Source organism: Pseudophryne corroboree, unplaced genomic scaffold, assembly GCF_028390025.1.
Source record: "Pseudophryne corroboree isolate aPseCor3 unplaced genomic scaffold, aPseCor3.hap2 scaffold_360, whole genome shotgun sequence".
NCBI classification, from domain to species: domain Eukaryota; kingdom Metazoa; phylum Chordata; class Amphibia; order Anura; family Myobatrachidae; genus Pseudophryne; species Pseudophryne corroboree.
Genome location: NW_026970015.1, coordinates 196,426 through 265,770, shown reverse-complemented (window position 1 = coordinate 265,770; position 69,345 = coordinate 196,426). Strand labels below are relative to the sequence as shown.

Genomic DNA, 69,345 nt, shown 5'->3' with positions numbered 1-69,345 from the left:
CCCGGGTGCCTGACTTAAACAAACCACCTCACCATCAGAATCCTCCTGGTCAATTTCCTCCCCAGCGCCAGCAACACCCATATCCTCCTCATCCTGGTGTACTTCAACACTGACATCTTCAATCTGACTATCAGGAACTGGACTGCGGGTGCTCCTTCCAGCACTTGCAGGGGGCGTGCAAATGGTGGAAGGCGCATGCTCTTCACGTCCAGTGTTGGGAAGGTCAGGCATCGCAACCGACACAATTGGACTCTCCTTGTGGATTTGGGATTTCGAAGAATGCACAGTTCTTTGCTGTGCTGCTTTTGCCAGCTTGAGTCTTTTCATTTTTCTAGCGAGAGGCTGAGTGCTTCCATCCTCATGTGAAGCTGAACCACTAGCCATGAACATAGGCCAGGGCCTCAGCCGTTCCTTGCCACTCTGTGTCGTAAATGGCATATTGGCAAGTTTACGCTTCTCCTCCGACAATTTTATTTTAGGTTTTGGAGTCCTTTTTTTTCTGATATTTGGTGTTTTGGATTTGACATGCTCTGTACTATGACATTGGGCATCGGCCTTGGCAGACGACGTTGCTGGCATTTCATCGTCTCGGCCATGACTAGTGGCAGCAGCTTCAGCACGAGGTGGAAGTGGATCTTGATCTTTCCCTAATTTTGGAACCTCAACATTTTTGTTCTCCATATTTTAATAGGCACAACTAAAAGGCACCTCAGGTAAACAATGGAGATGGATACTAGTATACAATTATGGACTGCCTGCCGAGTGCAGACACAGAGGTAGCCACAGCCGTGAACTACCGTACTGTACTGTGTCTGCTGCTAATATAGACTGGTTGATAAAGAGATAGTATACTCGTAACTAGTATGTATGTATAAAGAAAGAAAAAAAAACCACGGTTAGGTGGTATATACAATTATGGACGGGCTGCCGAGTGCCGACACAGAGGTAGCCACAGCCGTGAACTACCGCACTGTACTGTGTCTGCTGCTAATATATAGACTGGTTGATAAAGAGATAGTATACTCGTAACTAGTATGTATGTATAAAGAAAGAAAAAAAACCCACGGTTAGGTGGTATATACAATTATGGACGGGCTGCCGAGTGCCGACACAGAGGTAGCCACAGCCGTGAACTACCGCACTGTACTGTGTCTGCTGCTAATATAGACTGGTTGATAAAGAGATAGTATACTCGTAACTAGTATGACTATAAAGAAAGAAAAAAAAACCACGGTTAGGTGGTATATACAATTATGGACGGGCTGCCGAGTGCCGACACAGAGGTAGCCACAGCCGTGAACTACCGCACTGTACTGTGTCTGCTGCTAATATATAGACTGGTTGATAAAGAGATAGTATACTCGTAACTAGTATGTATGTATAAAGAAAGAAAAAAAAACCACGGTTAGGTGGTATATACAATTATGGACGGGCTGCCGAGTGCCGACACAGAGGTAGCCACAGCCGTGAACTACCGCACTGTACTGTGTCTGCTGCTAATATATAGACTGGTTGATAAAGAGATAGTATACTCGTAACTAGTATGTATGTATAAAGAAAGAAAAAAAAACCACGGTTAGGTGGTATATACAATTATGGACGGGCTGCCGAGTGCCGACACAGAGGTAGCCACAGCCGTGAACTACCGCACTGTACTGTGTCTGCTGCTAATATAGACTGGTTGATAAAGAGATAGTATACTCGTAACTAGTATGTATGTATAAAGAAAGAAAAAAAAACCACGGTTAGGTGGTATATACAATTATGGACGGGCTGCCGAGTGCCGACACAGAGGTAGCCACAGCCGTGAACTACCGCACTGTACTGTGTCTGCTGCTAATATATAGACTGGTTGATAAAGAGATAGTATACTCGTAACTAGTATGTATGTATAAAGAAAGAAAAAAAAACCACGGTTAGGTGGTATATACAATTATGGACGGGCTGCCGAGTGCCGACACAGAGGTAGCCACAGCCGTGAACTACCGCACTGTACTGTGTCTGCTGCTAATATAGACTGGTTGATAAAGAGATAGTATACTCGTAACTAGTATGTATGTATAAAGAAAGAAAAAAAAACCACGGTTAGGTGGTATATACAATTATGGACGGGCTGCCGAGTGCCGACACAGTGGTAGCCACAGCCGTGAACTACCGCACTGTACTGTGTCTGCTGCTAATATAGACTGGTTGATAAAGAGATAGTATACTCGTAACTAGTATGACTATAAAGAAAGAAAAAAAAACCACGGTTAGGTGGTATATACAATTATGGACGGGCTGCCGAGTGCCGACACAGAGGTAGCCACAGCCGTGAACTACCGCACTGTACTGTGTCTGCTGCTAATATAGACTGGTTGATAAAGAGATAGTATACTACTAATATTATATATACTGGTGGTCAGGTCACTGGTCACTAGTCACACTGGCAGTGGCACTCCTGCAGCAAAAGTGTGCACTGTTTAATTTTAATATAATATTATGTACTCCTGGCTCCTGCTATAACCTATAACTGGCACTGCAGTGCTCCCCAGTCTCCCCCACAATTATAAGCTGTGTGAGCTGAGCACAGTCAGATATATATATACATTGATGCAGCACACTGGGCTGAGCAGTGCACACAGATATGGTATGTGACTGAGTCACTGTGTGTATCGTTTTTTTCAGGCAGAGAACGGATATATTAAATAAAACAAACAACTGCACTGTCTGGTGGTCACTGTGGTCGTCAGTCACTAAACTCTGCACTCTCTTCTACAGTATCACAGCCTCAGGTCAATCTCTCTCTCTCTCTCTCAACCCTAATCTAAATGGAGAGGACGCCAGCCACGTCCTCTCCCTATCAATCTCAATGCACGTGTGAAAATGGCGGCGACGCGCGGCTCCTTATATAGAATCCGAGTCTCGCGATAGAATCCGAGCCTCGCGAGAATCCGACAGCGTCATGATGACGTTCGGGCGCGCTCGGGTTAACCGAGCAAGGCGGGAAGATCCGAGTCGCTCGGATCCGTGTAAAAAAAGCTGAAGTTCGGGCGGGTTCGGATTCCGAGGAACCGAACCCGCTCATCTCTAATTCAAGGTATGTGCAAAACATTGGACGTGCTGGAATTTGCCCATATTTAATGCACACACAATATTGCTGGCGTTGTCCGATGCCACAAATCCACAGGAGAGTCCAATTGGGGTAAGCCATTCCGCGATGATCTTCCTCAGTTGCCGTAAGAGGTTTTCAGCTGTGTGCGTATTCTGGAAACCGGTGATACAAAGCGTAGCCTGCCTAGGAAAGAGTTGGCGTTTGCGAGATGCTGCTACTGGTGCCGCCGCTGCTGTTCTTGCGGCGGGAGTCCATACATCTACCCAGTGGGCTGTCACAGTCATATAGTCCTGACCCTGCCCTGCTCCACTTGTCCACATGTCCGTGGTTAAATGGACATTGGGTACAACTGCATTTTTTAGGACACTGGTGAGTCTTTTTCTGACGTCCGTGTACATTCTCGGTATCGCCTGCCTAGAGAAGTGGAACCTAGATGGTATTTGGTAACGGGGGCACACTACCTCAAGAAATTGTCTAGTTCCCTGTGAACTAACGGCGGATACCGGACGCACGTCTAACACCAACATAGTTGTCAAGGCCTCAGTTATCCGCTTTGCAACAGGATGACTGCTGTGATATTTCATCTTCCCCTCAAAGGACTGTTGGACAGTCAATTGCTTGGTGGAAGTAGTAAAAGTGGGCTTACGACTTCCCCTCTGGGATGACCATCGACTCCCAGCAGCAACAACAGCAGCGCCAGCAGCAGTAGGCGTTACACGCAAGGATGCATCGGAGGAATCCCAGGCAGGAGAGGACTCGTCAGAATTGCCAGTGACATGGCCTGCAGGACTATTGGCATTCCTGGGGAAGGAGGAAATTGACACTGAGGGAGTTGGTGGGGTGGTTTGCGTGAGCTTGGTTACAAGAGGAAGGGATTTACTGGTCAGTGGACTGCTTCCGCTGTCGCCCAAAGTTTTTGAACTTGTCACTGACTTATTATGAATGCGCTGCAGGTGACGTATAAGGGAGGATGTTCCGAGGTGGTTAACGTCCTTACCCCTACTTATTACAGCTTGACAAAGGCAACACACGGCTTGACACCTGTTGTCCGCATTTCTGTTGAAATACTTCCACACCGAAGAGCTGATTTTTTGGGTATTTTCACCAGGCATGTCAATGGCCATATTCCTCCCACGGACAACAGGTGTCTCCCCGGGTGCCTGACTTAAACAAACCACCTCACCATCAGAATCCTCCTGGTCAATTTCCTCCCCAGCGCCAGCAACACCCATATCCTCCTCATCCTGGTGTACTTCAACACTGACATCTTCAATCTGACTATCAGGAACTGGACTGCGGGTGCTCCTTCCAGCACTTGCAGGGGGCGTGCAAATGGTGGAAGGCGCATGCTCTTCACGTCCAGTGTTGGGAAGGTCAGGCATCGCAACCGACACAATTGGACTCTCCTTGTGGATTTGGGATTTCAAAGAACGCACAGTTCTTTGCTGTGCTTTTGCCAGCTTGAGTCTTTTCATTTTTCTAGCGAGAGGCTGAGTGCTTCCATCCTCATGTGAAGCTGAACCACTAGCCATGAACATAGGCCAGGGCCTCAGCCGTTCCTTGCCACTCCGTGTGGTAAATGGCATATTGGCAAGTTTACGCTTCTCCTCCGACAATTTTATTTTAGATTTTTGAGTCCTTTTTTTACTGATATTTGGTGTTTTGGATTTTACATGCTCTGTACTATGACATTGGGCATCGGCCTTGGCAGACAACGTTGCTGGCATTTCATCGTCTCGGCCATGACTAGTGGCAGCAGCTTCAGCACGAGGTGGAAGTCGATCTTGATCTTTCCCTATTTTTGGAACCTCAACATTTTTGTTCTCCATATTTTAATAGGCACAACTAAAAGGCACCTCAGGTAAACAATGGAGATGGATGGATACTAGTATACTTATGGATGACGAGCGACTGCCGACACAGAGGTAGCTACAGCCGTGGACTACCGTACTGTGTCTGCTGCTAATATAGACTGGATGATAATGAGATAAAATTAAAATATATATATATATATCACACTAGTACTGCAGCCGGACAGGTATATATTATGTAATGACGGACCTTCTGGACACTGTCTGTCAGCACTGCAGACTCCTAAAGTAAGCTACTAGTATCAAGAAGATAGAAAAAAAAAAAACACGGGTAGGTGGTATACAATTATGGATGGACGAGCGACTGCCGACACAGAGGTAACTACAGCCGTGGACTACCGTACTGTGTCTGCTGCTAATATAGACTGGATGATAATGAGATAAAATTAAAATATATATATATATATATCACACTAGTACTGCAGCCGGACAGGTATATATTATGTAATGACGGACCTGCTGGACACTGTCTGTCAGCACTGCAGACTCCTAAAGTAAGCTACTAGTATCAAGAAGATAGAAAAAAAAAAAACACGGGTAGGTGGTATACAATTATGGATGGACGAGCGACTGCCGACACAGAGGTAGCTACAGCCGTGGACTACCGTACTGTGTCTGCTGCTAATATAGACTGGATGATAATGAGATAAAATTAAAATATATATATATATCACACTAGTACTGCAGCCGGACAGGTATATATTATGTAATGACGGACCTGCTGGACACTGTCTGTCAGCACTGCAGACTCCTAAAGTAAGCTACTAGTATCAAGAAGATAGAAAAAAAAAAAAACACGGGTAGGTGGTATACAATTATGGATGGACGAGCGACTGCCGACACAGAGGTAGCTACTACAGCCGTGGACTACCGTACTGTGTCTGCTGCTAATATAGACTGGATGATAATGAGATAAAATTAAAATATATATATATATATATATATATCACACTAGTACTGGCGCCGGACAGGTATATATTATGTAATGACGGACCTGCTGGACACTGTCTGTCAGCACTGCAGACTCCTAAAGTAAGCTACTAGTATCAAGAAGATAGAAGAAAAGAAAAAACACGGGTAGGTGGTATACAATTATGGATGGACGAGCGACTGCCGACACAGAGGTAGCTACAGCCGTGGACTACCGTACTGTGTCTGCTGCTAATATAGACTGGATGATAATGAGATAAAATTAAAATATATATATATTATATATCACACTAGTACTGCAGCCGGACAGGTATATATTATGTAATGACGGACCTGCTGGACACTGTCTGTCAGCACTGCAGACTCCTAAAGTAAGCTACTAGTATCAAGAAGATAGAAGAAAAGAAAAAACACGGGTAGGTGGTATACAATTATGGATGGACGAGCGACTGCCGACACAGAGGTAGCTACAGCCGTGGACTACCGTACTGTGTCTGCTGCTAATATAGACTGGATGATAATGAGATAAAATTAAAATATATATATATTATATATCACACTAGTACTGCAGCCGGACAGGTATATATTATGTAATGACGGACCTGCTGGACACTGTCTGTCAGACTCAGCACTGCAGACTCCTAAAGTAAGCTACTAGTATCAAGAAGATAGAAAAAAAAAACCACGGGTAGGTGGTATACAATTATGGATGGACGAGCGACTGCCGACACAGAGGTAGCTACAGCCGTGGACTACCGTACTGTGTCTGCTGCTAATATAGACTGGATGATAGTGAGATAAAATTAAAATATATATATATATCACACTAGTACTGCAGCCGGACAGGTATATATTATGTAATGACGGACCTGCTGGACACTGTCTGCAGAATGCGTTTATAAAAACACCACACGACGAGTGTTTAACTTTTTCAGGCAGACAATCACAATATACTGGTGGTCAGCAGACAATCACAATACTGGTGGTCAGTGGTCACTGGTCAGTCACACTGGCAGTGGCACTCTGGCAGCAAAAGTGTGCACTGTACTTAAAATATGTACTCCTGCTATAACTGCTCCCCAGTCTCCCCCACAATTAAGCTGTGTGAGCAGTGAGCACTCAGCACAGTCAGATAATGATATACAGTATTACATATAATGCAGCACACTGGGCTGAGCACAGATATGGTATGTGACTGTGTCACACTGTGTATCGTTTTTTTTCAGGCAGAGAACGGATTAATTAAACTGGTGGTCACTGGTCACACTATCAGCAGCAAGTAGTACTCCTCCTAATAATATGCTCCCCAAAATTTGTGTCTCTCTCTAGTACTCTAGTCTAAACGGAGAGGACGCCAGCCACGTCCTCTCCCTATCAATCTCAATGCACGTGTGAAAATGGCGGCGACGCGCGGCTCCTTATATAGAATCCGAGTCTCGCGATAGAATACGAGCCTCGCGAGAATCCGACAGCGGGATGATGACGTTCGGGCGCGCTCGGGTTAACCGAGCAAGGCGGGAAGATCCGAGTCGCTCGGCCCCGTGTAAAAAAACCTGAAGTTCGGGCGGGTTCGGATTCCGAGGAACCGAACCCGCTCATCTCTACCCTCTATACAGTACACTGACCTCTATATACCTGCTAGTACATCCCTGATGCCTATATTCCCTAAGCTAAATCCCTGACGCCTCTATTCCCTACGCTACATCCCTGACGCCTCTATTCCCTATGCTACATCCCTGACGCCTCTATACCCTACGCTACATCCCTGATGCCTCTATTCCCTACGCTACATTCCTGATGCCTCTATAACCTACGCTACATCCCTGACGCCTCTATACCCTACGCTACATCCCTGACGCCTCTATACAGTACAATGCATTACTGATCCCTCTAGACCATACATCCTCATTACATCAGAGAGATAGTGAAACACTGGAAAAAATAAGGATAAAGTGGACTACAGAAACTGATGCTCTAAACAAAGGAGAGAGAGAGAGAGAGAAAAGCACAAGGGAAAGTGGGCAATCGGAACACCATAGAGAGAGGAGAGATAGAAATGCCTGAAAAAGTAAAGGGGGTTGGGTATGGCATCCGGCGCTCGGGATTCCAGCAGTCATATGATACCTAATCCTAACCCTCTGGGGGGGTGGCGGATAGGGCTAACCCTCAGGGGGTGGCAGCTAGGACTAACCCCCCCCCCCCTAGTGCCTTCCCTAACACCCCCTCCCCCGGTCCTAACCCTCCCTCCAATACTCGCCTTCGGGATGTTGGCTGTCAGCAAGATGCATCCTCATTTCAATGTCTACTGAAATAATTCAGGTTGACACCAGGAAACATTAACGCCACTGCATCCTTGCTGCTTTCTCATGTGGAAGTCTGTTTAATGTGAAAACAAGGTGATATCTAATTATCTAATTAGCACACAGGTAAGGAATTAAGAAAATCTTTATTTAAGGGTGAAGATGTTTCTCACAAAATCGTTGCCCCAATGCATCATTGAAATTCAAGCTGGAAAGATGATTTTAATATATCACTTGTACATTTTGTATTGCTCTTCTGGTGACAATGTAGTTTGTTTTTGTCAATTACCATTTTAATAATAGGGTAAAGAAAATTAAGTGGATTTTTGAAAGAAAACAATACTGTCAATATACTATTAAAACAAATTAAAATGGTAAAAGTTATTGTACTTTAAGTAAAAATAAAAGAGCCAAAATATCAATCCCAGTTTTGGATTACTTTAATTAACAAAAAAAAAAGCATACAGCAGAGGATAGTTTCAATCTGCCTACCTCTGGGTTATGGGTCCAGCATGCTTCCATTGCAGTACTCTGCTGCACATGTAAGTGCAAGAGATCCTGAAGCACTCACTCATCATGGGAAAGTACCAATGTGTTTCTTCGTTGGTTGATGGAAGAAACATCTTACAAAAACTCTCCAGATTATTGACTTTTTAAAGTTTTGCTAGGAAACGTTTTAGATGAATGCTTATTAGCCTTTGTCAGTATGGACTTTCGCAAAGTGTCTCTGTGGCGCAATCAGTTAGTATGTACGGCTATTAACCAAAAGGTTGGTGGTTCAATCCCACCCAGGGACCTAATTGACCTTGTTATCAGATTTTGGTGATCTTTAAGTAGACTAGTCAAAATTTCAAACCCCCTGTTATGGTGTAGGGTACTTGGCCTTCTCTGATGTAATCAGAGTTAGATTTGATTCAGTGATTTTATAAAAACAGCTAGGAAGCACAATTTAGCAGTGGGTTGCAGAGAAAAAAAATATGCTGGCAGAAAAATCCAATTGAGTGATTAAACAGTTTTTTATTTTCTGGCTTTATTTTTATGCTAACAAATTTGTTCTCTGAAAAGTGTCCACAAAGCCAAGTCTCTGATTAACACCTTTGTAAGGATGGTTTTTCACCTATTACTAAATTAAACTTGCTTCATTGGAAAGGCAGCAAGATGCATCCTCATTTCAATGTCTACTGAAATAATACAGGTTGACACCAGGAAACATTAACGCCACTGCATCCTTGCTGCTTTCTCATGTGGAAGTCTGTTTAATGTGAAAACAAGGTGATATCTAATTAGCACACAGGTAAGGAATTAAGAAAATCTTTATTTAAGGGTGAAGATGTTTCTCACAAAATCGTTGCCCCAATGCATCATTGAAATTATAGCTGGAAAGATGATTTTAATATATCACTTGTACATTTTGTATTGCTCTTCTGGTGACAATGTAGTTTGTTTTTGTCAATTACCATTTTAATAATAGGGTAAAGAAAATGAAGTGGATTTTTGAAAGAAAACAATACTGTCAATATACTATTAAAACAAATTAAAATGGTAAAAGTTATTGTACTTTAAGTAAAAATAAAAGAGACAAAATATCAATCCCAGTTTTGGATTACTTTAATTAACAAACAAAAAAATGCATATAGCAGAGGATAGTTTCAATCTGCCTACCTCTGGGTTATGGGCCCAGCATGCTTCCATTGCAGTACTCTGCTGCACATGTAAGTGCAAGAGATCCTGAAGCACTCACTCATCATGGGAAAGTACCAATGTGTTTCTTCGTTGGTTGATGGAAGAAACATCTTACAAAAACTCTCCTGATTATTGACTTTTTAAAGTTTTTCTAGGAAACGTTTTAGATGAATGCTTATTAGCCTTTGTCAGTATGAACTTTTGCAAAGTGTCTCTGTGGCGCAATCAGTTAGTATGTACGGCTATTAACCAAAAGGTTGTTGGTTCAATCCCACCCAGGGACCTAATTGACCTTGTTATCAGATTTTGGTGATCTTTAAGTAGACAAGTCAAATTTCATACCCCCTGTTATGGTGTAGGGTACCTGGCCTTCTCTGATGTAATCAGAGTTAGATTTGATTCAGTGATTTTATAAAAACATCTAGGAAGCACAATTTAGCAGTGGGTTGCAGAGAAAAAGAAATATGCTGGCAAAAAAATCAAATTGCGTGAGTAAACAGCTCTTCATTTTCTGGCTTTATTTTTATGCTAACAAATTTGTTCTCTGAAAAGTGTCCACAAAGCCAAGTCTCTGATTAACACCTTTGTAGGGATGGTTTTTCACCTATTACTAAATTAAACTTGCTTCATTGGAAAGGCAGCAAGATGCATCCTCATTTCAATGTCTACTGAAATAATACAGGTTGACACCAGGAAACATTAACGCCACTGCATCCTTGCTGCTTTCTCATGTGGAAGTCTGTTTAATGTGAAAACAAGGTGATATCTAATTAGCACACAGGTAAGAAATTATGAAAATCTTTATTTAAGGGTGAAGATGTTTCTCACAAAATTGTTGCCCCAATGCATCATTGAAATTCAAGCTGGAAAGATGATTTTAATATATCACTTGTACATTTTGTATTGCTCTTCTGGTGACAATGTAGTTTTTTTTGTCAATTACCATTTTAATAATAGGGTAAAGAAAATTAAGTGGATTTTTGAAAGAAAACTATACTGTCAATATACTATTAAAACAAATTAAAATGGTAAAAGTTATTGTACTTTAAGTAAAAATAAAAGAGCAAAAATATCAATCCCAGTTTTGATTACTTAAATTAACCAAAAAAAATGCATATAGCAAAGGATAGTTTCAATCTGCCTACCTCTGGGTTATGGGTCCAGCATGCTTCCATTGCAGTACTCTGCTGCACATGTAAGTGCAAGAGATCCTGAAGCACTCCCTCATCATGGGAAAGTACCAATGTGTTTATTCATTGGTTGATGGAAGAAACATCTTACAAAAACTCTCCAGATTATTGATTTTTTAATATTTTTCTAGGAAACGTTCTAGATGTATGCTTATTAGCCTTTGTCAGTATGTACTGTTTGCAAAGTGTCTCGGTGGCGCAATCGGTTAGTGTGTTCGGCTATTAACCAAAAGGTTGGTGGTTCAATCCCACCCAGGGACGTAATTGACCTTGTGATCAGATTTTGGTGATATTTAAGTAGACAAGTCAAAATTTCAAACCCCCTCTTATTGTGTAGGGTACCTGGCCTTCTCTGATGTAATCAGAGTTAGATTTGATTCAGTGATTTTATAAAAAACAGCTAGGAAGCACAATTTAGCAGTGGGTTGCAGAGAAAAAAAATATGCTGGCAGAAAAATCCAATTGAGTGATTAAACAGCTCTTAATTTTCTGGAATTTATTTTTATGCTAACAAATTTGTTCTCTGAAAAGTGTCCACAAAGCCAAGTCTCTGATTAACACCTTTGTAAGGATGGTTTTTCACCTATTACTAAATTAAACTTGCTTCATTGGAAAGGCAGCAAGATGCATCCTCATTTCAATGTCTACTGAAATAATACAGGTTGACACCAGGAAACATTAACGCCACTGCATCTTTGCTGCTTTCTCACATGGAAGTCTGTTTAATGTGAAAACAAGGTGATATCTAATTAGCACACAGGTAAGGAATTACGAAAATCTTTATTTAAGGGTGAAGATGTTTCTCACAAAATTGTTGCCCCAATGCATCATTGAAATTCAAGCTGGAAAGATGATTTTAATATATCACTTGTACATTTTGTATTGCTCTTCTGGTGACAATGTAGTTTTTTTGTCAATTACCATTTTAGTAACAGGGTAAAGAAAATTAAGTGGATTTTTGAAAGAAAACTATACTGTCAATATACTATTAAAACAAATTAAAATGGTAAAAGTTATTGTACTTTAAGTAAAAATAAAAGAGCAAAAATATCAATCCCAGTTTTGATTACTTAAATTAACAAAAAAAATACATATAGCAAAGGATAGTTTCAATCTGCCTACTTCTGGGTTATGGGTCCAGCATGCTTCCATTGCAGTACTCTGCTGCCCATGTAAGTGCAAGAGATCCTGAAGCACTCACTCATCATGGGAAAGTACCAATGTGTTTATTCGTTGGTTGATGGAAGAAACATCTTACAAAAACTCTCCAGATTATTGATTTTTTAATGTTTTTCTAGGAAACGTTCTAGATGTATGCTTATTAGCCTTTGTCAGTATGTACTTTTTGCAAAGTGTCTCTGTGGCGCAATCGGTTAGTGTGTTTGGCTGTTAACCAAAAGGTTGGTGGTTCAATCCCACCCAGGGATGTAATTAACCTTGTGATCAGATTTTGGTGATATTTAAGTAGACAAGTCAAAATTTCAAACCTCCTCTTATGGTGTAGGGTACATGGCCTTCTCTGATGTAATCAGAGTTAGATTTGATTCAGTGATTTTATAAAAAACAGCTAGGAAGCACAATTTAGCAGTGGGTTGCAGAGAAAAAAAATTTGCTGGCAGAAAAATCCAATCGAGTGATTAAACAGCTCTTCATTTTCTGGCTTTATTTTTATGCTAACAAATTTGTTCTCTGAAAAGTGTCCACAAAGCCAAGTCTCTGATTAACACCTTTGTAAGGATGGTTTTTCACCTATTACTAAATTAAACTTGCTTCATTGGAAAGGCAGCAAGATGCATCCTCATTTCAATGTCTACTGAAATAATACAAGTTGACACCAGGAAACATTAACGCCACTGCATCCTTGCTGCTTTCTCATGTGGAAGTCTGTTTAATGTGAAAACAAGGTGATATCTAATTAGCACACAGGTAAGGAATTAAGAAAATCTTTATTTAAGGGTGAAGATGTTTCTCACAAAATTGTTGACCCAATGCATCATTGAAATTCAAGCTGGAAAGATGATTTTAATATATCACTTGTACATTTTGTATTGCTCTTCTGGTGACAATGTAGTTTGTTTTTGTCAATTACCATTTTAATAATAGGGTAAAGAAAATGAAGTGGATTTTTGAAAGAAAACAATACTGTCAATATACTATTAAAACAAATTAAAATGGTAAAAGTTATTGTACTTTAAGTAAAAATAAAAGAGACAAAATATCAATCCGAGTTTTGGATTACTTTAATTAACAAAAAAAAATGCATATAGCAGAGGATAGTTTCAATCTGCCTACCTCTGGGTTATGGGCCCAGCATGCTTCCATTGCAGTACTCTGCTGCACATGTAAGTGCAAGAGATCCTGAAGCACTCACTCATCATGGGAAAGTACCAATGTGTTTCTTCGTTGGTTGATGGAAGAAACATCTTACAAAAACTCTCCAGATAATTGACATTTTAAAGTTTTTCTAGGAAACGTTTTAGATGAATGCTTATTAGCCTTTGTCAGTATGAACTTTTGCAAAGTGTCTCTGTGGCGCAATCAGTTAGTATGTACGGCTATTAACCAAAAGGTTGGTGGTTCAATCCCACCAATTGACCTTGTTATCAGATTTTGGTGATATTTAAGTAGACAAGTCAAATTTCATACCCCCTGTTATGGTGTAGGGTACCTGGCCTTCTCTGATGTAATCAGAGTTAGATTTGATTCAGTGATTTTATAAAAACATCTAGGAAGCACAATTTAGCAGTGGGTTGCAGAGAAAAAGAAATATGCTGGCAAAAAAATCAAATTGCGTGATTAAACAGCTCTTCATTTTCTGGCTTTATTTTTATGCTAACAAATTTGTTCTCTGAAAAGTGTCCACAAAGCCAAGTCTCTGATTAACACCTTTGTAGGGATGGTTTTTCACCTATTACTAAATTAAACTTGCTTCATTGGAAAGGCAGCAAGATGCATCCTCATTTCAATGTCTACTGAAATAATACAAGTTGACACCAGGAAACATTAACGCCACTGCATCCTTGCTGCTTTCTCATGTGGAAGTCTGTTTAATGTGAAAACAAGGTGATATCTAATTAGCACACAGGTAAGAAATTCCGAAAATCTTTATTTAAGGGTGAAGATGTTTCTCACAAAATTGTTGCCCCAATGCATCTTTGAAATTCAAGCTGGAAAGATGATTTTAATATATCACTTGTACATTTTGTATTGCTCTTCTGGTGACAATGTAGTTTTTTTTGTCAATTACCATTTTAATAATAGGGTAAAGAAAATTAAGCGGATTTTTGAAAGAAAACTATACTGTCAATATACTATTAAAACAAATTAAAATGGTAAAAGTTATTGTACTTTAAGTAAAAATAAAAGAGCAAAAATATCAATCCCAGTTTTGATTACTTAAATTAACAAAAAAAAATGCATATAACAAAGGATAGTTTCAATCTGCCTACCTCTGGGTTATGGGTCCAGCATGCTTCCATTGCAGTACTCTGCTGCACATGTAAGTGCAAGAGATCCTGAAGCACTCACTCATCATGGGAAAGTACCAATGTGTTTATTCATTGGTTGATGGAAGAAACATCTTACAAAAACTCTCCAGATTATTGATTTTTTAATGTTTTTCTAGGAAACGTTCTAGATGTATGCTTATTAGCCTTTGTCAGTATGTACTGTTTGCAAAGTGTCTCTGTGGCGCAATCGGTTAGTGTGTTCGGCTATTAACCAAAAGGTTGGTGGTTCAATCCCACCCAGGGACGTAATTAACCTTGTGATCAGATTTTGGTGATATTTAAGTAGACAAGTCAAAATTTCAAACCTCCTCTTATGGTGTAGGGTACATGGCCTTCTCTGATGTAATCAGAGTTAGATTTGATTCAGTGATTTTATAAAAAACAGCTAGGAAGCACAATTTAGCAGTGGGTTGCAGAGAAAAAAAATATGCTGGCAGAAAAATCCAATCGAGTGATTAAACAGCTCTTCATTTTCTGGCTTTATTTTTATGCTAACAAATTTGTTCTCTGAAAAGTGTCCACAAAGCCAAGTCTCTGATTAACACCTTTGTAAGGATGGTTTTTCACCTATTACTAAATTAAACTTGCTTCATTGGAAAGGCAGCAAGATGCATCCTCATTTCAATGTCTACTGAAATAATACAAGTTGACACCAGGAAACATTAACGCCACTGCATCCTTGCTGCTTTCTCATGTGGAAGTCTGTTTAATGTGAAAACAAGGTGATATCTAATTAGCACACAGGTAAGGAATTAAGAAAATCTTTATTTAAGGGTGAAGATGTTTCTCACAAAATTGTTGACCCAATGCATCATTGAAATTCAAGCTGGAAAGATGATTTTAATATATCACTTGTACATTTTGTATTGCTCTTCTGGTGACAATGTAGTTTGTTTTTGTCAATTACCATTTTAATAATAGGGTAAAGAAAATTAAGTGGATTTTTGAAAGAAAACAATACTGTCAATATACTATTAAAACAAATTAAAATGGTAAAAGTTATTGTACTTTAAGTAAAAATAAAAGAGACAAAATATCAATCCCAGTTTTGGATTACTTTAATTAACAAAAAAAAAATGCATATAGCAGAGGATAGTTTCAATCTGCCTACCTCTGGGTTATGGGCCCAGCATGCTTCCATTGCAGTACTCTGCTGCACATGTAAGTTCAAGAGATCCTGAAGCACTCACTCATCATGGGAAAGTACCAATGTGTTTCTTCGTTGGTTGATGGAAGAAACATCTTACAAAAACTCTCCAGATTATTGACTTTTTAAAGTTTTGCTAGGAAACGTTTTAGATGAATGCTTATTAGCCTTTGTCAGTATGGAAATTTGCAAAGTGTCTCTGTGGCGCAATCAGTTAGTATGTACGGCTTTTAACCAAAAGGTTGGTGGTTTAATCCCACCTAGGGACCTAATTGACCTTGTTATCAGATTTTGGTGATCTTTAAGTAGACAAGTCAAAATTTCAAACCCCCTGTTAAGGTGTAGGGTACTTGGCCTTCTCTGATGTAATCAGAGTTAGATTTGATTCAGTGATTTTATAAAAACAGCTAGGAAGCACAATTTAGCAGTGGGTTGCAGAGAAAAAAAATATGCTGGCAGAAAAATCCAATTGAGTGATTAAACAGCTCTTTATTTTCTGGCTTTATTTTTATGCTAACAAATTTGTTCTCTGAAAAGTGTCCACAAAGCCAAGTCTCTGATTAACACCTTTGTAAGGATGGTTTTTCACCTATTACTAAATTAAACTTGCTTCATTGGAAAGGCAGCAAGATGCATCCTCATTTCAATGTCTACTGAAATAATACAGGTTGACACCAGGAAACATTAACGCCACTGCATCCTTGCTGCTTTCTCATGTAAAAGTCTGTTTAATATGAAAACAAGGTGATATCTAATTAGCACACAGGTAAGGAATTAAGAAAATCTTTATTTAAGGGTGAAGATGTTTCTCACAAAATCGTTGCCCCAATGCATCATTGAAATTCAAGCTGGAAAGATGATTTTAATATATCACTTGTACATTTTGTATTGCTCTTCTGGTGACAATGTAGTTTGTTTTTGTCAATTACCATTTTAATAATAGGGTAAAGAAAATGAAGTGGATTTTTGAAAGAAAACAATACTGTCAATATACTATTAAAACAAATTAAAATGGTAAAAGTTATTGTACTTTAAGTAAAAATAAAAGAGCCAAAATATCAATCCCAGTTTTGGATTACTTTAATTAACAAAAAAAAATGCATATAGCAGAGGATAGTTTCAATCTGCCTACCTCTGGGTTATGGGCCCAGCATGCTTCCATTGCAGTACTCTGCTGCACATGTAAGTGCAAGAGATCCTGAAGCACTCACTCATCATGGGAAAGTACCAATGTGTTTCTTCGTTGGTTGATGGAAGAAACATCTTACAAAAACTCTCCAGATTATTGACTTTTTAAAGTTTTTCTAGGAAACGTTTTAGATGAATGCTTATTAGCCTTTGTCAGTATGAACTTTTGCAAAGTGTCTCTGTGGCGCAATCAGTTAGTATGTACGGCTATTAACCAAAAGGTTGGTGGTTCAATCCCACCCAGGGACCTAATTGACCTTGTTATCAGATTTTGGTGATCTTTAAGTAGACAAGTCAAATTTCATACCCCCTGTTATGGTGTAGGGTACCTGGCCTTCTCTGATGTAATCAGAGTTAGATTTGATTCAGTGATTTTATAAAAACATCTAGGAAGCACAATTTAGCAGTGGGTTGCAGAGAAAAAGAAATATGCTGGCAAAAAAATCAAATTGCGTGATTAAACAGCTCTTCATTTTCTGGCTTTATTTTTATGCTAACAAATTTGTTCTCTGAAAAGTGTCCACAAAGCCAAGTCTCTGATTAACACCTTTGTAGGGATGGTTTTTCACCTATTACTAAATTAAACTTGCTTCATTGGAAAGGCAGCAAGATGCATCCTCATTTCAATGTCTACTGAAATAATACAGGTTGACACCAGGAAACATTAACGCCACTGCATCCTTGCTGCTTTCTCATGTGGAAGTCTGTTTAATGTGAAAACAAGGTGATATCTAATTAGCACACAGGTAAGAAATTACGAAAATCTTTATTTAAGGGTGAATATGTTTCTCACAAAATTGTTGCCCCAATGCATCATTGAAATTCAAGCTGGAAAGATGATTTTAATATATCACTTGTACATTTTGTATTGCTCTTCTGGTGACAATGTAGTTTTTTTTGTCAATTACCATTTTAATAATAGGGTAAAGAAAAATAAGTGGATTTTTGAAAGAAAACTATACTGTCAATATACTATTAAAACAAATTAAAATGGTAAAAGTTATTGTACTTTAAGTAAAAATAAAAGAGCAAAAATATCAATCCCAGTTTTGATTACTTAAATTAACAAAAAAAAATGCATATAGCAAAGGATAGTTTCAATCTGCCTACCTCTGGGTTATGGGTCCAGCATGCTTCCATTGCAGTACTCTGCTGCACATGTAAGTGCAAGAGATCCTGAAGCACTCCCTCATCATGGGAAAGTACCAATGTGTTTATTCATTGGTTGATGGAAGAAACATCTTACAAAAACTCTCCAGATTATTGATTTTTTAATATTTTTCTAGGAAACGTTCTAGATGTATGCTTATTAGCCTTTGTTAGTATGTACTGTTTGCAAAGTGTCTTGGTGGCGCAATCGGTTAGTGTGTTCGGCTATTAACCAAAAGGTCGGTGGTTCAATCCCACCCAGGGACGTAATTGACCTTGTGATCAGATTTTGGTGATATTTAAGTAGACAAGTCAAAATTTCAAACCCCCTCTTATTGTGTAGGGTACCTGGCCTTCTCTGATGTAATCAGAGTTAGATTTGATTCAGTGATTTTATAAAAAACAGCTAGGAAGCACAATTTAGCAGTGGGTTGCAGAGAAAAAAAATATGCTGGCAGAAAAATCCAATTGAGTGATTAAACAGCTCTTCATTTTCTGGAATTTATTTTTATGCTAACAAATTTGTTCTCTGAAAAGTGTCCACAAAGCCAAGTCTCTGATTAACACCTTTGTAAGGATGGTTTTTCACCTATTACTAAATTAAACTTGCTTCATTGGAAAGGCAGCAAGATGCATCCTCATTTCAATGTCTACTGAAATAATACAGGTTGACACCAGGAAACATTAACGCCACTGCATCTTTGCTGCTTTCTCACATGGAAGTCTGTTTAATGTGAAAACAAGGTGATATCTAATTAGCACACAGGTAAGGAATTACGAAAATCTTTATTTAAGGGTGAAGATGTTTCTCACAAAATTGTTGCCCCAATGCATCATTGAAATTCAAGCTGGAAAGATGATTTTAATATATCACTTGTACATTTTGTATTGCTCTTCTGGTGACAATGTAGTTTTTTTGTCAATTACCATTTTAATAACAGGGTAAAGAAAATTAAGTGGATTTTTGAAAGAAAACTATACTGTCAATATACTATTAAAACAAATTAAAATGGTAAAAGTTATTGTACTTTAAGTAAAAATAAAAGAGCAAAAATATCAATCCCAGTTTTGATTACTTAAATTAACAAAAAAAATGCATATAGCAAAGGATAGTTTCAATCTGCCTACCTCTGGGTTATGGGTCCAGCATGCTTCCATTGCAGTACTCTGCTGCCCATGTAAGTGCAAGAGATCCTGAAGCACTCACTCATCATGGGAAAGTAATAATGTGTTTATTCGTTGGTTGATGGAAGAAACATCTTACAAAAACTCTCCAGATTATTGATTTTTTAATGTTTTTCTAGGAAACGTTCTAGATGTATGCTTATTAGCCTTTGTCAGTATGTACTTTTTGCAAAGTGTCTTTGTGGCGCAATCGGTTAGTGTGTTTGGCTGTTAACCAAAAGGTTGGTGGTTCAATCCCACCCAGGGACGTAATTAACCTTGTGATCAGATTTTGGTGATATTTAAGTAGACAAGTCAAAATTTCAAACCTCCTCTTATGGTGTAGGGTACATGGCCTTCTCTGATGTAATCAGAGTTAGATTTGATTCAGTGATTTTAAAAAAAACAGCTAGGAAGCACAATTTAGCAGTGGGTTGCAGAGAAAAAAAATATGCTGGCAGAAAAATCCAATCGAGTGATTAAACAGCTCTTCATTTTCTGGCTTTATTTTTATGCTAACAAATTTGTTCTCTGAAAAGTGTCCACAAAGCCAAGTCTCTGATTAACACCTTTGTAAGGATGGTTTTTCACCTATTACTAAATTAAACTTGCTTCATTGGAAAGGCAGCAAGATGCATCCTCATTTCAATGTCTACTGAAATAATACAAGTTGACACCAGGAAACATTAACGCCACTGCATCCTTGCTGCTTTCTCATGTGGAAGTCTGTTTAATGTGAAAACAAGGTGATATCTAATTAGCACACAGGTAAGGAATTAAGAAAATCTTTATTTAAGGGTGAAGATGTTTCTCACAAAATTGTTGACCCAATGCAACATTGAAATTCAAGCTGGAAAGATGATTTTAATATATCACTTGTACATTTTGTATTGCTCTTCTGGTGACAATGTAGTTTGTTTTTGTCAATTACCATTTTAATAATAGGGTAAAGAAAATGAAGTGGATTTTTGAAAGAAAGCAATACTGTCAATATACTATTAAAACAAATTAAAATGGTAAAAGTTATTGTACTTTAAGTAAAAATAAAAGAGACAAAATATCAATCCCAGTTTTGGATTACTTTAATTAACAAAAAAAAAAATGCATATAGCAGAGGATAGTTTCAATCTGCCTACCTCTGGGTTATGGGCCCAGCATGCTTCCATTGCAGTACTCTGCTGCACATGTAAGTTCAAGAGATCCTGAAGCACTCACTCATCATGGGAAAGTACCAATGTGTTTCTTCGTTGGTTGATGGAAGAAACATCTTACAAAAACTCTCCAGATTATTGACTTTTGAAAGTTTTTCTAGGAAACGTTTTAGATGAATGCTTATTAGCCTTTGTCAGTATGGACTTTTGCAAAGTGTCTCTGTGGCGCAATCAGTTAGTATGTACGGCTATTAACCATAAGGTTGGTGGTTCAATCCCACCCAGGGACCTAATTGACCTTGTTATCAGATTTTTGTGATCTTTAAGTAGACAAGTCAAAATTTCAAACCCCCTGTTATGGTGTAGGGTACCTGGCCTTCTCTGATGTAATCAGAGTTAGATTTGATTCAGTGATTTTATAAAAACAGCTAGGAAGCACAATTTAGCAGTGGGTTGCAGAGAAAAAAAATATGCTGGCAGAAAAATCCAATTGAGTGATTAAACAGCTCTTTATTTTCTGGCTTTATTTTTATGCTAACAAATTTGTTCTCTGAAAAGTGTCCACAAAGCCAAGTCTCTGATTAACACCTTTGTAAGGATGGTTTTTCACCTATTACTAAATTAAACTTGCTTCATTGGAAAGGCAGCAAGATGCATCCTCATTTCAATGTCTACTGAATTAATACAGGTTGACACCAGGAAACATTAACGCCACTGCATCCTTGCTGCTTTCTCTTGTGGAAGTCTGTTTAATGTGAAAACAAGGTGATATCTAATTAGCACACAGGTAAGGAATTAAGAAAATCTTTATTTAAGGGTGAAGATGTTTCTCACAAAATCGTTGCCCCAATGCATCATTGAAATTCAAGCTGGAAAGATGATTTTAATATATCACTTGTACATTTTGTATTGCTCTTCTGGTGACAATGTAGTTTGTTTTTGTCAATTACCATTTTAATAATAGGGTAAAGAAAATTAAGTGGATTTTTGAAAGAAAACAATACTGTCAATATACTATTAAAACAAATTAAAATGGTAAAAGTTATTGTACTTTAAGTAAAAATAAAAGAGCCAAAATATCAATCCCAGTTTTGGATTACTTTAATTAACAAACAAAAAAATGCATATAACAGAGGATAGTTTCAATCTGCCTACCTCTGGGTTATGGGCCCAGCATGCTTCCATTGCTGTACTTTGCTGCACATGTAAGTGCAAGAGATCCTGAAGCACTCACTCATCATGGGAAAGTACCAATGTGTTTCTTCGTTGGTTGATAGAAGAAACATCTTACAAAAACTCTCCAGATTATTGACTTTTTTAAGTTTTTCTAGGAAACGTTTTAGATGAATGCTTATTAGCATTTGTCAGTATGTGCTTTTGCAAAGTGTCTCTGTGGCGCAATCAGTTAGTGTGTACGGCTATTAACCAAAAGGTTGGTGGTTCAATCCCACCCAGGGACGTAATTGACCTTGTTATCAGATTTTGGTGATCTTTAAGTAGACAAGTCAAATTTCATACCCCCTGTTATGGTGTAGGGTACCTGGCCTTCTCTGATGTAATCAGAGTTAGATTTGATTCAGTGATTTTATAAAAACATCTAGGAAGCACAATTTAGCAGTGGGTTGCAGAGAAAAAGAAATATGCTGGCAAAAAAATCAAATTGCGTGATTAAACAGCTCTTCATTTTCTGGCTTTATTTTTATGCTAACAAATTTGTTCTCTGAAAAGTGTCCACAAAGCCAAGTCTCTGATTAACACCTTTGTAGGGATGGTTTTTCACCTATTACTAAATTAAACTTGCTTCATTGGAAAGGCAGCAAGATGTATCCTCATTTCAATGTCTACTGAAATAATACAGGTTGACACCAGGAAACATTAACGCCACTGCATCCTTGCTGCTTTCTCATGTGGAAGTCTGTTTAATGTGAAAACAAGGTGATATCTAATTAGCACACAGGTAAGGAATTAAGAAAATCTTTATTTAAGGGTGAAGATGTTTCTCACAAAATTGTTGACCCAATGCAACATTGAAATTCAAGCTGGAAAGATGATTTTAATATATCACTTGTACATTTTGTATTGCTCTTCTGGTGACAATGTAGTTTGTTTTTGTCAATTACCATTTTAATAATAGGGTAAAGAAAATGAAGTGGATTTTTGAAAAAAAACAATACTGTCAATATACTATTAAAACAAATTAAAATGGTAAAAGTTATTGTACTTTAAGTAAAAATAAAAGAGACAAAATATCAATCCCAGTTTTGGATTACTTTAATTAACAAAAAAAAAATGCATATAGCAGAGGATAGTTTCAATCTGCCTACCTCTGGGTTATGGGCCCAGCATGCTTCCATTGCAGTACTCTGCTGCACATGTAAGTGCAAGAGATCCTGAAGCACTCACTCATCATGGGAAAGTACCAATGTGTTTCTTCGTTGGTTGATGGAAGAAACATCTTACAAAAACTCTCCAGATTATTGACTTTTGAAAGTTTTTCTAGGAAACGTTTTAGATGAATGCTTATTAGCCTTTGTCAGTATGTGCTTTTGCAAAGTGTCTCTGTGGCGCAATCAGTTAGTGTGTACGGCTATTAACCAAAAGGTTGGTGGTTCAATCCCACCCAGGGACCTAATTGACCTTGTTATCAGATTTTGGTGATCTTTAAGTAGACAAGTCAAAATTTCAAACCCCCTGTTATGGTGTAGGGTACCTGGCCTTCTCTGATGTAATCAGAGTTAGATTTGATTCAGTGATTTTATAAAAACAGCTAGGAAGCACAATTTAGCAGTGGGTTGCAGAGAAAAAAAATATGCTGGCAGAAAAATCCAATTGAGTGATTAAACAGCTCTTCATTTTCTGGCTTTATTTTTATGCTAACAAATTTGTTCTCTGAAAAGTGTCCACAAAGCCAAGTCTCTGATTAACACCTTTGTAAGGATGGTTTTTCACCTATTACTAAATTAAACTTGCTTCATTGGAAAGGCAGCAAGATGCATCCTCATTTCAATGTCTACTAAAATAATACAAGTTGACACCAGGAAACATTAACGCCACTGCATCCTTGCTGCTTTCTCATGTGGAAGTCTGTTTAATATGAAAACAAGGTGATATCTAATTAGCACACAGGTAAGGAATTAAGAAAATCTTTATTTAAGGGTGAAGATGTTTCTCACAAAATCGTTGCCCCAATGCATCATTGAAATTCAAGCTGGAAATGTGATTTTAATATATCACTTGTACATTTTGTATTGCTCTTCTGGTGACAATGTAGTTTGTTTTTGTCAATTACCATTTTAATAATAGGGTAAAGAAAATGAAGTGGATTTTTGAAAGAAAACAATACTGTCAATATACTATTAAAACAAATTAAAATGGTAAAAGTTATTGTACTTTAAGTAAAAATAAAAGAGACAAAATATCAATCCCAGTTTTGGATTACTTTAATTAACAAAAAAAAATGCATATAGCAGAGGATAGTTTCAATCTGCCTACCTCTGGGTTATGGGCCCAGCATGCTTCCATTGCAGTACTCTGCTGCACATGTAAGTTCAAGAGATCCTGAAGCACTCACTCATCATGGGAAAGTACCAATGTGTTTCTTCGTTGGTTGATGGAAGAAACATCTTACAAAAACTCTCCAGATTATTGACTTTTTAAAGTTTTTCTAGGAAACGTTTTAGATGAATGCTTATTAGCCTTTGTCAGTATGGACTTTTGCAAAGTGTCTCTGTGGCGCAATCAGTTAGTATGTACGGCTATTAACCAAAAGGTTGGTGGTTCAATCCCACCCAGGGACCTAATTGACCTTGTTATCAGATTTTGGTGATCTTTAAGTAGACAAGTCAAAATTTCAAACCCCCTGTTATGGTGTAGGGTACCTGGCCTTCTCTGATGTAATCAGAGTTAGATTTGATTCAGTGATTTTATAAAAACAGCTAGGAAGCACAATTTAGCAGTGGGTTGCAGAGAAAAAAAATATGCTGGCAGAAAAATCCAATTGAGTGATTAAACAGCTCTTTATTTTCTGGCTTTATTTTTATGCTAACAAATTTGTTCTCTGAAAAGTGTCCACAAAGCCAAGTCTCTGATTAACACCTTTGTAAGGATGGTTTTTCACCTATTACTAAATAAAACTTGCTTCATTGGAAAGGCAGCAAGATGCATCCTCATTTCAATGTCTACTGAAATAATACAGGTTGACACCAGGAAACATTAACGCCACTGCATCCTTGCTGCTTTCTCATGTGGAAGTCTGTTTAATGTGAAAACAAGGTGATATCTAATTAGCACACAGGTAAGGAATTAAGAAAATCTTTATTTAAGGGTGAAGATGTTTCTCACAAAATCGTTGCCCCCATGCATCATTGAAATTCAAGCTGGAAAGATGATTTTAATATATCACTTGTACATTTTGTATTGCTCTTCTGGTGACAATGTAGTTTGTTTTTGTCAATTACCATTTTATTATAGGGTAAAGAAAATTAAGTGGATTTTTGAAAGAAAACAATACTGTCAATATACTATTAAAACAAATTAAAATGGTAAAAGTTATTGTACTTTAAGTAAAAATAAAAGAGCCAAAATATCAATCCCAGTTTTGGATTACTTTAATTAACAAACAAAAAAATGCATATAGCAGAGGATAGTTTCAATCTGCCTACCTCTGGGTTATGGGCCCAGCATGCTTCCATTGCAGTACTCTGCTGCACATGTAAGTGCAAGAGATCCTGAAGCACTCACTTATCATGGGAAAGTACCAATGTGTTTCTTCGTTGGTTGATGGAAGAAACATCTTACAAAAACTCTCCAGATTATTGACTTTTTAAAGTTTTTCTAGGAAACGTTTTAGATGAATGCTTATTAGCCTTTGTCAGTATGGACTTTTGCAAAGTGTCTTTGTGGCGCAATCGGTTAGTGTGTTTGGCTATTAACCAAAAGGTTGGTGGTTCAATCCCACCCAGGGCCGTAATTAACCTTGTGATCAGATTTTGGTGATATTTAAGTAGACAAGTCAAAATTTCAAACCTCCTCTTATGGTGTAGGGTACATGGCCTTCTCTGATGTAATCAGAGTTAGATTTGATTCAGTGATTTTATAAAAAACAGCTAGGAAGCACAATTTAGCAGTGGGTTGCAGAGAAAAAAAATATGCTGGCAGAAAAATCCAATCGAGTGATTAAACAGCTCTTCATTTTCTGGCTTTATTTTTATGCTAACAAATTTGTTCTCTGAAAAGTGTCCACAAAGCCAAGTCTCTGATTAACACCTTTGTAAGGATGGTTTTTCACCTATTACTAAATTAAACTTGCTTCATTGGAAAGGCAGCAAGATGCATCCTCATTTCAATGTCTACTGAAATAATACAAGTTGACACCAGGAAACATTAACGCCACTGCATCCTTGCTGCTTTCTCATGTGGAAGTCTGTTTAATGTGAAAACAAGGTGATATCTAATTAGCACACAGGTAAGGAATTAAGAAAATCTTTATTTAAGGGTGAAGATGTTTCTCACAAAATTGTTGACCCAATGCAACATTGAAATTCAAGCTGGAAAGATGATTTTAATATATCACTTGTACATTTTGTATTGCTCTTCTGGTGACAATGTAGTTTGTTTTTGTCAATTACCATTTTAATAATAGGGTAAAGAAAATGAAGTGGATTTTTGAAAGAAAGCAATACTGTCAATATACTATTAAAACAAATTAAAATGGTAAAAGTTATTGTACTTTAAGTAAAAATAAAAGAGACAAAATATCAATCCCAGTTTTGGATTACTTTAATTAACAAAAAAAAAATGCATATAGCAGAGGATAGTTTCAATCTGCCTACCTCTGGGTTATGGGCCCAGCATGCTTCCATTGCAGTACTCTGCTGCACATGTAAGTTCACGAGATCCTGAAGCACTCACTCATCATGGGAAAGTACCAATGTGTTTCTTCGTTGGTTGATGGAAGAAACATCTTACAAAAACTCTCCAGATTATTGACTTTTGAAAGTTTTTCAAGGAAACGTTTTAGATGAATGCTTATTAGCCTTTGTCAGTATGGACTTTTGCAAAGTGTCTCTGTGGCGCAATCAGTTAGTATGTACGGCTATTAACCATAAGGTTGGTGGTTCAATCCCACCCAGGGACCTAATTGACCTTGTTATCAGATTTTTGTGATCTTTAAGTAGACAAGTCAAAATTTCAAACCCCCTGTTATGGTGTAGGGTACCTGGCCTTCTCTGATGTAATCAGAGTTAGATTTGATTCAGTGATTTTATAAAAACAGCTAGGAAACACAATTTAGCAGTGGGTTGCAGAGAAAAAAAATATGCTGGCAGAAAAATCCAATTGAGTGATTAAACAGCTCTTTATTTTCTGGCTTTATTTTTATGCTAACAAATTTGTTCTCTGAAAAGTGTCCACAAAGCCAAGTCTCTGATTAACACCTTTGTAAGGATGGTTTTTCACCTATTACTAAATTAAACTTGCTTCATTGGAAAGGCAGCAAGATGCATCCTCATTTCAATGTCTACTGAATTAATACAGGTTGACACCAGGAAACATTAACGCCACTGCATCCTTGCTGCTTTCTCTTGTGTAAGTCTGTTTAATGTGAAAACAAGGTGATATCTAATTAGCACACAGGTAAGGAATTAAGAAAATCTTTATTTAAGGGTGAAGATGTTTCTCACAAAATCGTTGCCCCAATGCATCATTGAAATTCAAGCTGGAAAGATGATTTTAATATATCACTTGTACATTTTGTATTGCTCTTCTGGTGACAATGTAGTTTGTTTTTGTCAATTACCATTTTAATAATAGGGTAAAGAAAATTAAGTGGATTTTTGAAAGAAAACAATACTGTCAATATACTATTAAAACAAATTAAAATGGTAAAAGTTATTGTACTTTAAGTAAAAATAAAAGAGCCAAAATATCAATCCCAGTTTTGGATTACTTTAATTAACAAACAAAAAAATGCATATAGCAGAGGATAGTTTCAATCTGCCTACCTCTGGGTTATGGGCCCAGCATGCTTCCATTGCTGTACTCTGCTGCACATGTAAGTGCAAGAGATCCTGAAGCACTCACTCATCATGGGAAAGTACCAATGTGTTTCTTCGTTGGTTGATAGAAGAAACATCTTACAAAAACTCTCCAGATTATTGACTTTTTTAAGTTTTTCTAGGAAACGTTTTAGATGAATGCTTATTAGCATTTGTCAGTATGTACTTTTGCAAAGTGTCTCTGTGGCGCAATCAGTTAGTGTGTACGGCTATTAACCAAAAGGTTGGTGGTTCAATCCCACCCAGGGACGTAATTGACCTTGTTATCAGATTTTGGTGATCTTTAAGTAGACAAGTCAAATTTCATACCCCCTGTTATGGTGTAGGGTACCTGTCCTTCTCTGATGTAATCAGAGTTAGATTTGATTCAGTGATTTTATAAAAACATCTAGGAAGCACAATTTAGCAGTGGGTTGCAGAGAAAAAGAAATATGCTGGCAAAAAAATCAAATTGCGTGATTAAACAGCTCTTCATTTTCTGGCTTTATTTTTATGCTAACAAATTTGTTCTCTGAAAAGTGTCCACAAAGCCAAGTCTCTGATTAACACCTTTGTAGGGATGGTTTTTCACCTATTACTAAATTAAACTTGCTTCATTGGAAAGGCAGCAAGATGTATCCTCATTTCAATGTCTACTGAAATAATACAGGTTGACACCAGGAAACATTAACGCCACTGCATCCTTGCTGCTTTCTCATGTGGAAGTCTGTTTAATGTGAAAACAAGGTGATATCTAATTAGCACACAGGTAAGGAATTAAGAAAATCTTTATTTAAGGGTGAAGATGTTTCTCACAAAATTGTTGACCCAATGCATCATTGAAATTCAAGCTGGAAAGATGATTTTAATATATCACTTGTACATTTTGTATTGCTCTTCTGGTGACAATGTAGTTTGTTTTTGTCAATTACCATTTTAATAATAGGGTAAAGAAAATGAAGTGGATTTTTGAAAGAAAACAATACTGTCAATATACTATTAAAACAAATTAAAATGGTAAAAGTTATTGTACTTTAAGTAAAAATAAAACAGACAAAATATCAATCCCAGTTTTGGATTACTTTAATTAACAAACAAAAAAATGCATATAGCAGAGGATAGTTTCAATCTGCCTACCTCTGGGTTATGGGCCCAGCATGCTTCCATTGCAGTACTCTGCTGCACATGTAAGTTCAAGAGATCCTGAAGCACTCACTCATCATGGGAAAGTACCAATGTGTTTCTTCGTTGGTTGATGGAAGAAACATCTTACAAAAACTTTCCAGATTATTGACTTTTTAAAGTTTTTCTAGGAAACGTTTTAGATGAATGCTTATTAGCCTTTGTCAGTATGGACTTTTGCAAAGTGTCTCTGTGGCGCAATCAGTTAGTATGTACGGCTATTAACCAAAAGGTTGGTGGTTCAATCCCACCCAGGGACCTAATTGACCTTGTTATCAGATTTTGGTGATCTTTAAGTAGACAGTCAAAATTTCATACCCCCTTTTATGGTGTAGGGTACCTGGCCTTCTCTGATGTAATCAGAGTTAGATTTGATTCAGTGATTTTATAAAAACAGCTAGGAAGCACAATTTAGCAGTGGGTTGCAGAGAAAAAAAATATGCTGGCAGAAAAATCCAATTGAGTGATTAAACAGCTCTTTATTTTCTGGCTTTATTTTTATGCTAACAAATTTGTTCTCTGAAAAGTGTCCACAAAGCCAAGTCTCTGATTAACACCTTTGTAAGGATGGTTTTTCACCTATTACTAAATTAAACTTGCTTCATTGGAAAGGCAGCAAGATGCATCCTCATTTCAATGTCTACTGAAATAATACAGGTTGACACCAGGAAACATTAACGCCACTGCATCCTTGCTGCTTTCTCATGTGGAAGTCTGTTTAATGTGAAAACAAGGTGATATCTAATTAGCACACAGGTAAGGAATTAAGAAAATCTTTATTTAAGGGTGAAGATGTTTCTCACAAAATCGTTGCCCCAATGCATCATTGAAATTCAAGCTGGAAAGATGATTTTAATATATCACTTGTACATTTTGTATTGCTCTTCTGGTGACAATGTAGTTTGTTTTTGTCAATTACCATTTTAATAATAGGGTAAAGAAAATGAAGTGGATTTTTGAAAGAAAACAATACTGTCAATATACTATTAAAACAAATTAAAATGGTAAAAGTTATTGTACTTTAAGTAAAAATAAAAGAGACAAAATATCAATCCCAGTTTTGGATTACTTTAATTAACACAAAAAAAATGCATATAGCAGAGGATAGTTTCAATCTGCCTACCTCTGGGTTATGGGCCCAGCATCACTGTATGCAAATCCGTCTTCTGCAGACCTTCCCCCAGGAATGCTTGTACTAGTTGTTGCATTTGGTTTGTTGTTTGGGGGTGCTTCAGTATTAGGCAGCCTTCTGCCCTCCCATGTTCATTTGAAAATATGTGTTCTCCCTGCAGTTGTTGTCCCCAGATGAGAGTTCCCTTGTGCTGCCTCAGTTGAATCGCCTTTACTTGACAGAGATGTGCCTGAGCAGCGGCCCTCCCCAGCCCTATCCCAAATCATACTTATTTTGCATAGGAGATATCATGGTCATGAAGATTGTTCTCCCAGGGTGAGGTTCATTCATTGCATTCTGGGTATGATGACCCCTGTGATTTCCCCAAATATGGGAAACTCGACTGCATTATTTGTGGTAGTGGGGGACTGTGTTTGTGCTTTCCTCTGGTCAGCTCTGGTAAAAGTCAGATTTCTTTGTCTCAGATCTTCCTCTAGCCTTGTTCTTCTTTCGAGAGTTCCCTTGTGCTGCCTCAGTTGGATCTCCTTCACTTGACAGGGGGGTGCCCGAGCAGCGACCCTCCCCAGCTCTAGCCCAACTCCTACTTACCTGCCAGGTGAGATACTATGATCAGGAAGGTGCTTCTCCCAGGGCAAGGCTCACCCATTGCACTCTGGGTGTGCTGCCCCTTTGATTTCCCCAAATGTGGGACACTTGACTGCATAATTTGTGTTTCCCCTGGTCGGCTCTCATATAATTCAGATCTCTTTGTCTCAGGTCTCTCTTCAGCCTAGTTTGCTGTCTGTTTCCACTTCTCTTTTCTTGAGCCGCTCCCTTCTATGCCCTTGCACACTAGCCTGACTTCTCCCATCTGCTTACTTTGTGCCTTCCAACGCACAATGCGAACTACAGGTAGTGCTGCAGGGCCCACACCCTTTTACTTGCCTTACAGAGCAGCTCTGGAGCTGTTACAGTGCCCAGCTGCTGCAAGAAATCAGCTTGAATGCTTCAGGGGCTGGGGCATAGCCAACATGAGCCCCACACCGAAGGAGGGTGGAGGTGTTTAATGCGAACTAGGGGTCATCCAAGCGCCGCAAAAGGCCGCCATGCCCTGCATGCCCCTTTTCTCTTTTCATATGCAGACGAGGGTTGAAGCCAACTTTGACCCACTGCTTGGATGACATCACCATATGCAAATCCATCTGCTGCAGGCCTTCCCCCAGGAATGCTTGCACTAGTTGTTGCATTTGGTTTGTTGTTTGGGGGTGCTTCAGTATTAGGCAGCCTTCTGCCCTCCCATGTTCATCTGAAAATATGTGTTCTCCCTGCAGTTGTTGTCCCCAGATGAGAGTTCCCTTGTGCTGCCTCAGTTGAATCTCCTTTACTTGACAGAGATGTGCCTGAGCAGCGGCCCTCCCCAGCCCTATCCCAAATCATACTTATTTTGCATAGGAGATACCATGGTCATGAAGATTGTTCTCCCAGGGTGAGGTTCATTCATTGCATTCACTTGACAGGGGGGTGCCCGAGCAGCGACCCTCCCCAGCTCTAGCCCAACTCCTACTTACCTGCCAGGTGAGATACTATGATGATGTAGGTGCTTCTCCCAGGGCAAGGCTCATCCATTGCACTCTGGGTGTGCTGCTCCTGTGATTTCCCCAAATGTGGGAAACTTGACTGCATAATTTGTGTTTCCACTGGTCGGCTTTCATATAATTCAGATCTCTTTGTCTCAGGTCTCTCTCCAGCCTAGTTTGCTGTCTGTTTCCACTTCTTTTTTTTTGAGCCCCTCCCTTCTATACCCTTGTGCACTATCCTGACTTCTACTCCTGTCTGCTTACTTTGTGCCTTCCAATGCACAATGCAAACTACAGGTAGTGCTGCAGGGCCCACAACCTTTTACTTGCCTTACAGAGCAGCTCTGGAGCTGTTACAGTGCCAAGCTGCTGCAAGAAATCAGCTTGAATGCTGGGGCATTGCCAATATGAGCCCCACACCGAAGGAGGGTGGGGGTGTTTAATGCGAACTAAGGGTCATCCAAGCGCCGCAAAACGCCGCCATGCCCTGCATACCCCTTTTCTCTTTTCATATGCAGATGAGGGTTCCAGCCAACTTTGGCCCACTGCTTGGATGACATCACTGTATGCAAATCCGTCTTCTGCAGACCTTCCCCCAGGAATGCTTGTACTAGTTGTTGCATTTGGTTTGTTGTTTGGGGGTGCTTCAGTATTAGGCAGCCTTCTGCCCTCCCATGTTCATTTGAAAATATGTGTTCTCCCTGCAGTTGTTGTCCCCAGATGAGAGTTCCCTTGTGCTGCCTCAGTTGAATCTCCTTTACTTGACAGAGATATGCCTGAGCAGCGGCCCTCCCCAGCCCTATCCCAAATCATACTTATTTTGCATAGGAGATACCATGGTCATGAAGATTGTTCTCCCAGGGTGAGGTTCATTCATTGCATTCTGGGTATGCTGACCCCTGTGATTTCCCCAAATGTGGGAAACTCGACTGCATTATTTGTGGTAGTGGGGGACTGTGTTTGTGCTTTCCTCTGGTCAGCTCTGGTAAAAGTCAGATTTCTTTGTCTCAGATCTTCCTCTAGCCTTGTTCTTCTTTCGAGAGTTCCCTTGTGCTGCCTCAGTTGGATCTCCTTCACTTTACAGGGGGGTGCCCGAGCAGCGACCCTCCCCAGCTCTAGCCCAACTCCTACTTACCTGCCAGGTGAGATACTATGATCAGGAAGGTGCTTCTCCCAGGGCAAGGCTCACCCATTGCACTCTGGGTGTGCTGCTCCTGCGATTTCCCCAAATGTGGGACACTTGACTGCATAATTTGTGTTTCCTCTGGTCGGCTCTCGTATAATTCAGATCTCTTTGTCTCAGGTCTCTCTCCAGCCTAGTTTGCTGTCTGTTTCCACTTCTCTTTTCTTGAGCCGCTCCCTTCTATGCCCTTGCGCACTATCCTGACTTCTCCCGTCTGCTTACTTTGTGCCTTCCAACGCACAATGCGAACTACAGGTAGTGCTGCAGGGCCCACACCCTTTTAGTTGCCTTACAGAGCAGCTCTGGAGCTGTTACAGTGCCCAGCTGCTGCAAGAAATCAGCTGGAATGCTTCAGGGGCTGGGGCATTGCCAACATGAGCCCCACACCGAAGGAGGGTGGGGGTGTTTAATGCGAACTGAGGGTCATCCAAGCGCCGCAAAAGGCCGCCATGCCCTGCATACCCCTTTTCTCTTTTCATATGCAGATGAGGGTTCCAGCCAACTTTGGCCCACTGCTTGGATGACATCACTGTATGCAAATCCGTCTTCTGCAGACCTTCCCCCAGGAATGCTTGTACTAGTTGTTGCATTTGGTTTGTTGTTTGGGGGTGCTTCAGTATTAGGCAGCCTTCTGCCCTCCCATGTTCATTTGAAAATATGTGTTCTCCCTGCAGTTGTTGTCCCCAGATGAGAGTTCCCTTGTGCTGCCTCAGATGAATCTCCTTTACTTGACAGATATATGCCTGAGCAGCGGCCCTCCCCAGCCCTATCCCAAATCATACTTATTTTGCATAGGAGATACCATGGTCATGAAGATTGTTCTCCCAGGGTGAGGTTCATTCATTGCATTCTGGGTATGCTGACCCCTGTGATTTCCCCAAATGTGGGAAACTCGACTGCATTATTTGTGGTAGTGGGGGACTGTGTTTGTGCTTTCCTCTGCTCAGCTCTGGTAAAAGTCAGATTTCTTTGTCTCAGATCTTCCTCTAGCCTTGTTCTTCTTTCGAGAGTTCCCTTGTGCTGCCTCAGTTGGATCTCCTTCACTTGACAGGGGGGTGCCCTAGCAGCGACCCTCCCCAGCTCTAGCCCAACTCCTACTTACCTGCCTGGTGAGATATTATGATCAGGAAGGTGCTTCTCCCAGGGCAAGGCTCACCCATTGCACTCTGGGTGTGCTGCTCCTGCGATTTCCCCAAATGTGGGGCACTTGACTGCATAATTTGTGTTTCCTCTGGTCGGCTCTCGTATAATTCAGATCTCTTTGTCTCAGGTCTCTCTCCAGCCTAGTTTGCTGTCTGTTTCCACTTCTCTTTTCTTGAGCCGCTCCCTTCTATGCCCTTGCGCACTATCCTGACTTCTCCCGTCTGCTTACTTTGTGCCTTCCAACGCACAATGCGAACTACAGGTAGTGCTGCAGGGCCCACACCCTTTTACTTGCCTTACAGAGCAGCTCTGGAGCTGTTACAGTGCCCAGCTGCTGCAAGAAATCAGCTTGAATGCTTCAGGTGCTGGGGCATAGCCAACATGAGCCCCACACCGAAGGAGGGTGGAGGTGTTTAATGCGAATTAGGGGTCATGCAAGCGCCGCAAAAGGCCGCCATGCCCTGCACATCCCTTTTTTCTTTTCATATGCAGACGAGGGTTGAAGCCAACTTTGACCCACTGCTTGGATGACATCACCATATGCAAATCCATCTGCTGCAGGCCTTCCCCCAGGAATGCTTGCACTAGTTGTTGCATTTGGTTTGTTGTTTTTTGGGTGCTTCAGTATTAGGCAGCCTTCTGCCCTCCCATGTTCATCTGAAAATATGTGTTCTCCCTGCAGTTGTTGTCCCCAGATGAGAGTTCCCTTGTGCTGCCTCAGTTGAATCGCCTTTACTTGACAGAGATGTGCCTGAGCAGCGGCCCTCCCCAGCCCTATACCAAATCATACTTATTTTGCATAGGAGATATCATGGTCATGAAGATTGTTCTCCCAGGGTGAGGTTCATTCATTGCATTCTGGGTATGATGACCCCTGTGATTTCCCCAAATGTGGGAAACTCGACTGCATTATTTGTGGTAGTGGGGGACTGTGTTTGTGCTTTCCTCTGGTCAGCTCTGGTAAAAGTCAGATTTCTTTGTCTCAGATCTTCCTCTAGCCTTGTTCTTCTTTCGAGAGTTCCCTTGTGCTGCCTCAGTTGGATCTCCTTCACTTGACAGGGGGGTGCCCGAGCAGCGACCCTCCCCAGCTCTAGCCCAACTCCTACTTACCTGCCAGGTGAGATACTATGATGATGTAGGTGCTTCTCCCAGGGCAAGGCTCACCCATTGCACTCTGGGTGTGCTGCCCCTTTGATTTCCCCAAATGTGGGAAACTTGACTGCATAATTTGTGTTTCCCCTGGTCGGCTCTCATATAATTCAGATCTCTTTGTCTCAGGTCTCTCTTCAGCCTAGTTTGCTGTCTGTTTCCACTTCTCTTTTCTTGAGCCGCTCCCTTCTATGCCCTTGCGCACTATCCTGACTTCTCCCATCTGCTTACTTTGTGCCTTCCAACGCACAATGCGAACTACAGGTAGTGCTGCAGGGCCCACACCCTTTTACTTGCCTTACAGAGCAGCTCTGGAGCTGTTACAGTGCCCAGCTGCTGCAAGAAATCAGCTTGAATGCTTCAGGGGCTGGGGCATAGCCAACATGAGCCCCACACCGAAGGAGGGTGGAGGTGTTTAATGCGAACTAGGGGTCATCCAAGCGCCGCAAAAGGCCGCCATGCCCTGCACGCCCCTTTTCTCTTTTCATATGCAGATGAGGGTTGAAGCCAACTTTGACCCACTGCTTGGATGACATCACCATATGCAAATCCATCTGCTGCAGGCCTTCCCCCAGGAATGCTTGTACTAGTAGTTGCATTTGGTTTGTTGTTTGGGGGTGCTTCAGTATTAGGCAGCCTTCTGCCCTCCCATGTTCATCTGAAAATATGTGTTCTCCCTGCAGTTGTTGTCCCCAGATGAGAGTTCCCTTGTGCTGCCTCAGTTGAATCTCCTTTACTTGACAGAGATGTGCCTGAGCAGCGGCCCTCCCCAGCCCTATCCCAAATCATACTTATTTTGCATAGGAGATACCATGGTCATGAAGATTGTTCTCCCAGGGTGAGGTTCATTCATTGCATTCTGAGTATGCTGACCCCTGTGATTTCCCCAAATGTGGGAAACTCGACTGCATTATTTGTGGTAGAGGGGGACTATGTTTGTGCTTTCCTCTGGTCAGCTCTGTTAAAAGTCAGATTTCTTTGTCTCAGATCTTCCTCTAGCCTTGTTCCTCTTTCGAGAGTTCCCTTGTGCTGCCTCAGTTGGATCTCCTTCACTTGACAGGGGGGTTCCCGAGCAGCGACCCTCCCCAGCTCTAGCCCAACTCCTACTTACCTGCCAGGTGAGATACTATGATCATGAAGGTGCTTCTCCCAGGGCAAGGCTCACCCATTGCACTCTGGGTGTGCTGCTACTGCAATTTCCCCAAATGTGGGACACTTGACTGCATAATTTGTGTTTCCTCTGGTCGGCTCTCGTATAATTCAGATCTCTTTGTCTCAGGTCTCTCTCCAGCCTAGTTTGCTGTCTGTTTCCACTTCTCTTTTCTTGAGCCGCTCCCTTCTATGCCCTTGCGCACTATCCTGACCTCTCCCGTCTGCTTACTTTGTGCCTTCCAACGCACAATGCATACTACAGGTAGTGCTGCAGGGCCCACACCCTTTTACATGCTTTACAGAACAGCTCTGGAGCTGTTACAGTGCCCAGCTGCAGCAAGAAATCATCTTGAATGCTTCAGGGGCTGGGGCATAGCCAACATGAGCCCCACACCGAAGGAGGGTGGAGATGTTTAATGCGAATTAAGGGTCATCCAAGCGCCACAAAAGGACGCCATGCCCTGCACATCCCTTTTTTCTTTTCATATGCAGACGAGGGTTGAAGCCAACTTTGACCCACTGCTTGGATGACATCACCATATGCAAATCCATCTGCTGCAGGCCTTCCCCCAGGAATGCTAACACTAGTTGTTGCATTTGGTTTGTTGTTTGGGGGTGCTTCAGTATTAGGCAGCCTTCTGCCCTCCCATGTTCATCTGAAAATATGTGTTCTCCCTGCAGTTGTTGTCCCCAGATGAGAGTTCCCTTGTGCTGCCTCAGTTGAATCTCCTTTACTTGACAGAGATGTGCCTGAGCAGCGGCCCTCCCCAGCCCTATCCCAAATCATACTTATTTTGCATAGGAGATACCATGGTCATGAAGATTGTTCTCCCAGGGTGAGGTTCATTCATTGCATTCTGGGTATGCTGACCCCTGTGATTTCCCCAAATGTGGGAAACTCGACTGCATTATTTGTGGTAGTGGGGGACTGTGTTTGGGCTTTCCTCTGCTCAGCTCTGGTAAAAGTCAGATTTCTTTGTCTCAGATCTTCCTCTAGCCTTGTTCTTCTTTCGAGAGTTCCCTTGTGCTGCCTCAGTTGGATCTCCTTCACTTGACAGGGGGGTGCCCGAGCAGCGACCCACCCCAGCTCTAGCCCAACTCCTACTTACCTGCCAGGTGAGATACTATGATCAGGAAGGTGCTTCTCCCAGGGCAAGGCTCACCCATTGCACTCTGGGTGTGCTGCTCCTGTGATTTCCCCAAATGTGGGAAACTTGACTGCATAATTTGTGTTTCCTCTGGTCGGCTCTCGTATAATTCAGATCTCTTTGTCTCAGGTCTTTCTCCAGCCTAGTTTGCTGTCTGTTTCCACTTCTCTTTTCTTGAGCCGCTCCCTTCTATGCCCTTGCGCACTATCCTGACCTCTCCCGTCTGCTTACTTTGTGCCTTCCAACGCACAATGCATACTACAGGTAGTGCTGCAGGGCCCACACCCTTTTACATGCTTTACAGAACAGCTCTGGAGCTGTTACAGTGCCCAGCTGCTGCAAGAAATCATCTTGAATGCTTCAGGGGCTGGGGCATAGCCAACATGAGCCCCACACCGAAGGAGGGTGGAGATGTTTAATGCGAATTAAGGGTCATCCAAGCGCCACAAAAGGACGCCATGCCCTGCACATCCCTTTTTTGTTTTCATATGCAGACGAGGGTTGAAGCCAACTTTGACCCACTGCTTGGATGACATCACCATATGCAAATCCATCTGCTGCAGGCCTTCCCCCAGGAATGCTTACACTAGTTGTTGCATTTGGTTTGTTGTTTGGGGGTGCTTCAGTATTAGGCAGCCTTCTGCCCTCCCATGTTCATCTGAAAATATGTGTTCTCCCTGCAGTTGTTGTCCCCAGATGAGAGTTCCCTTGTGCTTCCTCAGTTGAATCTCCTTTACTTGACAGAGCTGTGCCTGAGCAGCGGCCCTCCCCAGCCCTATCCCAAATCATACTTATTTTGCATAGGAGATACCATGGTCATGAAGATTGTTCTCCCAGGGTGAGGTTCATTCATTGCATTCTGGGTATGCTGACCCCTGTGATTTCCCCAAATGTGGGAAACTCGACTGCATTATTTGTGGTAGTGGGGGACTGTGTTTGTGCTTTCTTCTGGTCAACTCTGGTAAAAGTCAGATTTCTTTGTCTCAGATCTTCCTCTAGCCTTGTTCTTCTTTCGAGAGTTCCCTTGTGCTGCCTCAGTTGGATCTCCTTCACTTGACAGGGGGGTGCCCGAGCAGCGACCCTCCCCAGCTCTAGCCCAACTCCTACTTACCTGCCAGGTGAGATACTATGATCAGGAAGGTGCTTCTCCCAGGGCAAGGCTCACCCATTGCACTCTGGGTGTGCTGCTCCTGCGATTTCCCCAAATGTGGGACACTTGACTGCATAATTTGTGTTTCCTCTGGTCGGCTCTCGTATAATTCAGATCTCTTTGTCTCAGGTCTCTCTCCAGCCTAGTTTGCTGTCTGTTTCCACTTCTCTTTTCTTGAGCCGCTCCCTTCTATGCCCTTGCGCACTATCCTGACTTCTCCCGTCTGCTTACTTTGTGCCTTCCAACGCACAATGCGAACTACAGGTAGTGCTGCAGGGCCCACACCCTTTTAGTTGCCTTACAGAGCAGCTCTGGAGCTGTTACAGTGCCCAGCTGCTGCAAGAAATCAGCTTGAATGCTTCAGGTGCTGGGGCATAGCCAACATGAGCCCCACACCTAAGGAGGGTGGAGGTGTTTAATGCGAATTAGGGGTCATGCAAGCGCCGAAAAAGGCCGCCATGCCCTGCACATCCCTTTTTTCTTTTCATATGCAGACGAGGGTTGAAGCCAACTTTGACCCACTGCTTGGATGACATCACCATATGCAAATCCATCTGCTGCAGGCCTTCCCCCAGGAATGCTTGCACTAGTTGTTGCATTTGGTTTGTTGTTTGGGGGTGCTTCAGTATTAGGCAGCCTTCTGCCCTCCCATGTTCATCTGAAAATATGTGTTCTCCCTGCAGTTGTTGTCCCCAGATGAGAGTTCCCTTGTGCTGCCTCAGTTGAATCTCCTTTACTTGACAGAGATGTGCCTGAGCAGCGGCCCTCCCCAGCCCTATCCCAAATCATACTTATTTTGCATAGGAGATACCATGGTCATGAAGATTGTTCTCCCAGGGTGAGGTTCATTCATTGCATTCTGGGTATGATGACCCCTGTGATTTCCCCAAATGTGGGAAACTCGACTGCATTATTTGTGGTAGTGGGGGACTGTGTTTGTGCTTTCTTCTGGTCAACTCTGGTAAAAATCAGATTTCTTTGTCTCAGATCTTCCTCTAGCCTTGTTCCTCTTTCGAGAGTTCCCTTGTGCTGCCTCAGTTGGATCTCCTTCACTTGACAGGGGGGTACCCGAGCAGCGACCCTCCCCAGCTCTAGCCCAACTCCTACTTACCTGCCAGGTGAGATACTATGATCATGTAGGTGCTTCTCCCAGGGCAAGGCTCACCCATTGCACTCTGGGTGTGCTGCCCCTGTGATTTCCCCAAATGTGGGAAACTTGACTGCATAATTTGTGTTTCCCCTGGTCGTCTCTCGTATAATTCAGATCTCTTTGTCTCAGGTCTCTCTCCAGCCTAGTTTGCTGTCTGTTTCCACTTCTCTTTTCTTGAGCCGCTCCCTTCTATGCCCTTGCGCACTATCCTGACTTCTCCCGTCTGCTTACTTTGTGCCTTCCAACACACAATGCAAACTACAGGTAGTGCTGCAGGGCCCACACCCTTTTACTTGCCTCACAGAGCAGCTCTGGAGCTGTTACAGTACCCAGCTGCTGCAAGAAATCAGCTTGAATGCTTCAGGGGCTGGGGCATTGCCAACATGAGCCCCACACCGAAGGAGGGTGGAGGTGTTTAATGCGAACTAAGGGTCACCCAAGCGCCGCAAAAGGCCGCCATGCCCTGCACGCCCCTTTTCTCTTTTCATATGCAGACGAGGGTTGAAGCCAACTTTGACCCACTGCTTGGATGGCATTACCATATGCAAATCAATCTGCTGCAGGCCTTCCCCCAGGAATGCTTGCACTAGTTGTTGCATTTGGTTTGTTGTTTGGGGGTGCTTCGGTATTAGGCAGCCTTCTGCCCTCCCATGTTCATCTGAAAATATGTGTTCTCCCTGCAGTTGTTGTCCCCAGATGAGAGTTCCCTTGTGCTGCCTCAGTTGAATCTCCTTTACTTGACAGAGATGTGCCTGAGCAGCGGCCCTCCCCAGCCCTATCCCAAATCATACTTATTTTGCATAGGAGATACCATGGTCATGAAGATTGTTCTCCCAGGGTGAGGTTCATTCATTGCATTCTGGGTATGCTGACCCCTGTGATTTCCCCAAATGTGGGAAACTCGACTGCATTATTTGTGGTAGTGGGGGACTGTGTTTGTGCTTTCCTCTGCTCAGCTCTGGTAAAAGTCAGATTTCTTTGTCTCAGATCTTCCTCTAGCCTTGTTCTTCTTTCGAGAGTTCCCTTGTGCTGCCTCAGTTGGATCTCCTTCACTTGACAGGGGGGTGCCCGAGCAGCGACCCTCCCCAGCTCTAGCCCAACTCCTACTTACCTGCCAGGTGAGATACTATGATCAGGAAGGTGCTTCTCCCAGGGCAAGGCTCACCCATTGCACTCTGGGTGTGCTGCTACTGCGATTTCCCCAAATGTGGGAAACTTGACTGCATAATTTGTGTTTCCTCTGGTCGGCTCTCGTATAATTCAGATCTCTTTGTCTCAGGTCTTTCTCCAGCCTAGTTTGCTGTCTGTTTCCACTTCTCTTTTCTTGAGCCGCTCCCTTCTATGCCCTTGCGCACTATCCTGACCTCTCCCGTCTGCTTACTTTGTGCCTTCCAACGCACAATGCATACTACAGGTAGTGCTGCAGGGCCCACACCCTTTTACATGCTTTAAAGAACAGCTCTGGAGCTGTTACAGTGCCCAGCTGCTGCAAGAAATCATCTTGAATGCTTCAGGGGCTGGGGCATAGCCAACATGAGCCCCACACCGAAGGAGGGTGGAGATGTTTAATGCGAATTAAGGGTCATCCAAGCGCCACAAAAGGACGCCATGCCCTGCACATCCCTTTTTTCTTTTCATATGCAGACGAGGGTTGAAGCCAACTTTGACCCATTGCTTGGATGACATCACCATATGCAAATCCATCTGCTGCAGGCCTTCCCCCAGGAATGCTTACACTAGTTGTTGCATTTGGTTTGTTGTTTCGGGGTGCTTCAGTATTAGGCAGCCTTCTGCCCTCCCATGTTCATCTGAAAATATGTGTTCTCCCTGCAGTTGTTGTCCCCAGATGAGAGTTCCCTTGTGCTGCCTCAGTTGAATCTCCTTTACTTGACAGAGATGTGCCTGAGCAGCGGCCCTCCCCAGCCCTATCCCAAATCATACTTATTTTGCATAGGAGATACCATGGTCATGAAGATTGTTCTCCCAGGGTGAGGTTCATTCATTGCATTCTGGGTATGCTGACCCCTGTGATTTCCCCAAATGTGGGAAACTCGACTGCATTATTTGTGGTAGTGGGGGACTGTGTTTGTGCTTTCTTCTGGTCAACTCTGGTAAAAGTCAGATTTCTTTGTCTCAGATCTTCGTCTAGCCTTGTTCTTCTTTCGAGAGTTCCCTTGTGCTGCCTCAGTTGGATCTCCTTCACTTGACAGGGGGGTGCCCGAGCAGCGACCCTCCCCAGCTCTAGCCCAACTCCTACTTATCTGCCAGGTGAGATACTATGATCAGGAAGGTGCTTCTCCCAGGGCAAGGCTCACCCATTGCACTCTGGGTGTGCTGCTCCTGCGATTTCCCCAAATGTGGGACACTTGACTGCATAATTTGTGTTTCCTCTGGTCGGCTCTCGTATAATTCAGATCTCTTTGTCTCAGGTCTCTCTCCAGCCTAGTTTGCTGTCTGTTTCCACTTCTCTTTTCTTGAGCCGCTCCCTTCTATGCCCTTGCGCACTATCCTGACTTCTCCTGTCTGCTTACTTTGTGCCTTCCAACGCACAATGCGAACTACAGGTAGTGCTGCAGGGCCCACACCCTTTTAGTTGCCTTACAGAGCAGCTCTGGAGCTGTTACAGTGCCCAGCTGCTGCAAGAAATCAGCTTGAATGCTTCAGGTGCTGGGGCATAGCCAACATGAGCCCCACACCTAAGGAGGGTGGAGGTGTTTAATGCGAATTAGGGGTCATGCAAGCGCCGCAAAAGGCCGCCATGCCCTGCACATCCCTTTTTTCTTTTCATATGCAGACGAGGGTTGAAGCCAACTTTGACCCACTGCTTGGATGACATCACCATATGCAAATCCATCTGCTGCAGGCCTTCCCCCAGGAATGCTTGCACTAGTTGTTGCATTTGGTTTGTTGTTTGGGGGTGCTTCAGTATTAGGCAGCCTTCTGCCCTCCCATGTTCATCTGAAAATATGTGTTCTCCCTGCAGTTGTTGTCCCCAGATGAGAGTTCCCTTGTGCTGCCTCAGTTGAATCGCCTTTACTTGACAGAGATGTGCCTGAGCAGCGGCCCTCCCCAGCCCTATCCCAAATCATACTTATTTTGCATAGGAGATATCATGGTCATGAAGATTGTTCTCCCAGGGTGAGGTTCATTCATTGCATTCTGGGTATGATGACCCCTGTGATTTCCCCAAATGTGGGAAACTCGACTGCATTATTTGTGGTAGAGGGGGACTGTGTTTGTGCTTTCCTCTGGTCAGCTCTGGTAAAAGTCAGATTTCTTTGTCTCAGATCTTCCTCTAGCCTTGTTCTTTTTTCGAGAGTTCCCTTGTGCTGCCTCAGTTGGATCTCCTTCACTTGACAGGGGGGTGCCCGAGCAGCGACCCTCCCCAGCTCTAGCCCAACTCCTACTTACCTGCCAGGTGAGATACTATGATCAGGAAGGTGCTTCTCCCAGGGCAAGGCTCACCCATTGCACTCTGGGTGTGCTGCTCCTGCGATTTCCCCAAATGTGGGAAACTTGACTGCATAATTTGTGTTTCCTCTGGTCGGCTCTCGTATAATTCAGATCTCTTTGTCTCAGGTCTTTCTCCAGCCTAGTTTGCTGTCTGTTTCCACTTCTCTTTTCTTGAGCCGCTCCCTTCTATGCCCTTGCGCACTATCCTGACCTCTCCCGTCTGCTTACTTTGTGCCTTCCAACGCACAATGCAAACTACAGGTAGTGCTGCAGGGCCCACACCCTTTTACATGCTTTAAAGAACAGCTCTGGAGCTGTTACAGTGCCCAGCTGCTGCAAGAAATCATCTTGAATGCTTCAGGGGCTGGGGCATAGCCTACATGAGCCCCACACCGAAGGAGGGTGGAGATGTTTAATGCGAATTAAGGGTCATCCAAGCGCCACAAAAGGACGCCATGCCCTGCACATCCCTTTTTTCTTTTCATATGCAGACGAGGGTTGAAGCCAACTTTGACCCATTGCTTGGATGACATCACCATATGCAAATCCATCTGCTGCAGGCCTTCCCCCAGGAATGCTTACACTAGTTGTTGCATTTGGTTTGTTGTTTGGGGGTGCTTCAGTATTAGGCAGCCTTCTGCCCTCCCATGTTCATCTGAAAATATGTGTTCTCCCTGCAGTTGTTGTCCCCAGATGAGAGTTCCCTTGTGCTGCCTCAGTTGAATCTCCTTTACTTGACAGAGATGTGCCTGAGCAGCGGCCCTCCCCAGCCCTATCCCAAATCATACTTATTTTGCATAGGAGATACCATGGTCATGAAGATTGTTCTCCCAGGGTGAGGTTCATTCATTGCATTCTGGGTATGCTGACCCCTGTGATTTCCCCAAATGTGGGAAACTCGACTGCATTATTTGTGGTAGTGGGGGACTGTGTTTGTGCTTTCTTCTGGTCAACTCTGGTAAAAGTCAGATTTCTTTGTCTCAGATCTTCCTCTAGCCTTGTTCTTCTTTCGAGAGTTCCCTTGTGCTGCCTCAGTTGGATCTCCTTCACTTGACAGGGGGGTGCCCGAGCAGCGACCCTCCCCAGCTCTAGCCCAACTCCTACTTACCTGCCAGGTGAGATACTATGATCAGGAAGGTGCTTCTCCCAGGGCAAGGCTCACCCATTGCACTCTGGGTGTGCTGCTCCTGCGATTTCCCCAAATGTGGGACACTTGACTGCATAATTTGTGTTTCCTCTGGTCGGCTCTCGTATAATTCAGATCTCTTTGTCTCAGGTCTCTCTCCAGCCTAGTTTGCTGTCTGTTTCCACTTCTCTTTTCTTGAGCCGCTCCCTTCTATGCCCTTGCGCACTATCCTGACTTCTCCTGTCTGCTTACTTTGTGCCTTCCAACGCACAATGCGAACTACAGGTAGTGCTGCAGGGCCCACACCCTTTTAGTTGCCTTACAGAGCAGCTCTGGAGCTGTTACAGTGCCCAGCTGCTGCAAGAAATCAGCTTGAATGCTTCAGGTGCTGGGGCATAGCCAACATGAGCCCCACACCTAAGGAGGGTGGAGGTGTTTAATGCGAATTAGGGGTCATGCAAGCGCCGCAAAAGGCCGCCATGCCCTGCACATCCCTTTTTTCTTTTCATATGCAGACGAGGGTTGAAGCCAACTTTGACCCACTGCTTGGATGACATCACCATATGCAAATCGATCTGCTGCAGGCCTTCCCCCAGGAATGCTTGCACTAGTTGTTGCATTTGGTTTGTTGTTTGGGGGTGCTTCAGTATTAGGCAGCCTTCTGCCCTCCCATGTTCATCTGAAAATATGTGTTCTCCCTGCAGTTGTTGTCCCCAGATGAGAGTTCCCTTGTGCTGCCTCAGTTGAATCGCCTTTACTTGACAGAGATGTGCCTGAGCAGCGGCCCTCCCCAGCCCTATCCCAAATCATACTTATTTTGCATAGGAGATATCATGGTCATGAAGATTGTTCTCCCAGGGTGAGGTTCATTCATTGCATTCTGGGTATGATGACCCCTGTGATTTCCCCAAATGTGGGAAACTCGACTGCATTATTTGTGGTAGAGGGGGACTGTGTTTGTGCTTTCCTCTGGTCAGCTCTGGTAAAAGTCAGATTTCTTTGTCTCAGATCTTCCTCTAGCCTTGTTCTTCTTTCGAGAGTTCCCTTGTGCTGCCTCAGTTGGATCTCCTTCACTTGACAGGGGGGTGCCCGAGCAGCGACCCTCCCCAGCTCTAGCCCAACTCCTACTTACCTGCCAGGTGAGATACTATGATCAGGAAGGTGCTTCTCCCAGGGCAAGGCTCACCCATTGCACTCTGGGTGTGCTGCTCCTGCGATTTCCCCAAATGTGGGACACTTGACTGCATAATTTGTGTTTCCTCTGGTCGGCTCTCGTATAATTCAGATCTCTTTGTCTCAGGTCTCTCTCCAGACTAGTTTGCTGTCTGTTTCCACTTCTCTTTTCTTGAGCCGCTCCCTTCTATGCCCTTGCGCACTATCCTGACTTCTCCCGTCTGCTTACTTTGTGCCTTCCAACGCACAATGCGAACTACAGGTAGTGCTGCAGGGCCCACACCCTTTTACTTGCCTTACAGAGCAGCTCTGGAGCTGTTACAGTGCCCAGCTGCTGCAAGAAATCAGCTTGAATGCTTCAGGTGCTGGGGCATAGCCAACATGAGCCCCACACCTAAGGAGGGTGGAGGTGTTTAATGCGAATTAGGGGTCATGCAAGCGCCGCAAAAGGCCGCCATGCCCTGCACATCCCTTTTTTCTTTTCATATGCAGACGAGGGTTGAAGCCAACTTTGACCCACTGCTTGGATGACATCACCATATGCAAATCCATCTGCTGCAGGCCTTCCCCCAGGAATGCTTGCACTAGTTGTTGCATTTGGTTTGTTGTTTGGGGGTGCTTCAGTATTAGGCAGCCTTCTGCCCTCCCATGTTCATCTGAAAATATGTGTTCTCCCTGCAGTTGTTGTCCCCAGATGAGAGTTCCCTTGTGCTGCCTCAGTTGAATCTCCTTTACTTGACAGAGATGTGCCTGAGCAGCGGCCCTCCCCAGCCCTATCCCAAATCATACTTATTTTGCATAGGAGATACCATGGTCATGAAGATTGTTCTCCCAGGGTGAGGTTCATTCATTGCATTCTGGGTATGCTGACCCCTGTGATTTCCCCAAATGTGGGAAACTCGACTGCATTATTTGTGGTAGTGGGGGACTGTGTTTGTGCTTTCCTCTGGTCAGCTCTGGTAAAAGCCAGATTTCTGTGTCTCAGATCTTCCTCTAGCCTTGTTCTTCTTTCGAGAGTTCTCTTGTGCTGCCTCAGTTGGATCTCCTTCACTTGACAGGGGGGTGCCCGAGCAGCGACCCTCCTCAGCTCTTGCCCAACTCCTACTTACCTGACAGGTGAGATACTATGATCATGAAGGTGCTTCTCCCAGGGCAAGGCTCACCCATTGCACTCTGTGTGTGCTGCTCCAGCTATTTCCCCAAATGTGGGAAACTCGACTGCATAATTTGTGTTTCCCCTGGTCGGCTCTCGTATAATTCAGATCTCTTTGTCTCAGGTCTCTCTCCAGCCTAGTTTGCTGTCAGTTTCCACTTCTCTTTTCTTGAGCCGCTCCCTTCTATGCCCTTGCGCACTATCCTGACTTCTCCCGTCTGCTTACTTTGTGCCTTCCAACGCACAATGCGAACTACAGGTAGTGCTGCAGGGCCCACACCCTTTTAGTTGCCTTACAGAGCAGCTCTGGAGCTGTTACAGTGCCCAGCTGCTGCAAGAAATCAGCATGAATGTTCTTCGTTGATTGATGGAAGAAACATCTTACAAAAACTCTCCAGATTATTGACTTTTTAAAATTTTTCTAGGAAACGTTCTAGATGAATGCTTATTAGCGTTTGTCAGAATGTAAGTTTGCAAAGTGTCTCTGTGGCGCAATCAGTTAGCGTGTTCGGTTATTATCTAAAAGGTTGGTGGTTCAATCCCACCCAGGGACGTAATTTACCTTGTGATCAGATTTTGGTGATCTTAAAGTAGACAAGTCAAAATTTCAAACCCCCTGTTATGGTGTGGGTACCTGGCCTTCCCTGATGTAATCAGAGTTAGATTTGATTCAGTGATTTTATAAAAACAGCTAGGAAGCACAATTTAGCAGTAGGTTGCAGAGAAAAAAAAAATATGCTGGCAGAAAAATCCAATTGAGTGAATAAACAGCTCTTCATTTTCTGGCTTTATTTTTATGCTAACAAATTTGTTCTCTGAAAAGTGTCCACAAAGCCAAGTCTCTGATTAACACCTTTGTAAGGATGGTTTTTCACCTATTACTAAATTAAACTTGCTTCATTGGAAAGGCAGCAAGATGCATCCTCATTTCAATGTCTACTGAAATAATACAGGTTGACACCAGGAAACATTAACGGCACTGCATCCTTGCTGCTTTCTCATGTGGAAGTCTGTTTAATGTGAAAACAAGGTGATATCTAATTAGCACACAGGTAAGCAATTAAGAAAATCTTTATTTAAGGGTGAAGATGTTTCTCACAAAATCGTTGCCCCAATGCATCATTGAAATTCAACCTGGAAAGATGATTTTAATATATCACTTGTACATTTTGTATTGCTCTTCTGGTGACAATGTAGTTTGTTTTTGTCAATTACCATTTTAATAATAGGGTAAAGAAAATTAAGTGGATTTTTGAAAGAAAACAATACTGTCAATATACTATTAAAACAAATTAAAATGGTAAAAGTTATTGTACTTTAAGTAAAAATAAAAGAGCAAAAATATCCATCCCAGTTTTGGATTACTTTAATTAACAAAAAAAATGCATATAGCAAAGGATAGTTTCAATCTGCCTACCTCTGGGTTATGGGCCCAGCATGCTTCCATTGCAGTACTCTGCTGCACATGTAAGTGCAAGAGATCCTGAAGCACTCACTCATCATGGGAAAGTACCAATGTGTTTCTTTGTTGGTTGATGGAAGAAACATCTTACAAAAACTCTCCAGATTATTGACTTTTTAAAGTTTTTCTAGGAAACGTTCTAGATGAATGCTTATTAGCCTTTGTCAGTATGTACTTTTTGCAAAGTGTCTCTGTGGCGCAATTGGTTAGTGTGTACGGCTATTAACCAAAAGGTTGGTGGTTAAATCCTACCCAGGGACGTAATTGACCTTGTGATCAGATTTTGGTAATATTTAAGTAGACAAGTCAAAATTTCAAACCCCCTCTTATTGTGTAGGGTACCTAGCCTTCTCTGATGTAATCAGAGTTAGATTTGATTCAGTGATTTTATAAAAACAGCTAGGAAGCACAATTTAGCAGTGGGTTGCAGAGAAAAAGAAATATGCTGGCAAAAAAATCCAATTGAGTGATTAAACAGCTCTTCATTTCTGGCTTTATTTTTATGCTAACAAATTTGTTCTCTGAAAAGTGTCCACAAAGCCAAGTCTCTGATTAACACCTTTGTAGGGATGGTTTTTCACGTATTACTAAATTAAACTTGCTTCATTGGAAAGGCAGCAAGATGCATCCTCATTTCAATGTCTACTGAAATAATACAAGTTGACACCAGGAAACATTAACGCCACTGCATCCTTGCTGCTTTCTCATGTGGAAGTCTGTTTAATGTGAAAACAAGGTGATATCTAATTAGCACACAGGTAAGGAATTAAGAAAATCTTTATTTAAGGGTGAAGATGTTTCTCACAAAATCGTTGCCCCAATGCATCATTGAAATTCAAGCTGGAAAGATGATTTTAATATATCACTTGTACATTTTGTATTGCTCTTCTGGTGACAATGTAGTTTGTTTTTGTCAATTACCATTTTAATAATAGGGTAAAGAAAATTAAGTGGATTTTTGAAAGAAAACAATACTGTCAATATACTATTAAAACAAATTAAAATGGTAAAAGTTATTGTACTTTAAGTAAAAATAAAAGAGCAAAAATATCAATCCCAGTTTTGGATTACTTTAATTAACAAAAAAAAATGCATATAGCAAAGGATAGTTTCAATCTGCCTACCTCTGGGTTATGGGCCCAGCATGCTTCCATTGCAGTACTCTGCTGCACATGTAAGTGCAAGAGATCCTGAAGCACTCACTCATCATGGGAAAGTACCAATGTGTTTCTTCGTTGGTTGATGGAAGAAACATCTTACAAAAACTCTCCAGATTATTGACTTTTTAAAGTTTTTCTAGGAAACGTTCTAGATGAATGCTTATTAGCCTTTGTCAGTATGTACTTTTGCAAAGTGTCTCTGTGGCGCAATTAGTTAGTGTGTAAGGCTATTAATCAAAAGGTTGGTGGTTCAATCTCACCCAGGAATGTAATTGACCTTGTGATCAGATTTTGGTGATATTTAAGTAGACAAGTCAAAATTTCAAACCCCCTCTTATTGTGTAGGGTACCTGGCCTTCTCTGATGTAATCAGAGTTAGATTTGATTCAGTGATTTTATAAAAAACAGCTAGGAAGCACAATTTAGCAGTGGGTTGCAGATAAAAAAAATATGCTGGCAGAAAAATCCAATTGAGTGATTAAACAGCTCTTCATTTTCTGGCTTTATTTTTATGCTAACAAATTTGTTCTCTGAAAAGTGTCCACAAAGCCATGTCTCTGATTAACACCTTTGTAGGGATGGTTTTTCACCTATTACTAAATTAAACTTGCTTCATTGGAAAGGCAGCAAGATGCATCCTCATTTCAATGTCTACTGAAATAATACAGGTTGACACCAGGAAACATTAACGCCACTGCATCCTTGCTGCTTTCTCATGTGGAAGTCTGTTTAATGTGAAAACAATGTGATATCTAATTAGCACACAGGTAAGGAATTAAGAAAATCTTTATTTAAGGGTGAAGATGTTTCTCACAAAATCGTTGCCCCAATGCATCATTGAAATTCAAGCTGGAAAGATGATTTTAATATATCACTTGTACATTTTGTATTGCTCTTCTGGTGACAATGTAGTTTGTTTTTGTCAATTACCATTTTAATAATAGGGTAAAGAAAATTAAGTGGATTTTTGAAAGAAAACAATACTGTCAATATACTATTAAAACAAATTAAAATGGTAAAAGTTATTGTACTTTAAGTAAAAATAAAAGAGCAAAAATATCAATCCCAGTTTTGGATTACTTTAATTAACAAAAAAAAATGCATATAGCAAAGGATAGTTTCAATCTGCCTACCTCTGGGTTATGGGCCCAGCATGCTTCCATTGCAGTACTCTGCTGCACATGTAAGTGCAAGAGATCCTGAAGCACTCACTCATCATGGGAAAGTACCAATGTGTTTCTTCATTGGTTGATGGAAGAAACATCTTACAAAAACTCTCCAGATTATTGACTTTTTAAAGTTTTTCTAGGAAACGTTCTAGATGAATGCTTATTAGCCTTTGTCAGTATGGACTTTTGCAAAGTGTCTCTGTGGCGCAATTGGTTAGTGTGTAAGGCTATTAACCAAAAGGTTGGTGGTTCAATCCCACCCAGGGACGTAATTGACCTTGTGATCAGATTTTGGTGATATTTAAGTAGACAAGTCAAAATTTCAAACCCCATCTTATTGTGTAGGGTACCTGGCCTTCTCTGATGTTATCAGAGTTAGATTTGATTCAGTGGTTTTATAAAAAACAGCTAGGAAGCACAATTTAGCAGTGGGTTGCAGAGAAAAAAAATATGCTGGCAAAAAAATCCAATTGAGTGATTAAACAGCTCTTCATTTTCTGGTTTATTTTTATGCTAACAAATTTGTTCTCTGAAAAGTGTCCACAAAGCCAAGTCTCTGATTAACACCTTTGTAGGGATGGTTTTTCACCTATTACTAAATTAAACTTGCTTCATTGGAAAGGCAGCAAGATGCATCCTCATTTCAATGTCTACTGAAATAATACAGGTTGACACCAGGAAACATTAACGCCACTGCATCCTTGCTGCTTTCTCATGTGGAAGTCTGTTTAATGTGAAAACAAGGTGATATCTAATTAGCACACAGGTAAGGAATTAAGAAAATCTTTATTTAAGGGTGAAGATGTTTCTCACAAAATCGTTGCCCCAATGCATCATTGAAATTCAAGCTGGAAAGATGATTTTAATATATCACTTGTACATTTTGTATTGCTCTTCTGGTGACAATGTAGTTTGTTTTTGTCAATTACCATTTTAATAATAGGGTAAAGAAAATTAAGTGGATTTTTGAAAGAAAACAATACTGTCAATATACTATTAAAACAAATTAAAATGGTAAAAGTTATTGTACTTTAAGTAAAAATAAAAGAGCAAAAATATCAATCCCAGTTTTGGATTACTTTAATTAACAAAAAAAAATGCATATAGCAAAGGATAATTTCAATCTGCCTACCTCTGGGTTATGAGCCCAGCATGCTTCCATTGCAGTACTCTGCTGCACATGTAAGTGCAAGAGATCCTGAAGCACTCACTCATCATGGGAAAGTACCAATGTGTTTCTTCGTTGGTTGATGGAAGAAACATCTTAAAAAACTCTCCAGATTATTGACTTTTTAAAGTTTTTCTAGGAAACGTTCTAGATGAATGCTTATTAGCCTTTGTCAGTATGTACTTTTGCAAAGTGTCTCTGTGGCGCAATTGGTTAGTGTGTAAGGCTATTAACAAAAGGTTGGTGGTTCAATCCCACCCAGGAATGTAATTGACCTTGTGATCAGATTTTGGTGATATTTAAGTAGACAAGTCAAAATTTCAAACCCCCTCTTATTGTGTAGGGTACCTGGCCTTCTCTGATGTAATCAGAGTTAGATTTGATTCAGTGATTTTATAAAAAAACAGCTAGGAAGCACAATTTAGCAGTGGGTTGCAGATAAAAAAAATATGCTGGCAAAAAAATACAATTGAGTGATTAAACAGCTCTTCATTTTCTGGCTTTATTTTTATGCTAACAAATTTGTTCTCTGAAAAGTGTCCACAAAGCCAAGTCTCTGATTAACACCTTTGTAGGGATGGTTTTTCACCTATTACTAAATTAAACTTGCTTCATTGGAAAGGCAGCAAGATGCATCCTCATTTCAATGTCTACTGATATAATACAGGTTGACACCAGGAAACATTAATGCCACTGCATCCTTGCTGCTTTCTCATGTGGAAGTCTGTTTAATGTGAAAACAAGGTGATATCTAATTAGCACACAGGTAAGGAATTAAGAAAATCTTTATTTAAGGGTGAAGATGTTTCTCACAAAATCGTTGCCCCAATGCATCATTGAAATTCAAGCTGGAAAGATGATTTTAATATATCACTTGTACATTTTGTATTGCTCTTCTGGTGACAATGTAGTTTGTTTTTGTCAATTACCATTTTAATAATAGGGTAAAGAAAATTAAGTGGATTTTTGAAAGAAAACAATACTGTCAATATACTATCAAAACAAATTAAAATGGTAAAAGTTATTGTACTTTAAGTAAAAATAAAAGAGCCAAAATATCAATCCCAGTTTTGGATTACTTTAATTAACAAAAAAAATGCATATAGCAAAGGATAGTTTCAATCTGCCTACCTCTGGGTTATGGGCCCAGCATGCTTCTATTGCAGTACTCTGCTGCACATGTAAGTGCAAGAGATCCTGAAGCACTCACTCATCATGGGAAAGTACCAATGTGTTTCTTCATTGGTTGATGGAAGAAACATCTTACAAAAACTCTCCAGATTATTGACTTTTTAAAGTTTTTCTAGGAAACGTTCTAGATGAATGCTTATTAGCCTTTGTCAGTATGTACTTTTGCAAAGTGTCTCTGTGGCGCAATTGGTTAGTGTGTAAGGCTATTAACCAAAAGGTTGGTGGTTCAATCCCACCCAGGGACGTAATTGACCTTGTGATCAGATTTTGGTGATATTTAAGTAGACAAGTCAAAATTTCAAACCCCATCTTATTGTGTAGGGTACCTGGCCTTCTCTGATGTAATCAGAGTTAGATTTGATTCATTGATTTTATAAAAACAGCTAGGAAGCACAATTTAGCAGTGGTTTGCAGAGAAAAAAAATATGCTGGCAGAAAAATCCAATTGAGTGATTAAACAGATCTTCATTTTCTGGCTTTATTTTTATGCTAACAAATTTGTTCTCTGAAAAGTGTCCACAAAGCCAAGTCTCTGATTAACACCTTTGTAAGGATGGTTTTTCACCTATTACTAAATTAAACTTGCTTCATTGGAAAGGCAGCAAGATGCATCCTCATTTCAATGTCTACTGAAATAATACAGGTTGACACCAGGAAACATTAACGCCACTGCATCCTTGCTGCTTTCTCATGTGGAAGTCTGTTTAATGTGAAAACAAGGTGATATCTAATTAGCACACAGGTAAGGAATTAAGAAAATCTTTATTTAAGGGTGAAGATGTTTCTCACAAAATCGTTGCCCCAATGCATCATTGAAATTCAAGCTGGAAAGATGATTTTAATATATCACTTGTACATTTTGTATTGCTCTTCTGGTGACAATGTAGTTTGTTTTTGTCAATTACCATTTTAATAATAGGGTAAAGAAAATTAAGTGGATTTTTGAAAGAAAACAATACTGTCAATATACTATTAAAACAAATTAAAATGGTAAAAGTTATTGTACTTTAAGTAAAAATAAAAGAGCAAAAATATCAATCCCAGTTTTGGATTACTTTAATTAACAAAAAAAAATGCATATAGCAAAGGATAATTTCAATCTGCCTACCTCTGGGTTATGAGCCCAGCATGCTTCCATTGCAGTACTCTGCTGCACATGTAAGTGCAAAAGATCCTGAAGCACTCACTCATCATGGGAAAGTACCAATGTGTTTCTTCGTTGGTTGATGGAAGAAACATCTTACAAAAACTCTCCAGATTATTGACTTTTTAAAGTTTTTCTAGGAAACGTTCTAGATGAATGCTTATTAGCCTTTGTCAGTATGTACTTTTGCAAAGTGTCTCTGTGGCGCAATTGGTTAGTGTGTAAGGCTATTAACAAAAGGTTGGTGGTTCAATCCCACCCAGGAATGTAATTGACCTTGTGATCAGATTTTGGTGATATTTAAGTAGACAAGTCAAAATTTCAAACCCCCTCTTATTGTGTAGGGTACCTGGCCTTCTCTGATGTAATCAGAGTTAGATTTGATTCAGTGATTTTATAAAAAAACAGCTAGGAAGCACAATTTAGCAGTGGGTTGCAGATAAAAAAAATATGCTGGCAAAAAAATACAATTGAGTGATTAAACAGCTCTTCATTTTCTGGCTTTATTTTTATGCTAACAAATTTGTTCTCTGAAAAGTGTCCACAAAGCCAAGTCTCTGATTAACACCTTTGTAGGGATGGTTTTTCACCTATTACTAAATTAAACTTGCTTCATTGGAAAGGCAGCAAGATGCATCCTCATTTCAATGTCTACTGAAATAATACAGGTTGACACCAGGAAACATTAACGCCACTGCATCCTTGCTGCTTTCTCATGTGGAAGTCTGTTTAATGTGAAAACAAGGTGATATCTAATTAGCACACAGGTAAGGAATTAAGAAAATCTTTATTTAAGGGTGAAGATGTTTCTCACAAAATCGTTGCCCCAATGCATCATTGAAATTCAAGCTGGAAAGATGATTTTAATATATCACTTGTACATTTTGTATTGCTCTTCTGGTGACAATGTAGTTTGTTTTTGTCAATTACCATTTTAATAATAGGGTAAAGAAAATTAAGTGGATTTTTGAAAGAAAACAATACTGTCAATATACTATCAAAACAAATTAAAATGGTAAAAGTTATTGTACTTTAAGTAAAAATAAAAGAGCCAAAATATCAATCCCAGTTTTGGATTACTTTAATTAACAAAAAAAATGCATATAGCAAAGGATAGTTTCAATCTGCCTACCTCTGGGTTATGGGCCCAGCATGCTTCCATTGCAGTACTCTGCTGCACATGTAAGTGCAAGAGATCCTGAAGCACTCACTCATCATGGGAAAGTACCAATGTGTTTCTTCATTGGTTGATGGAAGAAACATCTTACAAAAACTCTCCAGATTATTGACTTTTTAAAGTTTTTCTAGGAAACGTTCTAGATGAATGCTTATTAGCCTTTGTCAGTATGTACTTTTGCAAAGTGTCTCTGTGGCGCAATTGGTTAGTGTGTAAGGCTATTAACCAAAAGGTTGGTGGTTCAATCCCACCCAGGGACGTAATTGACCTTGTGATCAGATTTTGGTGATATTTAAGTAGACAAGTCAAAATTTCAAACCCCATCTTATTGTGTAGGGTACCTGGCCTTCTCGGATGTAATCAGAGTTAGATTTGATTCATTGATTTTATAAAAACAGCTAGGAAGCACAATTTAGCAGTGGTTTGCAGAGAAAAAAAATATGCTGGCAGAAAAATCCAATTGAGTGATTAAACAGCTCTTCATTTTCTGGCTTTATTTTTATGCTAACAAATTTGTTCTCTGAAAAGTGTCCACAAAGCCAAGTCTCTGATTAACACCTTTGTAAGGATGGTTTTTCACCTATTACTAAATTAAACTTGCTTCATTGGAAAGGCAGCAAGATGCATCCTCATTTCAATGTCTACTGAAATAATACAAGTTGACACCAGGAAACATTAACGCCACTGCATCCTTGCTGCTTTCTCATGTGGAAGTCTGTTTAATGCGAAAACAAGGTGATATCTAATTATCACACAGGTAAGGAATTAAGAAAATCTTTATTTAAGGGTGAAGATGTTTCTCACAAAATCGTTGCCCTAATGCATCATTGAAATTCAAGCTGGAAAGATGATTTTAATATATCACTTGTACATTTTGTATTGCTCTTCTGGTGACAATGTAGTTTGTTTTTGTCAATTACCATTTTAATAATAGGGTAAAGAAAATTAAGTGGATTTTTGAAAGAAAACAATACTGTCAATATACTATCAAAACAAATTAAAATGGTAAAAGTTATTGTACTTTAAGTAAAAATAAAAGAGCCAAAATATCAATCCCAGTTTTGGATTACTTTAATTAACAAAAAAAATGCATTAAGCAAAGGATAGTTTCAATCTGCCTACCTCTGGGTTATGGGCCCAGCATGCTTCCATTGCAGTACTCTGCTGCACATGTAAGTGCAAAAGATCCTGAAGCACTCACTCATCATGGGAAAGTACCAATGTGTTTCTTCATTGGTTGATGGAAGAAACATCTTACAAAAACTCTCCAGATTATTGACTTTTTAAAGTTTTTCTAGGAAACGTTCTAGATGAATGCTTATTAGATTTTGTCAGTATGTACTTTTGCAAAGTGTCTCTGTGGCGCAATTGGTTAGTGTGTAAGGCTATTAACCAAAAGGTTGGTGGTTCAATCCCACCCAGGGACGTAATTGACCTTGTGTTCAGATTTTGGTGATCTTTAAGTAGACAAGTCAAAATTTCAAACCCCCTCTTATTGTGTAGGGTACCTGGCCTTCTCTGATGTTATCAGAGTTAGATTTGATTCAGTGATTTTATAAAAAACAGCTAGGAAGCACAATTTAGCAGTGGGTTGCAGAGAAAAAAATATGCTGGCAAAAAAATCCAATTGAGTGATTAAACAGCTCTTCATTTTCTGGTTTATTTTTATGCTAACAAATTTGTTCTCTGAAAAGTGTCCACAAAGCCAAGTCTCTGATTAACACCTTTGTAGGGATGGTTTTTCACCTATTACTAAATTAAACTTGCTTCATTGGAAAGGCAGCAAGATGCATCCTCATTTCAATGTCTACTGAAATAATATAGGTTGACACCAGGAAACATTAACGCCACTGCATCCTTACTGCTTTCTCATGTGGAAGTCTGTTTAATGCGAAAACAAGGTGATATCTAATTACCACACAGGTAAGGAATTAAGAAAATCTTTATTTAAGGGTGAAGATGTTTCTCACAAAATCGTTGCCCCAATGCATCATTGAAATTCAAGCTGGAAAGATGATTTTAATATATCACTTGTACATTTTGTATTGCTCTTCTGGTGACAATGTAGTTTGTTTTTGTCAATTACCATTTTAATAATAGGGTAAAGAAAATTAAGTGGATTTTTGAAAGAAAACAATACTGTCAATATACTATTAAAACAAATTAAAATGGTAAAAGTTATTGTACTTTAAGTAAAAATAAAAGAGCAAAAATATCAATCCCAGTTTTGGATTACTTTAATTAACAAAAAAAAATGCATATAGCAAAGGATAGTTTCAATCTGCCTACCTCTGGGTTATGGGCCCAGCATGCTTCCATTGCAGTACTCTGCTGCACATGTAAGTGCAAGAGATCCTGAAGCACTCACTCATCATGGGAAAGTACCAATGTGTTTCTTCGTTGGTTGATGGAAGAAACATCTTACAAAAACTCTCCAGATTATTGACTTTTTAAAGTTTTTCTAGGAAACGTTCTAGATGAATGCTTATTAGCCTTTGTCAGTATGTACTTTTGCAAAGTGTCTCTGTGGCGCAATTAGTTAGTGTGTAAGGCTATTAATCAAAAGGTTGGTGGTTCAATCTCACCCAGGAATGTAATTGACCTTGTGATCAGATTTTGGTGATATTTAAGTAGACAAGTCAAAATTTCAAACCCCCTCTTATTGTGTAGGGTACCTGGCCTTCTCTGATGTAATCAGAGTTAGATTTGATTCAGTGATTTTATAAAAAACAGCTAGGAAGCACAATTTAGCAGTGGGTTGCAGATAAAAAAAATATGCTGGCAGAAAAATCCAATTGAGTGATTAAACAGCTCTTCATTTTCTGGCTTTATTTTTATGCTAACAAATTTGTTCTCTGAAAAGTGTCCACAAAGCCATGTCTCTGATTAACACCTTTGTAGGGATGGTTTTTCACCTATTACTAAATTAAACTTGCTTCATTGGAAAGGCAGCAAGATGCATCCTCATTTCAATGTCTACTGAAATAATACAGGTTGACACCAGGAAACATTAACGCCACTGCATCCTTGCTGCTTTCTCATGTGGAAGTCTGTTTAATGTGAAAACAATGTGATATCTAATTAGCACACAGGTAAGGAATTAAGAAAATCTTTATTTAAGGGTGAAGATGTTTCTCACAAAATCGTTGCCCCAATGCATCATTGAAATTCAAGCTGGAAAGATGATTTTAATATATCACTTGTACATTTTGTATTGCTCTTCTGGTGACAATGTAGTTTGTTTTTGTCAATTACCATTTTAATAATAGGGTAAAGAAAATTAAGTGGATTTTTGAAAGAAAACAATACTGTCAATATACTATTAAAACAAATTAAAATGGTAAAAGTTATTGTACTTTAAGTAAAAATAAAAGAGCAAAAATATCAATCCCAGTTTTGGATTACTTTAATTAACAAAAAAAAATGCATATAGCAAAGGATAGTTTCAATCTGCCTACCTCTGGGTTATGGGCCCAGCATGCTTCCATTGCAGTACTCTGCTGCACATGTAAGTGCAAGAGATCCTGAAGCACTCACTCATCATGGGAAAGTACCAATGTGTTTCTTCATTGGTTGATGGAAGAAACATCTTACAAAAACTCTCCAGATTATTGACTTTTTAAAGTTTTTCTAGGAAACGTTCTAGATGAATGCTTATTAGCCTTTGTCAGTATGGACTTTTGCAAAGTGTCTCTGTGGCGCAATTGGTTAGTGTGTAAGGCTATTAACCAAAAGGTTGGTGGTTCAATCCCACCCAGGGACGTAATTGACCTTGTGATCAGATTTTGGTGATATTTAAGTAGACAAGTCAAAATTTCAAACCCCATCTTATTGTGTAGGGTACCTGGCCTTCTCTGATGTTATCAGAGTTAGATTTGATTCAGTGGTTTTATAAAAAACAGCTAGGAAGCACAATTTAGCAGTGGGTTGCAGAGAAAAAAAATATGCTGGCAAAAAAATCCAATTGAGTGATTAAACAGCTCTTCATTTTCTGGTTTATTTTTATGCTAACAAATTTGTTCTCTGAAAAGTGTCCACAAAGCCAAGTCTCTGATTAACACCTTTGTAGGGATGGTTTTTCACCTATTACTAAATTAAACTTGCTTCATTGGAAAGGCAGCAAGATGCATCCTCATTTCAATGTCTACTGAAATAATACAGGTTGACACCAGGAAACATTAACGCCACTGCATCCTTGCTGCTTTCTCATGTGGAAGTCTGTTTAATGTGAAAACAAGGTGATATCTAATTAGCACACAGGTAAGGAATTAAGAAAATCTTTATTTAAGGGTGAAGATGTTTCTCACAAAATCGTTGCCCCAATGCATCATTGAAATTCAAGCTGGAAAGATGATTTTAATATATCACTTGTACATTTTGTATTGCTCTTCTGGTGACAATGTAGTTTGTTTTTGTCAATTACCATTTTAATAATAGGGTAAAGAAAATTAAGTGGATTTTTGAAAGAAAACAATACTGTCAATATACTATTAAAACAAATTAAAATGGTAAAAGTTATTGTACTTTAAGTAAAAATAAAAGAGCAAAAATATCAATCCCAGTTTTGGATTACTTTAATTAACAAAAAAAAATGCATATAGCAAAGGATAATTTCAATCTGCCTACCTCTGGGTTATGAGCCCAGCATGCTTCCATTGCAGTACTCTGCTGCACATGTAAGTGCAAGAGATCCTGAAGCACTCACTCATCATGGGAAAGTACCAATGTGTTTCTTCGTTGGTTGATGGAAGAAACATCTTAAAAAACTCTCCAGATTATTGACTTTTTAAAGTTTTTCTAGGAAACGTTCTAGATGAATGCTTATTAGCCTTTGTCAGTATGTACTTTTGCAAAGTGTCTCTGTGGCGCAATTGGTTAGTGTGTAAGGCTATTAACAAAAGGTTGGTGGTTCAATCCCACCCAGGAATGTAATTGACCTTGTGATCAGATTTTGGTGATATTTAAGTAGACAAGTCAAAATTTCAAACCCCCTCTTATTGTGTAGGGTACCTGGCCTTCTCTGATGTAATCAGAGTTAGATTTGATTCAGTGATTTTATAAAAAACAGCTAGGAAGCACAATTTAGCAGTGGGTTGCAGATAAAAAAAATATGCTGGCAAAAAAATACAATTGAGTGATTAAACAGCTCTTCATTTTCTGGCTTTATTTTTATGCTAACAAATTTGTTCTCTGAAAAGTGTCCACAAAGCCAAGTCTCTGATTAACACCTTTGTAGGGATGGTTTTTCACCTATTACTAAATTAAACTTGCTTCATTGGAAAGGCAGCAAGATGCATCCTCATTTCAATGTCTACTGATATAATACAGGTTGACACCAGGAAACATTAATGCCACTGCATCCTTGCTGCTTTCTCATGTGGAAGTCTGTTTAATGTGAAAACAAGGTGATATCTAATTAGCACACAGGTAAGGAATTAAGAAAATCTTTATTTAAGGGTGAAGATGTTTCTCACAAAATCGTTGCCCCAATGCATCATTGAAATTCAAGCTGGAAAGATGATTTTAATATATCACTTGTACATTTTGTATTGCTCTTCTGGTGACAATGTAGTTTGTTTTTGTCAATTACCATTTTAATAATAGGGTAAAGAAAATTAAGTGGATTTTTGAAAGAAAACAATACTGTCAATATACTATCAAAACAAATTAAAATGGTAAAAGTTATTGTACTTTAAGTAAAAATAAAAGAGCCAAAATATCAATCCCAGTTTTGGATTACTTTAATTAACAAAAAAAATGCATATAGCAAAGGATAGTTTCAATCTGCCTACCTCTGGGTTATGGGCCCAGCATGCTTCTATTGCAGTACTCTGCTGCACATGTAAGTGCAAGAGATCCTGAAGCACTCACTCATCATGGGAAAGTACCAATGTGTTTCTTCATTGGTTGATGGAAGAAACATCTTACAAAAACTCTCCAGATTATTGACTTTTTAAAGTTTTTCTAGGAAACGTTCTAGATGAATGCTTATTAGCCTTTGTCAGTATGTACTTTTGCAAAGTGTCTCTGTGGCGCAATTGGTTAGTGTGTAAGGCTATTAACCAAAAGGTTGGTGGTTCAATCCCACCCAGGGACGTAATTGACCTTGTGATCAGATTTTGGTGATATTTAAGTAGACAAGTCAAAATTTCAAACCCCATCTTATTGTGTAGGGTACCTGGCCTTCTCTGATGTAATCAGAGTTAGATTTGATTCATTGATTTTATAAAAACAGCTAGGAAGCACAATTTAGCAGTGGTTTGCAGAGAAAAAAAATATGCTGGCAGAAAAATCCAATTGAGTGATTAAACAGATCTTCATTTTCTGGCTTTATTTTTATGCTAACAAATTTGTTCTCTGAAAAGTGTCCACAAAGCCAAGTCTCTGATTAACACCTTTGTAAGGATGGTTTTTCACCTATTACTAAATTAAACTTGCTTCATTGGAAAGGCAGCAAGATGCATCCTCATTTCAATGTCTACTGAAATAATACAAGTTGACACCAGGAAACATTAACGCCACTGCATCCTTGCTGCTTTCTCATGTGGAAGTCTGTTTAATGCGAAAACAAGGTGATATCTAATTATCACACAGGTAAGGAATTAAGAAAATCTTTATTTAAGGGTGAAGATGTTTCTCACAAAATCGTTGCCCTAATGCATCATTGAAATTCAAGCTGGAAAGATGATTTTAATATATCACTTGTACATTTTGTATTGCTCTTCTGGTGACAATGTAGTTTGTTTTTGTCAATTACCATTTTAATAATAGGGTAAAGAAAATTAAGTGGATTTTTGAAAGAAAACAATACTGTCAATATACTATCAAAACAAATTAAAATGGTAAAAGTTATTGTACTTTAAGTAAAAATAAAAGAGCCAAAATATCAATCCCAGTTTTGGATTACTTTAATTAACAAAAAAAATGCATTAAGCAAAGGATAGTTTCAATCTGCCTACCTCTGGGTTATGGGCCCAGCATGCTTCCATTGCAGTACTCTGCTGCACATGTAAGTGCAAAAGATCCTGAAGCACTCACTCATCATGGGAAAGTACCAATGTGTTTCTTCATTGGTTGATGGAAGAAACATCTTACAAAAACTCTCCAGATTATTGACTTTTTAAAGTTTTTCTAGGAAACGTTCTAGATGAATGCTTATTAGATTTTGTCAGTATGGACTTTTGCAAAGTGTCTCTGTGGCGCAATTGGTTAGTGTGTAAGGCTATTAACCAAAAGGTTGGTGGTTCAATCCCACCCAGGGACGTAATTGACCTTGTGTTCAGATTTTGGTGATCTTTAAGTAGACAAGTCAAAATTTCAAACCCCCTCTTATTGTGTAGGGTACCTGGCCTTCTCTGATGTTATCAGAGTTAGATTTGATTCAGTGATTTTATAAAAAACAGCTAGGAAGCACAATTTAGCAGTGGGTTGCAGAGAAAAAAATATGCTGGCAAAAAAATCCAATTGAGTGATTAAACAGCTCTTCATTTTCTGGTTTATTTTTATGCTAACAAATTTGTTCTCTGAAAAGTGTCCACAAAGCCAAGTCTCTGATTAACACCTTTGTAGGGATGGTTTTTCACCTATTACTAAATTAAACTTGCTTCATTGGAAAGGCAGCAAGATGCATCCTCATTTCAATGTCTACTGAAATAATACAGGTTGACACCAGGAAACATTAACGCCACTGCATCCTTACTGCTTTCTCATGTGGAAGTCTGTTTAATGCGAAAACAAGGTGATATCTAATTAGCACACAGGTAAGGAATTAAGAAAATCTTTATTTAAGGGTGAAGATGTTTCTCACAAAATCGTTGCCCCAATGCATCATTGAAATTCAAGCTGGAAAGATGATTTTAATATATCACTTGTACATTTTGTATTGCTCTTCTGGTGACAATGTAGTTTGTTTTTGTCAATTACCATTTTAATAATAGGGTAAAGAAAATTAAGTGGATTTTTGAAAGAAAACAATACTGTCAATATACTATTAAAACAAATTAAAATGGTAAAAGTTATTGTACTTTAAGTAAAAATAAAAGAGCCAAAATATCAATCCCAGTTTTGGATTACTTAAATTAAAAAAAAAAAGCATACAGCAGAGGATAGTTTCAATCTGCCTACCTCTGGGTTATGAGCCCAGCATGCTTCCATTGCTGTACTCTGCTGCACATGTAAGTGCAAGAGATCCTGAAGCACTCACTCATCATGGGAAAGTACCAATGTGTTTCTTCGTTGGTTGATGGAAGAAACATCTTACAAAAACTCTCCAGATTATTGACTTTTTAAAGTTTTTCTAGGAAACGTTTTAGATGAATGTTTATTAGCCTTTGTCAGTATGCACTTTCGCAAAGTGTCTCTGTGGCGCAATCAGTTAGTGTGTACGGCTATTAACTAAAAGGTTGGTGGTTCAATCCCACCCAGAGATGTAATTGATCTTGTTATCAGATTTTGGTGATCTTTCAGTAGACAAGTCAAAATTTCAAACCCCTTCTTATGGTGTAGGGTACCTGGCCTTCTCTGATGTAATCAGAGTTAGATTTGATTCATTGATTTTATAAAAACAGCTAGGAAGCACAATTTAGCAGTGGGTTGCAGAGAAAAAGAAATATGCTGGCAAAAAAATCAAATTGCGTGATTCAACAGCTCTTCATTTTCTGGCTTTATTTTTATGCTAACAAATTTGTTCTCTGAAAAGTGTCCACAAAGCCAAGTCTCTGATTAACACCTTTGTATGGATGGTTTTTCACCTATTACTAAATTAAACTTGCTTCATTGGAAAGGCAGCAAGATGCATCCTCATTTCAATGTCTACTGAAATAATACAGGTTGAAACCAGGAAACATTAACGCCACTGCATCCTTGCTGCTTTCTCATGTGGAAGTCTGTTTAATGTGAAAACAAGGTGATATCTAATTAGCACACAGGTAAGGAATTACGAAAATCTTTATTTAAGGGTGAAGATGTTTCTCACAAAATTGTTGCCCCAATGCATCATTGAAATTCAAGCTGGAAAGATGATTTTAATATATCACTTGTACATTTTGTATTGCTCTTCTGGTGACAATGTAGTTTTTTTTGTCAATTACCATTTTAATAATAGGGTAAAGAAAATGAAGTGGATTTTTGAAAGAAAACAATACTGTCAATATACTATTAAAACAAATTAAAATGGTAAAAGTTATTGTACTTTAAGTAAAAATAAAAGAGCAAAAATATCAATCCCAGTTTTGATTAATTAAATTAACAAAAAAAAATGCATATAGCAAAGAATAGTTTCAATCTGCCTACCTCTGGGTTATGGGTCCAGCATGCTTCCATTGCAGTACTCTGCTGCACATGTAAGTGCAAGAGATCCTGAAGCACTCACTCATCATGGGAAAGTACCAATGTGTTTATTTGTTGGTTGATGGAAGAAACATCTTACAAAAACTCTCCAGATTATTGATTTTTTAATGTTTTTCTAGGAAACGTTCTAGATGTATGCTTATTAGCCTTTGTCAGTATGTACTTTTCGCAAAGTGTCTCTGTGGCGCAATCGGTTAGTGTGTTCGGCTATTAACCAAAAGGTTGGTGGTTCAATCCCACCCAGGGACGTAATTGACCTTGTGGTCAGATTTTGGTGATATTTAAGTAGACAAGTCAAATTTCAAACCCCCTCTTATTGTGTAGGGTACCTGGCCTTCTCTGATGTAATCAGAGTTAGATTTGATTCAGTGATTTTATAAAAAACAGCTAGGAAGCACAATTTAGCAGTGGGTTGCAGAGAAAAAAAATATGCTGGCAGAAAAATCCAATTGAGTGATTAAACAGCTCTTCATTTTCTGGCTTTATTTTTATGCTAACAAATTTGTTCTCTGAAAAGTGTGCACAAAGCCAAGTCTCTGATTAACACCTTTGTAAGGATGGTTTTTCACCTATTACTAAATTAAACTTGCTTCATTGGAAAGGCAGCAAGATGCATCCTCATTTCAATGTCTACTGAAATAATACAAGTTGACACCAGGAAACATTAACGCCACTGCATCCTTGCTGCTTTCTCATGTGGAAGTCTGTTTAATGTGAAAACAAGGTGATATCTAATTAGCACACGGGTAAGGAATTAAGAAAATCTTTATTTAAGGGTGAAGATGTTTCTCACAAAATTGTTGACCCAATGCATCATTGAAATTCATGCTGGAAAGATGAATTTAATATATCACTTGTACATTTTGTATTGCTCTTCTGGTGACAATGTAGTTTGTTTTTGTCAATTACCATTTTAATAATAGGGTAAAGAAAATGAAGTGGATTTTTGAAAGAAAACAATACTGTCAATATACTATTAAAACAAATTAAAATGGTAAAAGTTATTGTACTTTAAGTAAAAATAAAAGAGCCAAAATATCAATCCCAGTTTTGGATTACTTTAATTAACAAAAAAAAATGCATATAGCAGAGGATAGTTTCAATCTGCCTACCTCTGGGTTATGGGCCCAGCATGCTTCCATTGCTGTACTCTGCTGCACATGTAAGTGCAAGAGATCCTGAAGCACTCACTCATCATGGGAAAGTACCAATGTGTTTCTTCGTTGGTTGATAGAAGAAACATCTTACAAAAACTCTCCAGATTATTGACTTTTTTAAGTTTTTCTAGGAAACGTTTTAGATGAATGCTTATTAGCATTTGTCAGTATGTACTTTTGCAAAGTGTATCTGTGGCGCAATCAGTTAGTGTGTACGGCTATTAACCAAAAGGTTGGTGGTTCAATCCCACCCAGGGACGTAATTGACCTTGTTATCAGATTTTGGTGATCTTTAAGTAGACAAGTCAAATTTCATACCCCCTGTTATTGTGTAGGGTACCTGGCCTTCTCAGATGTAATCAGAGTTAGATTTGATTCAGTGATTTTATAAAAACATCTAGGAAGCACAATTTAGCAGTGGGTTGCAGAGAAAAAGAAATATGCTGGCAAAAAAATCAAATTGCGTGATTAAACAGCTCTTCATTTTCTGGCTTTATTTTTATGCTAACAAATTTGTTCTCTGAAAAATGTCCACAAAGCCAAGTCTCTGATTAACACCTTTGTAGGGATGGTTTTTCACCTATTACTAAATTAAACTTGCTTCATTGGAAAGGCAGCAAGATGCATCCTCATTTCAATGTCTACTGAAATAATACAGGTTGAAACCAGGAAACATTAACGCCACTGCATCCTTGCTGCTTTCTCATGTGGAAGTCTGTTTAATGTGAAAACAAGGTGATATCTAATTAGCACACAGGTAAGGAATTACGAAAATCTTTATTTAAGGGTGAAGATGTTTCTCACAAAATTGTTTCCCCAATGCATCATTGAAATTCAAGCTGGAAAGATGATTTTAATATATCACTTGTACATTTTGTATTGCTCTTCTGGTGACAATGTAGTTTTTTTTGTCAATTACCATTTTAATAATAGGGTAAAGAAAATTAAGTGGATTTTTGAAAGAAAACTATACTGTCAATATACTATTAAAACAAATTAAAATGGTAAAAGTTATTGTACTTTAAGTAAAAATAAAAGAGCAAAAATATCAATCCCAGTTTTGATTACTTAAATTAACAAAAAAAAATGCATATAGCAAAGAATAGTTTCAATCTGCCTACCTCTGGGTTATGGGCCTAGCATGCTTCCATTGCAGTACTCTGCTGCACATGTAAGTGCAAGAGATCCTGAAGCACTCACTCATCATGGGAAAGTACCAATGTGTTTATTTGTTGGTTGATGGAAGAAACATCTTACAAAAACTCTCCAGATTATTGATTTTTTAATGTTTTTCTAGGAAACGTTCTAGATGTATGCTTATTAGCCTTTGTCAGTATGAACTTTTCACAAAGTGTCTCTGTGGCGCAATCGGTTAGTGTGTTCGGCTATTAACCAAAAGGTTGGTGGTTCAATCCCACCCAGGGACGTAATTGACCTTGTGGTCAGATTTTGGTGATATTTAAGTAGACAAGTCAAAATTTCAAACCCCCTCTTATTGTGTAGGGTACCTGGCCTTCTCTGATGTAATCAGAGTTAGATTTGATTCAGTGATTTTATAGAAACAGCTAGGAAGCACAATTTAGCAGTGGGTTGCAGAGAAAAAAAATATGCTGGCAGAAAAATCCAATTGAGTGATTAAACAGCTCTTCATTTTCTGGCTTTATTTTTATGCTAACAAATTTGTTCTCTGAAAAGTGTCCACAAAGCCAAGTCTCTGATTAACACCTTTGTAAGGATGGTTTTTCACCTATTACTAAATTAAACTTGCTTCATTGGAAAGGCAGCAAGATGCATCCTCATTTCAATGTCTACTGAAATAATACAAGTTGACACCAGGAAACATTAACGCCACTGCATCCTTGCTGCTTTCTCATGTGGAAGTCTGTTTAATGTGAAAACAAGGTGATATCTAATTAGCACACAGGTAAGGAATTAAGAAAATCTTTATTTAAGGGTGAAGATGTTTCTCACAAAATTGTTGACCCAATGCATCATTGAAATTCATGCTGGAAAGATGAATTTAATATATCACTTGTACATTTTGTATTGCTCTTCTGGTGACAATGTAGTTTGTTTTTGTCAATTACCATTTTAATAATAGGGTAAAGAAAATGAAGTGGATTTTTGAAAGAAAACAATACTGTCAATATACTATTAAAACAAATTAAAATGGTAAAAGTTATTGTACTTTAAGTAAAAATAAAAGAGACAAAATATCAATCCCAGTTTTGGATTACTTTAATTAACAAAAAAAAATGCATATAGCAGAGGATAGTTTCAATCTGCCTATCTCTGGGTTATGGGCCCAGCATGCTTCCATTGCAGTACTCTGCTGCACATGTAAGTGCAAGAGATCCTGAAGCACTCACTCATCATGGGAAAGTACCAATGTGTTTCTTCATTGGTTGATGGAAGAAACATCTTACAAAAACTCTCCAGATTATTGACTTTTTAAAGTTTTTCTAGGAAACGTTCTTGATGAATGCTTATTAGCCTTTGTCAGTATGTACTTCTTGCAATGTGTCTCTGTGGTGCAATTGGTTAGTGTGTAAGGCTAATAACCAAAAGGTTGGTGGTTCAATCCCACCCAGGAACGTAATTGACCTTGTGATCAGATTTTGGTGATATTTAAGTAGACAAGTCAAAATTTCAAACCCCCTCTTATTGTGTAGGGTACCTGGCCTTCTTTGATGTAATCAGAGTTAGATTTGATTCAGTGATTTTATAAAAAACAGCTAGGAAGCACAATTTAGGAGTGGGTTGCAGAGAAAAAAAATATGCTGGCAAAACAAATCCAATTGAGTGATTAAACAGCTCTTCATTTTCTGGCTTTATTTTTATGCTAACAAATTTGTTCTCTGAAAAGTGTCCACAAAGCCAAGTCTCTGATTAACACCTTTGTAGGGATGGTTTTTCACCTATTACTAAATTAAACTTGCTTCATTGGAAAGGCAGCAAGATGCATCCTCATTTCAATGTCTACTGAAATAATACAAGTTGACACCAGGAAACATTAACGCCACTGCATCCTTGCTGCTTTCTCATGTGGAAGTCTGTTTAATGCGAAAACAAGGTGATATCTAATTAGCACACAGGTAAGGAATTAAGAAAATCTTTATTTAAGGGTGAAGATGTTTCTCACAAAATCGTTGCCCCAATGCATCATTGAAATTCAAGCTGGAAAGATGATTTTAATATATCACTTGTACATTTTGTATTGCTCTTCTGGTGACAATGTAGTTTGTTTTTGTCAATTACCATTTTAATAATAGGGTAAAGAAAATTAAGTGTATTTTTGAAAGAAAACAATACTGTCAATATACTATTAAAACAAATTAAAATGCTAAAAGTTATTGTACTTTAAGTAAAAATAAAAGAGCCAAAATATCAATCCCAGTTTTGGATTACTTTAATTAAAAAAAAAAGCATACAGCAGAGGATAGTTTCAATCTGCCTACCTCTGGGTTATGAGCCCAGCATGCTTCCATTGCTGTACTCTGCTGCACATGTAAGTGCAAGAGATCCTGAAGCACTCACTCATCATGGGAAAGTACCAATGTGTTTCTTCGTTGGTTGATGGAAGAAACATCTTACAAAAACTCTCCAGATTATTGACTTTTTAAAGTTTTTCTAGGAAACGTTTTAGATGAATGCTTATTAGCCTTTGTCAGTATGCACTTTCGCAAAGTGTCTCTGTGGCACAATCAGTTAGTGTGTACGGCTATTAACTAAAAGGTTGGTGGTTAAATCCCACCCAGGGATGTAATTGATCTTGTTATCAGATTTTGGTGATCTTTAAATTGACAAGTCAAAATTTCAAACCCCCTCTTATGGTGTAGGGTACCTGGCCTTCTCTGATGTAATCAGAGTTAGATTTGATTCATTGATTTTATAAAAACAGCTAGGAAGCACAATTTAGCAGTGGTTTGCAGAGAAAAAAAATATGCTGGCAGAAAAATTCAATTGAGTGATTAAACAGCTCTTCATTTTCTGGCTTTATTTTTATGCTAACAAATTTGTACTCTGAAAAGTGTCCACAAAGCCAAGTCTCTGATTAACACCTTTGTAAGGATGGTTTTTCACCTATTACTAAATTAAACTTGCTTCAT

At 39.7% G+C, this 69,345-nt stretch overlaps 27 non-coding genes and 2 pseudogenes across 27 annotated transcripts; all 29 read left to right on the top strand.

Moving 5' to 3' along the window:
- The first annotated feature begins 29,988 nt into the window (after positions 1-29,988).
- On the top strand, positions 29,989-30,152 carry LOC135020939 (U1 spliceosomal RNA). Its single transcript, XR_010218282.1, has one exon. It is a non-coding gene; the product is annotated as a U1 spliceosomal RNA (small nuclear RNA).
- Positions 30,153-30,304: 152 nt separating this feature from the next.
- On the top strand, positions 30,305-30,446 carry LOC135020900 (U1 spliceosomal RNA; annotated as a pseudogene).
- An 817-nt stretch (positions 30,447-31,263) lies between these two features.
- Positions 31,264-31,426, top strand: LOC135020905 (U1 spliceosomal RNA). The gene has a single exon (XR_010218250.1). It is a non-coding gene; the product is annotated as a U1 spliceosomal RNA (small nuclear RNA).
- A 665-nt stretch (positions 31,427-32,091) lies between these two features.
- LOC135020915 (U1 spliceosomal RNA) lies at positions 32,092-32,255 on the top strand. The gene has a single exon (XR_010218258.1). It is a non-coding gene; the product is annotated as a U1 spliceosomal RNA (small nuclear RNA).
- A 152-nt stretch (positions 32,256-32,407) lies between these two features.
- On the top strand, positions 32,408-32,570 carry LOC135020882 (U1 spliceosomal RNA). Its single transcript, XR_010218229.1, has one exon. It is a non-coding gene; the product is annotated as a U1 spliceosomal RNA (small nuclear RNA).
- A 671-nt stretch (positions 32,571-33,241) lies between these two features.
- On the top strand, positions 33,242-33,405 carry LOC135020913 (U1 spliceosomal RNA). Its single transcript, XR_010218257.1, has one exon. It is a non-coding gene; the product is annotated as a U1 spliceosomal RNA (small nuclear RNA).
- A 152-nt stretch (positions 33,406-33,557) lies between these two features.
- LOC135020892 (U1 spliceosomal RNA) lies at positions 33,558-33,720 on the top strand. Its single transcript, XR_010218238.1, has one exon. It is a non-coding gene; the product is annotated as a U1 spliceosomal RNA (small nuclear RNA).
- A 672-nt stretch (positions 33,721-34,392) lies between these two features.
- LOC135020930 (U1 spliceosomal RNA) lies at positions 34,393-34,556 on the top strand. The gene has a single exon (XR_010218273.1). It is a non-coding gene; the product is annotated as a U1 spliceosomal RNA (small nuclear RNA).
- Positions 34,557-34,708: 152 nt separating this feature from the next.
- Positions 34,709-34,850, top strand: LOC135020906 (U1 spliceosomal RNA; annotated as a pseudogene).
- Positions 34,851-35,542: 692 nt separating this feature from the next.
- LOC135020922 (U1 spliceosomal RNA) lies at positions 35,543-35,706 on the top strand. Its single transcript, XR_010218265.1, has one exon. It is a non-coding gene; the product is annotated as a U1 spliceosomal RNA (small nuclear RNA).
- A 152-nt stretch (positions 35,707-35,858) lies between these two features.
- Positions 35,859-36,021, top strand: LOC135020890 (U1 spliceosomal RNA). Its single transcript, XR_010218236.1, has one exon. It is a non-coding gene; the product is annotated as a U1 spliceosomal RNA (small nuclear RNA).
- A 671-nt stretch (positions 36,022-36,692) lies between these two features.
- On the top strand, positions 36,693-36,856 carry LOC135020921 (U1 spliceosomal RNA). Its single transcript, XR_010218264.1, has one exon. It is a non-coding gene; the product is annotated as a U1 spliceosomal RNA (small nuclear RNA).
- A 152-nt stretch (positions 36,857-37,008) lies between these two features.
- On the top strand, positions 37,009-37,171 carry LOC135020883 (U1 spliceosomal RNA). The gene has a single exon (XR_010218230.1). It is a non-coding gene; the product is annotated as a U1 spliceosomal RNA (small nuclear RNA).
- Positions 37,172-37,842: 671 nt separating this feature from the next.
- Positions 37,843-38,006, top strand: LOC135020919 (U1 spliceosomal RNA). The gene has a single exon (XR_010218262.1). It is a non-coding gene; the product is annotated as a U1 spliceosomal RNA (small nuclear RNA).
- Positions 38,007-38,158: 152 nt separating this feature from the next.
- On the top strand, positions 38,159-38,321 carry LOC135020881 (U1 spliceosomal RNA). Its single transcript, XR_010218228.1, has one exon. It is a non-coding gene; the product is annotated as a U1 spliceosomal RNA (small nuclear RNA).
- Positions 38,322-38,992: 671 nt separating this feature from the next.
- On the top strand, positions 38,993-39,156 carry LOC135020938 (U1 spliceosomal RNA). The gene has a single exon (XR_010218281.1). It is a non-coding gene; the product is annotated as a U1 spliceosomal RNA (small nuclear RNA).
- A 152-nt stretch (positions 39,157-39,308) lies between these two features.
- LOC135020899 (U1 spliceosomal RNA) lies at positions 39,309-39,471 on the top strand. The gene has a single exon (XR_010218245.1). It is a non-coding gene; the product is annotated as a U1 spliceosomal RNA (small nuclear RNA).
- Positions 39,472-40,142: 671 nt separating this feature from the next.
- LOC135020912 (U1 spliceosomal RNA) lies at positions 40,143-40,306 on the top strand. Its single transcript, XR_010218256.1, has one exon. It is a non-coding gene; the product is annotated as a U1 spliceosomal RNA (small nuclear RNA).
- A 152-nt stretch (positions 40,307-40,458) lies between these two features.
- Positions 40,459-40,621, top strand: LOC135020889 (U1 spliceosomal RNA). Its single transcript, XR_010218235.1, has one exon. It is a non-coding gene; the product is annotated as a U1 spliceosomal RNA (small nuclear RNA).
- A 671-nt stretch (positions 40,622-41,292) lies between these two features.
- Positions 41,293-41,456, top strand: LOC135020918 (U1 spliceosomal RNA). Its single transcript, XR_010218261.1, has one exon. It is a non-coding gene; the product is annotated as a U1 spliceosomal RNA (small nuclear RNA).
- Positions 41,457-41,608: 152 nt separating this feature from the next.
- LOC135020891 (U1 spliceosomal RNA) lies at positions 41,609-41,771 on the top strand. The gene has a single exon (XR_010218237.1). It is a non-coding gene; the product is annotated as a U1 spliceosomal RNA (small nuclear RNA).
- A 671-nt stretch (positions 41,772-42,442) lies between these two features.
- On the top strand, positions 42,443-42,606 carry LOC135020932 (U1 spliceosomal RNA). Its single transcript, XR_010218275.1, has one exon. It is a non-coding gene; the product is annotated as a U1 spliceosomal RNA (small nuclear RNA).
- Positions 42,607-42,758: 152 nt separating this feature from the next.
- LOC135020941 (U1 spliceosomal RNA) lies at positions 42,759-42,921 on the top strand. Its single transcript, XR_010218283.1, has one exon. It is a non-coding gene; the product is annotated as a U1 spliceosomal RNA (small nuclear RNA).
- A 671-nt stretch (positions 42,922-43,592) lies between these two features.
- LOC135020917 (U1 spliceosomal RNA) lies at positions 43,593-43,756 on the top strand. The gene has a single exon (XR_010218260.1). It is a non-coding gene; the product is annotated as a U1 spliceosomal RNA (small nuclear RNA).
- A 152-nt stretch (positions 43,757-43,908) lies between these two features.
- LOC135020880 (U1 spliceosomal RNA) lies at positions 43,909-44,071 on the top strand. The gene has a single exon (XR_010218227.1). It is a non-coding gene; the product is annotated as a U1 spliceosomal RNA (small nuclear RNA).
- Positions 44,072-44,742: 671 nt separating this feature from the next.
- LOC135020931 (U1 spliceosomal RNA) lies at positions 44,743-44,906 on the top strand. The gene has a single exon (XR_010218274.1). It is a non-coding gene; the product is annotated as a U1 spliceosomal RNA (small nuclear RNA).
- A 152-nt stretch (positions 44,907-45,058) lies between these two features.
- On the top strand, positions 45,059-45,221 carry LOC135020879 (U1 spliceosomal RNA). Its single transcript, XR_010218226.1, has one exon. It is a non-coding gene; the product is annotated as a U1 spliceosomal RNA (small nuclear RNA).
- A 671-nt stretch (positions 45,222-45,892) lies between these two features.
- Positions 45,893-46,056, top strand: LOC135020911 (U1 spliceosomal RNA). The gene has a single exon (XR_010218255.1). It is a non-coding gene; the product is annotated as a U1 spliceosomal RNA (small nuclear RNA).
- A 152-nt stretch (positions 46,057-46,208) lies between these two features.
- On the top strand, positions 46,209-46,371 carry LOC135020901 (U1 spliceosomal RNA). The gene has a single exon (XR_010218246.1). It is a non-coding gene; the product is annotated as a U1 spliceosomal RNA (small nuclear RNA).
- Positions 46,372-69,345: the final 22,974 nt, after the last annotated feature.